The 65,280-nt window shown below is 36.2% G+C and overlaps 2 protein-coding genes across 4 annotated transcripts; one reads left to right on the plus strand and one right to left on the minus strand.

Annotated features, from left to right (window-relative positions):
* Positions 1-13,342: 13,342 nt before the first annotated feature.
* On the plus strand, positions 13,343-15,012 carry LOC103971340 (transcription factor bHLH75). Of its 3 annotated transcripts, none has more exons than XM_009385334.3 (6): positions 13,343-13,727; positions 13,797-13,904; positions 13,978-14,043; positions 14,114-14,182; positions 14,259-14,336; positions 14,694-15,012. In XM_009385334.3, exons 1-6 carry the CDS (start codon positions 13,377-13,379, stop codon positions 14,778-14,780), a joined length of 759 nt encoding a protein of 252 aa, XP_009383609.2. In that variant the 5' UTR covers positions 13,343-13,376; the 3' UTR covers positions 14,781-15,012. The 3 variants fall into 3 exon arrangements, with proteins under 3 accessions (XP_009383609.2, XP_018676042.2, XP_064944748.1); XM_018820497.2 differs by having other exon boundaries at positions 13,347-13,727; positions 13,803-13,904; XM_065088676.1 differs by having other exon boundaries at positions 13,347-13,727; positions 14,288-14,336; positions 14,694-14,781.
* Positions 15,013-30,274: 15,262 nt separating this feature from the next.
* Positions 30,275-31,426, minus strand: LOC103971345 (VQ motif-containing protein 8, chloroplastic). The gene has a single exon (XM_009385341.3). It carries the CDS (start codon positions 31,397-31,399, stop codon positions 30,737-30,739), a length of 663 nt encoding a protein of 220 aa, XP_009383616.3. The 5' UTR covers positions 31,400-31,426; the 3' UTR covers positions 30,275-30,736.
* Positions 31,427-65,280: the final 33,854 nt, after the last annotated feature.

The following is a 65,280-nucleotide window of genomic DNA, read 5'->3' on the forward strand; positions in this document are numbered from 1 at the left end:
AAGTGCCCCTCTCATCCCTAATTAAACTATACAAGTATTGAGAGTAAAAAAAGAAAGAAACGATGCTTCAATCTTGTGTGAACTCCTCTCCTTCTAAGTGTTAGAATGATTTGAGAGAAGAGTAAGTGGGGGTATAAGGGTTATCTCCTAAACCCGGTAAAAGGAGAAAGAGCTGTAAAAGGTGGTTGGTCTTCACCTATTGAAGGAAGATCGATAGTGGATACCAGTGGCTGTTGGAAAATCTTTGGGGGCGACATCACATGTGCAGTGGAAGAATAAGAAAAAATAAATCTCCAATTTCCCAAAAAAGATGTTCGTCGTCATAGGAAGATTAGTGTTCAAAATTTCGTGAAATTAACTGCATATAAAATAGATTATGTTACCTAGGGAGATCGTATATCCTTGTTTCCTTGCAGATCTCTAGGAGAGGGTGAAGGAGGTTAAGCATCCTCCTCTCTAGCGGTGATCCACACAGTAGGGCTGCGACGACACTCCTCAAAACTCTAGGCCTACTCTAAGGTGGAGAGGGGGAGGAGAATAGGAGAGACAAGCAAAGGCTCTAGCCTATGAACCACTGAATCCCTCATATTTATAGAGGTCTTCTATCAAACCCTAATGGATCCTCCCCTAGTGGGTATTGGATTTGCATCCAATTCGTATATGAAGTTTGGTTTTTAACATACGAACCACTGCACTATAAAATTGACAGTTTGGTTTTTAACATACAAAAGAGTTCTATGAAACTGACGTAATTTACCGCTGCACTAATTCACCACCCTACCCCCCCCACCCACCCCCCCCCCCTCACCCTCTTAGTGCCGACTTGTTCCTAACAATTGGTATCAGAGTCTTGTTTTCTCATTTGGTTTAACACCCAAAGAGAAATAACTCTTTTCGGCTTTCAAGATGGTCACTCTCTCATTCGTCCTCCCTTTTTCAATGGGATGGACTATACTTATTGGAAAACTCGAATGAGAGTTTTTTTGCTTTCATTGAATCTCAATTTATGGCACATAGTCGAATTTGGTTTTTAAATGTCTTTTCTTCCAATGAACCATTGGAATGATTTGGAGAAGAGACTTTTTCTCTAAATGCAAAAGCTGTGAATGCCTTATTTTGCGCATTAGATAAAACTAAGTTTAATCGGGTTTCTATATGCGAAACGACTTTTGACATATGACGTACTCTCGAAATCACACATGAAGGCACTAGCAAAGTTAAAATTCAAAAATTAATTTTTTAATGTATGATTTTAAACTTTTTCGAATGAAGCCGAGCAAAACCATTGTTGACATATACACCCGTTTTACGAATGTCATCAATGGTTTAAAAGTTCTTGGTAAAAGTTTTTCGAATCTTGAATTTGTGAATAAAGTTTTATGCTCACTCTATAAAACTTGGGATTCGAAAATAACTGCTATACAAGAATCAAAAAATTTGAATACTTTTTTACTCGAAGAACTTATAGGGTTTCTAATGACCTATGAAATGACGTGCAATGCACATGAAGAACTCAAGAACAACCTTCCAAAGAATAGAAAGGATTTGGCACTTAGAACACATGAAGACCACTCGAGCATAAGCTCAAGTGATGGTGAACTTGAACTACTCATGAAATTTATAAAGTTAATGAAAAAAAAATTAAAGAACAAAAAGAACACAACTACTTGCTATGAACGTAAGAAGAGGAAAAAACTTTGGGATGAATCGAGCTCCTCCGAAGACGAGGAAAAAATCAACAAGGTGATGTGGCAAACTATGCCTTCACGACTTTTGACGACGAGGTAAACGAAACTTCCTTAATTTATTTAAAAATTACATGATAATTTTAATGAGTTATTTTTAATTTAGTTTAATTATTTTTCTTAAAATTTTCATATTTAATGATGTAATGAAAACTGCAAAATAAAATAGGATCATGCTTATCATGCTAGTAATTTTAAAAATGATAATGAAAATTACATGTTTTATGTTAAAGGAAAAAAAAATGTTAGATTTAAATCTAATGATAATCCTATATATGTTTTTCAAGAAGAAATAATATATACTTTATATTTTCGTAATGATTTTTTATTTTGTTCAAAAATACTTTATGCTCAATAAAACCATGATCGATGAATATGCTTTATATTTTCTTTGGCTTGTATGTCTTATCATAAATGTTTTGAAAATAAATATTTGCATCATGTTTAATGATTTTTATGCATGAGGACTAGAAATAATGATTTGAAATCATATATTTTGGAATTGTGTTATACTTTTTGATCTTGATGATTTTTTATCTTTCCGTTTTAAACTTTGATGTATAGTTTTCATATGAAAGACTTGAGTATGCTTATATGAAATCAATCACTTAAAATGAAACACATAAAAAGATAAATATGTTATCATTAGAATTAAAATGATAAATCAAATCTCTTGTTTAAAGAAGCCTTATGTTTAAAATGTTATACTTTTTTGGTCTTGATGGTTTTTATGACGAAATTTATTTTTTGATCCTAAACATTGATGCATATTTTTATTTGACAAAAATGAAAAAGGCATGCATCTATGAAATCAATCTTATGAATTGAATCACTAAAAAGAAGAAAGCTTTCTCCTTAAAAAATTTCTCTACTTTATCGATTTTTCAATAAGGAGAGATTAACGAATCTATCTATGTTTTTTATTATGAATCTCTTGAAAATGATTTTAATTTGATGATTTGAATATGAATGAGTTTTATCTTGATTTTTCAAGATTTATAAATTGAGATTTCTTATGCATAAGTCAAGATTTTATATGCATGAATTGAAATCTTTTTTTCCTAAGTTTCTTTTACGATTTACTAAAGAGAATATCTTTTTCGAAATTCATGACTTAAAATTTTTTTTGAATATCTTTTATTCTTTGATCTCCTAAGATTTTCTTTTGATTATTTAAGAGGAGGTTTTTCAAAAAAATCATGCCTTTTGGGATTCACATGATCTTATCTTTCATGATTTTTATGTAATTTCTTGTATTCATCACTCAATTAATTTTTTTTATGAGATGAAATGAATGTGATGAAATAAAAATATGCATGACATACAAACGAGAAGTTATGATCATGCGATGCAATGTAATTTGACATTTAAATACCATCATAATTTAAAATGCTATGATTTGTTGCTAAATTGATGTATTATGAATGCTTGAGTATCTTGTATGATATGATGATTGATATATTGTTAGTATCATTCATAGAGTAAGGATGATATGTAATGTTTTAAAATTTTGTATGTCGTAAATTGAAACGGTAATGATGCACAAACATATTGAAATAATAATTGAAATATTGATGTAATTATAAATGATGTTTTGGCATTATAAATGTAATACTTTAACTTATGATAATGATGCATGCAATGATGAAATATTCATGATGAAAAATTGTTTTAACATTTATGACTTGATTTTTCATTTTGTTATTTATCCTTTGTCATGATTTAAAAATTATTGTAAAGGAAAAAAGAGATACAAAATTGTATCCTTTCCTTCTTTTTAACAATGACAAAGGGGGAGATAGCTAGCTTGCTAGCTAGCTTGCACAAGTCAAGAAGATGCGAAAACTTACTTGCTTGCTTGCACATCTAAAGAGAAGATGCAAACGTACTTTATGTAGCTTACTTCATGCAAAACATTGTATCTTGCTAGCTTGTTATCTTGCATTATTTTTCAAAAACTTATTAGCCTTCATACTTCAAAGAGAAGTAACGCTTGCCAAATTGCTAGCCTCATTGTTGTAAAATAATGTAAAATTTTGCTAGCTTGCACTTTGCAAAGAAAGCAAAAATGGTACTTCTCAAAAGAGAAGAAAGAGCTTGCTATCTTGAACATCACTATCTTACCAATCTCAAGAAGCAAAACTTGCAACTTGCACATTGCAATAGGAAGCAAGAATCGTTAGCTTACACACTTCAACAAGAAAGCTATCTTGCATTTACTTTCAAAATTTTTGCTAGCTTGTATGTTGTAAACCTGCTATCTTACTACCTTGCATATCTACAACTTGATAGCTTGAATGTTCTATACATGATGTAGCACTTGCTAAATTTTCAAGCTTACAAATTGCATGATGATAAATGCAATGTTTGACATTATATCTCAAACACTTGATAGTTGGAACTTCTCCTTTTTGTTGATGACAAAGGGAGAGAAGTATGATCATGTTATGCATGATGTCATGTTACATATATTCATGATGAAATTTGCAACGACTTGAATTCAAGGTTCTATCAAAAAGGGGGAGATTATTGAATCTCGGATTTTGATAATTAAACCAATTGATAAGTGTTTATGATTTAATCTATGTTTTGAGTGACGCAGGATGCTTCGATCAGGGAGAGATAATTAAAGCAGAAAGAATCATGTTGGGCCGGAGGAAAACGTGTCAGAAGATTGGACGTCGGGCCGAAGGATCGGTCGACGTATCGATAGAAGGCTTCAGGCCATGGATTCAGGCATCGGGCCAAGAAGAGTAGATATTGCACCAAGGATATCGGAGTTACAGAGGTCAACTGGCCGATTGGGCAATAGGCCGCAAGAGAGGACGATGCGCCGAAGAATCGGACGAAGCATCGATGGACCAATGATATGTTGAACAACATGATTCATACTTAGTAATAATTGTCTAGATCGAAGCATATTTTTGTGTGTGCAGGATTAACTATGATAGCAAGGCATAAAGCAAAATGAAGTCCCAGAGTCAAGAACGCGATTTCGTTAGGAGTTTGAGAGTTCGTCGGAAGTCCGGACGTTCGTCGGAAGTTCTGCCGGAATCAACCGAGAAGTCCAGGAGCTTGCCAAAGAAGCTCGTCGAAACTCGCCAAGAAGATCATCGTGAAGTCTAGGAGCTTGTTGGAAGTCCGCCGGAACATTGCCGAGATATCATCGGAAGTTCGCTAGAAAGATCGCCAGAAGAAATCGGACTTATCTTGCTTAGAATATGTCTTACGAATTATAGTTAGAACATAATTAGAGTTAGGATTGGGATGTAATCCCATCAACTCTGTTAGGGGCCAACTAGGCCCAAAGTTCGACTGGTTTTGGCCTGATTCAAGGCCCAACCAAGGTGCTGAAACCCTAGTGACGGTGGCACCGCCTGGGGAATAGCACCCCAGGATTCCTGGGCGGTGGTACCACTAGCAACATTGTTGCCAGCAATGATACCGCCCCTGTTCAATGGTGGTACCGCCTAGTACCAGATCCTACGGCGGTCGTACCGCCTAGGAACAGCAATGGTACCGCCAATACCCAGGAAACCTGGGATGAGACTTTTTTTGGCTCAAAGTTAGAATCAACTTGAAGCCTATAAATACCCCTCTCATCCCTCGTTAACAAACACAAGCACAAAGAATTTAAAGAGGGAAAAATGCTATTGTAATCTCTTGAGAATCCTCCTCTTCTAGTCTAAGTGTTAGAATAATTTGAAATAGGAGTGAGTGCTTATAAGAGTTGTCTCCTAAACCTAGTAAAAGGAGAAGAGGGGTGTAAGAAGGAGATTGATCTTCGCCTATTAAAGGAAGATCGATAGTAGATGCCGATGGCCTTGACGGAAGAGGAATCGGAGGAGTAGATGTAGGTCACGACGACCGAACAACTATAAAATTGGTGTGTTCTTCTCTGGTTTGCATTTTTATATTTTAGCAATTTACATTACTATAAACTGAATCTTTACTTGCCTACTGCATTTACTTAATGAGATTATAAGCTATCTTTCCTAGTTCGATTTTTAACATACGAAAGAGTTCTATGAAACCGATGTAATTTATCGCCATACTAATTCACCCCCCTCTCTTAGTACCGACTTGTTCCTAACAATTACTAATAGCAGCTAAGATTTTTCTTGATAATAGCTAAAAAATTTTCAACTATATGAGAAAATATCATAGCTCTATTGAAAGAAATTCTCCCTTCTAACATGTATAAATAGGAGGCACCATATCAAGCATCACAGCATCTTCTTCGTTTCATTCTTAACATCGTATCAGAGCTAAACTTGCCTTATTTTCTCAGTAACAGCAACTCTGATCTTGTAATCATCGCTATTGTTACGACACCAAGTTGTTGACTCACCAATTAGATCATTGCCTACTCGGTCAAATGAGTACAACTCCAATCGAAGAGAGTTTGAAGCTTGCATGGAAGAAATAGAGCCCAAACTCATAGAGCACGTAGTCAAACCGGAAGAAACTCTTTCTCGCTGTCCGACGTCACCCCACTGCTAGTTTTCTCCTCCCTATGTCAACATCTTCTCTTCTCCTTCCTGAGCTAGCGGCATTCTTGCGGTCGCCTACTTCGACAACCTGCTCCTGCTGTCGGATCACAAGAGGCAATTCCCACCATTACTTTTCCATCGGTGGTTGTTTTCCTTGTGGTGACTACAACACTTCTTTGGCGAATAGCAACTGTATTCCCATACTGCCACGACACATCTCTACCCTCGCCCTCCCCTTCGTTGTCACCAACAAGGGCGTCGGCCACACCATCTCCTGCCATGGGTTCTCGGAGTACCGCCTCGGCAACTACTTCCTCTGAACTCCTTCTCCGCCTCATCGAGCAGCATCCAGAACTGGTTGACGTACTTGGTGCTGACCATGAACCGCTTCCTCTCCTACGTGATGTGCAGTGTGGCATTTGAAGTCGTAGCCTCTCACAAAACTGCACGTCACAACCTCTCACAGAACTACAGATCTCTCATAGATCTGCGACGAAAACTGCATATTGTCAAGAACTACATATCTCTCCTGAGCAGTCTCCAAAACCTTTAGCCCACACCAATCGAGGCAGTTTTCACCAGTGCATCCTGCACATGTGCTACATGGGGTAGAGAACTCACCAGGACCATCACAAGTTGTGCCAGTCAAAACTTGCTGAATACACTCAGCGGGAAGGGACGCGCCTGTTACAATCATGGGCCTATTTAGAGCTTCTCTTCTTCGTGGATGACACTCCCAAAGGAAGCACAATCGCAACCTTTGTTTCTACCGCTGACTGCTCCCTCGCCAACCTCCGTTGAAGGTTCCTTCCACTTCTTCCTCCACCGAAGCCTCCTCCAAGCTTCCTTCAAGTTGGCTCTGTGATTTCGCCATTTGCCTCGTCTGTCGAGGGCTCCTCTACCTTAGACTCTGCTGCCCTTCCGGCCACCGAACTCTACTGCAAGCTATGATCTGCATCGATCGCAGTTGTGGTTGCCTATTGTGAACTGCTACCTCGCCATCAACTGCCACAAGCACAATTCACAGCAGAACAGACCTGCTCTTCCAGGCCACATCTTCAGCTCACTAGAACCTGTACAACATCTTGGCTTCGAGTCTTCCTCCTTCGCGTCCTCACTATCCAGCTTTTCAATTACATATCGAGGCTTTGCTCTACCAAGCCATCTCGGACGTCGAGAACTTTTCATTCCCTTACTGCCCATCACTATCATCGTTGCTAAGCAAGGAATAGTAGTTCTTCCTCACCGGCGAAGCACTCGCACTGCCCTTCAGCAGAGTTCTACGCTGCACTGCTCTTCCCATTCTTCACTGCCCCAATCCGTAGCTGCAAGAATTGCTAACCGAAAATCTACAGCTTTGCTCAATATTGAACAACCAAACCAACCTGCACAGAGCTAAACGCCTCTAACAAAGAACTCGTCTGCCAACAATCCACCTCAGGTGGCGTTGATCTGCATCAACACTTCTTCCTCCTTGATCACTATCGTCGCTGTAGCAATAGTCCTAAGGAAGAAGTATGGCTCACCGCACCTAATCGCAACTGTCTCCTCACCCACCTTTTATCATTGCAGACTCCCACTTTGCTTCCTCATATTGGTACATATCCTCAACATATTCTCATCATCTACATCTACATCTGACGCTCTAGTTATTGTCCCTGTAGGAAACCATAGTATTTTTCTCTCTGTAGGCCTTATTTCGATCAATGATGTAACTCTTATCTCCTTCAAGTTATCCAAAGGTGACAACTATATATCCTAACATGCTCAATTTTCTAATCTCCTATTCAGCTATGATCTACTAGGCTATGTCGACAGCTCTCTCTATTGTCTACTAGCGATGCTCATATTCCCAGGAGCACCTAGTCTAGTACCAAATTCGGACCACAAACTATGGTTACGTTAAGATCGTCTCATCCTTCAAGCAATTCAAGCCCCAATCGCTGGATCCCTTGCCCCACTCATATCTTTGTGTAACACTACTATCGAAGCTTAGTGCAAGTTGTAATCTACCTTGGCAAATAATTCACGTACTCGCATGCTCAATCTCTTATCTAGCCTCATGAAAATAAAACAAGAGAGAAGTACTATTGTCGATTATCTATAAAATATAAATGTTATCATTGATAACCTAGCTTTGATAGGTCATTCCGTCAGTGATGAAGAAGTCATTGTCCACACCCTTAATGGCCTAGAGGACGAGTACAAGGAACTGACAATAGCAATACGGGCACGTGACTCATCGATGTCATTCGAAGAACTTTACGGCAAGTTGACTGACTTTGAGATATATCTCAAACGAGAGGACAGATTGATAGGATCATCCGTCATAACTCAAGTCAGTCGAAAATCTAAAAGGAGGGGCAATCAGTATAAAAAGACTATCAACAAAGGTTTAACAAAGATGCCTCCTAAACTTGTGAGCTCCAAACAAACCATCCCTCCTCCACAGTATCAACATTTTAGTCACAACTATCATGGTGACTACTTCAATTATACTCAACCGTGGCATCCTGAACATATAAGTCAACAAAGAGTTATCTACCAACTATGTGACAAAGTCAGACACTCTACAAAAGTCTATCAATCTCGAACCAGACTTCCTCCTCCATCATATCGGCCCTAAGCAAATCTCATGACTACTCCGAATACTAGTCAACACAATTGGATTATGGACTCTAGCGCATCTCATCACATCACCTATGATCTACAGAACTTGTCCATCCACAACAACTATGGTGGAAATGAAGATATCATCATTGGTTACGGTAAAGGAATTCACATTACTCATACTGGTTCCACAACGCTTAATTCACATAACACAACTTTTACACTCGATGATGTTTTGTGTGCACCTCACATCAAACGAAATCTCATTTCTATTTCTCAATTCTACAAACAAAATAATATCTTAATTGAATTCTTTCCTAACTTCTTTCATGCCAAGGATTTAAGCACGAGGGCATATCCTTAGTCCGAGGCCAGAGTAAGGACAACATTTACGAGTGGCTGTTAGTTCCAAAAATCATCTAGCCCACTGCCTACTCTTCCTTTGCAGCTTCGATTGATGTATGGCATCGTCGTCTTGGTCATCCCTCATCCTCTATCTAGTAAAAATTACTTTCTCATTTTTCTCTTCCTACTCTTAAAACCAATAGCATTATAACTCATTGTGATGTTTGTTTAAGCAATAAAAGTCATAGACTCTCTTTTGGAATCTCCTCCATATTCTACTCTAAACCTTTTGAAATTATTTATACTAATGTTTGGGGCCCTGGCCCAATTACTTCTTTTGACAAGTTTAGATTTTATATCATTTTCGTAGACTACTTTACCAAGTATATATGGTTATACCCTCTCTACCATAAATATAAAGTTTCAATAATATTTTTCAACTATCGAAGATTAGTCGAGAACTTCTTTCAGTCTACAATCAAAACAGTTTACTCTGATGGTGGCGGTGAATATCAAACCCTCACATCATGTCTCTTAACTTGTGGCATACAACACCTTAAGTCACCCTCACATACTCCTCAACTAGTTGGTTCTGCTAAACGCAAAGATAGACATATAGTTAAAACTAGTCTCACACTCCTCCATCAAACCTCCATGCCAATAATTTTTTTATTTGCGGCCTTTCAAACTATCATCTACCTTATCAATCGTATGCTCACTCCAGTCCTTTAGTACCAATCACCATTTGAAAAACTATTTCACAAATCTCTAAACCTTCAAAAACTTAAAGTATTTGGCTATTTATGTTATCCATGGCTACGTCCCTATGCCTCGCATAAGATCTGAGCCTTACATTTTCATTAGATACTCTCTTGAATATAATGTCTTTCAATGTTATAAACCTCAAACTCAAAAAGTCTTTATATCACGTCATGTTATTTTTATGAAGTCTACCTTTCCATTTCAAAACCCCGAGTCTCCTGCTGTGCGCCCTACTCCAATAAATATACATTAATGGAGTACACCTTTGATCCTGTTAAACGAGTCTCCCACAATACCATCCAGTCCTTCTCATCAAGATCCACACTCTCTTCTTCTCCTGGTTTAGCAGCTCCTCACCCCCTCCATTGCTTCTCTCCCTTCTTCGTAAGGTTCCCCCACTACTGAAGTAATATCCTCGAAAACACAACCACTACCTTTATCCTCTTCTAGGACCAGTGACACTAAAGTATCTACAACCTGTGTTAATACATCTCTACCGCCCATACCTATAACACAACTTATAGTCCCTGGACATCCAATGACAACACACTCCAAAAGTGGCATATTTAAATCACGATAAGTCCTTGACCTACATGCTATCATAAAATCCTCGTTAGAGACCAATAAACCTACCACAATTACTCAAGCTCAAAATTCTCTATACTGGCATAAAATTATGTATGAAGAATATGATGCCCTCATCTATAATTCTACATGGACCCTAGTACCCTCTCATCCCACACAAAATATCATTAGGTGTAAGTGGATCTTTCGAATTAAGCAAAACCCAAATGGATCCGTTATTAGATATAAAGCATGTCTACTGGCCAAAGGGTTTTATCAATGTCCTGGTGTTAATTTCACAGAGACATTTAGTCCCATTGTTAAACTCATAACAGTCCGACTTATTCTGAGTTTGGCCATCTCATGGCTTCATCCACCCTTAGTATCCAAGACATGTTTGTAAACAAAAAAAAACTATTTATGGACTTCGTCAAGCTCCAAGAGCCTGGTACACCGAACATGGCTTGGTTTTTATATAAACTGGCTTCATCAACTCCAAATCTGATATCTCACTATTTCTCCATCACCAAAGTGGTAATACAATATATCTTCTTGTATATGTGGATGATATTATTGTCACGAGCAATAGTCCTCTGGAAATCAAGGCATTTCTCAAGCATTTGGCAAATTGTTTCTCCCTCAAAGATCTAGGAACCTAGAGCTACTTTTTTAGAGTGGAAGCAACATACACATCTTCAGGACTCTTCCTATCACAAAGAAGGTATATTCAAGATCTGTTATCAAAGATGAACATACAGGACGCAAAAGTGGTTACAACTCCTTTGTCTCCTAGCGAGTCACTCAAACTATATGATGGAAGCCGTGTTACGGACCCAACTCAATACCGTCAAGTACTTGGCTCCTTACAGTACTTATCTCTCACTCATCCAGATATCTTATTTGTGGTTAATAAATTATCACAATTCGTGTATCGGCCATCTACTATATATTGGTCTGCACTTAAACGAATTTTGTGATATCATCATGGACCCTCAATCGTGGCCTCTTTTTCCGTAAACACTCCCCCATTCATCTCTATGCCTTTGTTAATATTGATTGGACAAGAAATTTTGATGACAGAATATCCACGTCGGGGTATATTATTTTCCTTGGAGCTAATCTAATCAGTTGGAGTTCTAAGAAGCAAAAGATAGTTGTATGATCTATAATTAAAGCTGAATACCATGTCATTGAAACTGTTGCTATAAAACTCAATTGGGTCATGAATCTACAAGGAACTTGACATCAACTCCATCTCTACTCCTACAATATATTATGACAATGTCAGAGCCACTTACCTATGCACCAATCTAGTATTCTACTCATGCATGAAACACATAGTCATCGACTTTCACTTCATGCGAGAACAAGTTGTCAGACATCAACTTGTGTTTCTCACGTACATATAGTTGATCAACTAGTAGACTCACTCATGAAGCCTCTCGCCCATAAATCATTTTCATCGCATCGGTTCAAGATTGATATCCTTGATAGGAGCACCATCTTACGAAGGCATGATAGCAGCAAAGATTTTCCTTGATAATAACTAAAAAAATTTCAACTGCATGAGGAAATATCGTAGCTCTGTTGACGAAAATTCTTCCTTTTAATATATATAAATAGGGAGTGTCATATCAAACACAATCATAATATCTATCTTCTTCATTTTATTCTTAACAATAACCATATTTATGGTTCGCTCCTCTATTCGTTTGATTTGTGATTTGATGTTACGAGGCCACACCTCTATTTATATATTGTAAACTCATAGCATTTGAATATATTAAGACTCGTCACCCTCCTATCTATATTAGGTATGCAAGATTAATTGTCTTACAATTATCTTGACGTCTCCTACATTGGTCTTAACAGCAGCTTGGGCAAGTTCTGCTTAGAGGATGAAGGATAAAGCTGACTCGGAGACCAGACTGAATAAGGATCTTGGAGTTGGAAAAGATGTAGCATTTGGGAAGGCAAACTAAAAAGTCAAAATGGTGAGCAGAGACCGTCAAAAGTAGCCCCTCGGAGAAATCAGCGCGTCTAGATGATGACTAACTCACTAGGTTAGTTTTTGTCATGCTTTAATGGTTTGTGATTGCAGGAACACGCAACATGCGGTCTTAATCATGTCAAAAGAGCAGGTGGAGCTTATTATTTAGTCCAAGAGATTAAAGATTATAATGGAGTCCATTGAAGAAAGTTCTATTCACAGAATACGCAATGATAAGTCATCATCTACCTAAACACATTCTGACCACCCTGTTACCTGCCAGATACATTGAAGTATGACTATGACCAAGTCAGTAGACCACATAATAATATAACGTCATGTCCTAAATCTACTTCTTCCACGTGGGCTGATGGTGACCGGCATAGTGATGAATAGGGAGTTGATTTGGTTCATTCTTCTTCTTCTTTTTGTGGCCCAACCCTATCCATCCTAAGATGGTAACTGGACATGGGCTTGGAGTGGGTTATGTACACATGTGGAAGTCTGCTACTGTTCATGTAAACCAGATATTATTATGATCATTTCGAGTTGAGATTTCCAGTGACAGACGACCTGACATTAGCTTCTGGCCATCTACTTGCTGCAGGTAATACACATCTCACCCATCACTATCCTGCAACCATTTATAATTGTCGCCAATATAGAGAATTTTCTTTGCACGAATCCAATTGTTGTGGATATACTTGGAGAGAAGGACCCACACGATTACTAGCCACCCAAGCTGGAAGCGCCACGTACCCTTCGGAGAACCACACGAGGCGACCTTTAAATGGCCGCCCTTGCTCCCCACCATTTCTTCCCACCGTCTTTTTAGGTTCCACTGTAGTGATCCTCCGTTCCGCAGCGATGGCAGAGTTTGCTCAGGGACTCGACTGCCTCTTGCCATCCTTTCTTTCCATGGATGCCGACCCGAGCTTGGAGCTGATGAGCCAGCTCGCGGAGCTAAATGGCTCCGCAATGGAGAACCCAAGCATGGGAGTGATGGGTTACTCCAGCGATCACCATTTCTCGTTGCTGCCATTTACTGATGACTTGTTCAGCTTCTTGTCAATTCCAGAGCCGGAGCAGCGTTCTGGAGACAGGAAAAGGAAGACGATGGCGGCACCTCATACAAGTTCCGGGAGCCATTCCGAGCTCTTCTCAGAGGATGGAACGGCAGAAGCTAAAACTAAGAAGAAGAAGAAGAAGAAGAAGAATGTATGCACGGTTGCACTTTTCTGTACTCAATAGTTAAGACGAGGAAGGTTTTGAAGGTGATGTCTTCAGTTTCAGGGAGGAAAGAGCAATTCAAAGCAGGTGGAGAAGCCAGAGGAGGTGGTTCATGTGAGGGCAAGAAGAGGCGAGGCCACTGACAGCCACAGCCTAGCTGAGAGGGTAGGCATACATATCCTTCTCCCTCAGTAGAATAAATTTATATAGTGATACAACTACATCCATATGACTACAGGAGAGAAGGAAGAAGATCAATGAAAGAATGAGACGATTACAGAACCAAATTCCTGGATGTCACAAGGTAATAGCTTAAAGTTCTGCTAGCTAATCTTCCCTTCAATTTCTTAAGCTAATTAACCATGCACTTGCAGACAATGGGCATGGCTCGGATGCTGGATCAAACTATTAGCTACGTGCGATCACTGCAGAACCAAGTTGAGGCAAGAAATTTGTCAAAGATATAGAACTTTGTTGTGCTCCTCAAATCTAATTGTCTTACTTTCGGTGCTGATACAGTTTCTTTCCATGGAACTTTCGGCCGCCAGTTACTTATCTGACTTCGGATTGGGCGTGGATGCCATTGCAACAGCACAGGTGATTCTTACAAACAAAGCTTAAAATGTTAGCAGCACGGACGAAACCAATAGCAGAGTCAAAAGACTGCTCTGCTTCAGGCAAGAACACTATCTAGTTTGGACGGTGGGAGGACAAGATGAAGTCCAGCTGCCTCTCAGACTCAGATGGACCAACTAGAATTGAATGCTTAGAAATGGACTTACCAGTGTGTGGAGTATGCTTGACTCCACTATGATCTGTCACATTGGTAAATCTCAGAGAGATACAACACATTCTCTTGTGGCCTCAGAAAAAACCACATGGGAGATAGATAGGGCATGCATCGATAGACTTCAGTGATTGAAGATATCACGTTCTCTGCTTTCATGTTTGCAGGCAGAGAAAGCACACGAGGGAGGGGAGGCAGGGAGACTGCTGAGGAAGAGACATGGAGACTGCACCGGCTTCCACATGCCTTTCTGACCCAGCTTATGGCGATGACCACATACACTGCTTCGAATCCAGTGGAAGAAGTCTGCTCCCCGGAATCCATGCATGGCAATGAGCCATATGTGGTTTCCTTCCCACATGTGTTGTTCTTGTCACTTTGTCATGTACTCTTTCTTCTTTCTTTTGATATTTTTTTTATTGCTTTCCATCTTGTCATGTATTCAATGTCTCTTTGTGGGTTTTATATATCAAATATTCGACTCCATTGTTGTCTTCTCACAAAAAAGATGTTTCCTTGGACTATTTTATTGCCTAGTAAATGGCCAATTCCATGAGCAAATAGAGATAAGGAAAGGCCAAGAGATAATGAAACTTGCTACAGGAAGAGTATTATTATTTCAACTATTTGGGAACCGTTCTACGGATCCTTATAGCCATAAAAATTTACAAAAATAATTTTGTTAGTTAATTAATAGTATTTAAATTCTTATTTATTATTCATAGTAAAATTTTCTTAGGTCTTTCTCTATTTTCATAGGTTTTTTTTAGCATATATTCCTACAATCTTAAATAATTCTTCCAAACTATACATAGTTATTCACAATGAGAATGTGTGAGATTTTTATTTATATATTTATATTTATAAATGATAAATGATGAGACAAAATTCAATTTCAGAATCTCCTTATCTATCATCATTCAAAATTCCTACCTAAACTAAGCTGACATCTTTAACTAAATGTTAACTTTAATTGGTTAATAAATTAATTAATTTTCCCTTTTTGAGGACCTAAGGTCCAACTAGATAGGTGATTTACATGGCAAACTAAAAACACATAAATTAAAATAGCAATTTTCTATAGTTAAATGGCATATTGTTCAGCAAACAAAGCTACGGTTGCTTGGATCATCACAAGATATTATAATGTCTGATGTGTAATGAATGATATGTCAAAATGCTGTGTACATATGGATGCATGGTTTAAGTAACGACAAATAAGAAAAAGTATATAATTGTTGTACTGTCTCTATCTTGAGTTTCTTTATCTTTTGCAGTCAATATAAGATCAACTTCAGGTACTTCGAATGCTAGTGTTAGGGTATTTAACTTATTCTTCAAAGGAATATCATGAAACTTGTACATTTTCAAAAACCAAACATTTTGATTTATTCGGATTGAAATATTGAAGATTACTATATCACTAAATCAACGTTTCCATGATAAATATTGGACTTCTAAAACAAGCATATAAAACACTCACGGCCTGCACAAAATGGAATGGAATGGAATGTATCAAGAATAATAATACTAGTGCAATATACTTTAGGATGTTCTTTAGATCTCAACTTGGGTTGAGAGATGCTTTATCTCATGATTCCTCGCCGTATACTGCAGAAATTAATTTGTATTAGATTATATTCTTAACACTCCCTCCTCCACATACTTATGGAACACGTGAAATTAATCAAGAATTTTCTTTAATAATTATGGCCAATGGAAAATTTGAGCACAGAATCTTTTGCTAAAGAACAACGAACATTTCGATGGAAGATTTGAACACACAATCTTTCATCTCATCTCTGATATCATTTTAAATTTTTTATCACAATCATTTCACGATGATATTAAAGCTTAAGCCACTAACCACATCACGCATTTATATTCTTAAGAGTGAAGACCTTGTTCCAATTATTAATTTTTGAGTGTATTCCTCTCTCTCTCTCTCTCTCTCTCTCTCTCTCTCTCTCTCTCTCTCTCTCGCTGAGGGAATTAAGAGGACATCAACGCATGACTGTGAACTCTGTCGGCACTGGTCCTACTGAATGAATGATCCATTTAGAGCACATCCATGAAGCCGCAGGCTGAGGTCAAAGAGTGTTAACATAGTACCTCGGTCTACACTACTACAATCCAAAACAAGGGTCTTCTTCTGTCATGGGCACCTCACAGGCACGTCTTCCTTCCCAAGTAGCAACCTCTCCACCTCCACAAGCGCTATCCGGAATCCTGTCATCATCCGACCTCCTCCTGTTCATATGGATCCTGTCACCAGCCACGCGGAGCCCACACGCTCGAGTGATGTCCTTTAGAATGGCAATGATCGAGCTGGTTTTTGTTCAAACAGTGTTGTCCTTCCACTTGAAAAGCTTTCGTGTCATCTCCGCTACAGACCATCCCGGTACCAGATGATGAATTGGCAGCTGCTCGACCATGGAATAAGAAAACTAGGCCTGCATGCATGGCCATCCATCTACATGACAAGAGATATAATTGCTTGAAAGCAATCCTTTCCTTTCGTCCATTTGCTGATCAGGAGACTGTGTTGCGGAAACTCAGGTGCCATGAGTGTCGATGCACATGGATGGAGCACCTGCCCATGCATGCTGTGGTTCTAATGCAAGAACGAAAGGTTCATGTGAACCATCACGACGGAAGACGGATTATGTTTGTCTGCTATGTACAGTGCATCGAATTAGATGAGATCGAACCAGCGAAACGTCCAAAACCATCATGATCTCAGCTTGTAGTGTTTGGCGGCCAACGAGACGTCCAGTGTCGTCTCCCAGAAGAACGACTAGCTACAATTTGGATGACTCCAAACTCTAATCAGCACAGGCTTCCGGGTTTATGTCAGTAGATTTGTCAAGTTGGATCATGGCAATTCACTCAAAGCACAGATTTAGAGTAGTCACCTATTTGCCAACTGGTAAATGCAAAGCAGATGGTGACCAGTATGTAAACTTACTTGTCTGCATCATCATTGAGATCTATTTAGATCAAACTAGAATATTAGCTTGAGCATCTGTTTACCAAAAGAGTCCAAAACCATCACACTCCCAGCTACAGTATGATTCGCAGTATTGAATGCCACAGAGCTGATAGAATATAATTCAGGTGGTGAGTTATGATCGACAAGGAATTCAAGTTAGTGGATGTGTTCCTTTCAGCGGATGATGAAGCCAAAGGCATCGGTGTTAGCCAAAATGCGTTGCACTAAGAAATGAAAGGTTGGTGTGTGGAAGAGGACAACTCTGCATGGCCCCTCAGGTGAATGAGTTAAATGTGGTGGGGAACAACCACCATTGGACTTTAAGATCATGCTTCAATGCTTTTGCAAGGTTGCGTGTCGATATCAGCTACATGGAAATAAGCAGGATTTGGCCTTTGTGGAGGAAGCAAGTTGAAGGGCACTGGATCCGTACATTTGGAGTTCTTTCAAGTTCAACATGGATCCATACTAGACGACTGAAACCCTAATGATATCTGTGCATCCATTTGCACGGAGGCTCCGAGATGGTAGGAAGCATTGAGTACTTCTGCTTAAGATCTTGTGCTTCTTGGGAAAGAGAAAGTTACGTCGCCTATTTCAACTTTGATTTCTAATGTGACATTTTGGAATTTTTTTTTATTTATCATATCTTTCTACTCATTTACATAAACATCATTTTATTTATTATTTATAAATATTTATTATAATTTATTTATTCATCAAATCAAAAATAAAAAAGTAAACATAGTGATATTAACTTCAAGAATCAAGCCAATCATCCCATTGGCGTATATCAAATACCCGAAAGAGCACTCTCCCAACAATAGATGTAGAGGCTTTATCCTACGATATGAGTTTGTGTTCTCCCAACGGCGGATGGAGGTAAACTCATATCGCACTCTCAACAACAAATAGAGTGGTGTCCCTCACTCGTCAAAGTAGAGACACGTTCCTCCCAACAGCGGATAGAGGGACCGTCTAGCCATCACATCTAACAACCCGTTAATCCCCGAAGGAAATCGCCCTACTTGCCCTTGGTAGGGAAATAACATAATCTCACACTGGTCATGTCTATATCAGAATGAAATAACATATTTAAAATATTTCTTTCAAATATCATCAATATCAAATAATATATATTAGCCCTTAATTGACTCGAACCCTAGTTCAATCGATCCAATTGAACTCGATTTACTAGGACATAACTGAACCGATCTCTAATCCTCATTTAACTGATCTAAAACCACCGTAGACTAGTATAATTTGGACTATATTAGTTTTAATTTAGGTTAAACTGACTTGAATAAGTCAATAAATTCAGAATCACCTTGAATCAATCTAGACTAATCAAGCATAGTTTAGTTCAATGGGCTCAAATCCAATAATAATATTGGGCTAGATTAGGCATGGGACAGGCCAATTGTGTTGCATGTGATTACCCATGATGGTTGGGCTGGGTTAACCTATGGGCCAAGGCTTGACTCGTGGGTAGGGCCCGGCCTATAGGCTAGGCCCGGTCTACTGATTAGGCCTAGCTAATGGGTTGTGGCCTAACCTATGAGTTGGGCCTGGCCCGTGAGCAATTACAATCCAATTTATATCCAATTTCATACCACAACATATATTCAATGACAATTATATAAACAAAAAAAACATAATAATATATTAAAATATAAGATTATGAGATAAGCTTTAATACAAGAAAATATTATTCTAAATTAAATAAGAATTAGAAATCATACATTCAACACATGTATAATTTCAATATATTCTAATCAAATAAATTTTAAATCATTTAGAATAGCACATTTTAAATTTCAGATCAAAGAATATTTAAAATTTTAGATAATAAAGTTTAATCTAATAAAAATTTTAATCTAGATAATAAGATTAAAAATAAATTATAATACTAGGAAATATCATATATTTAATACATAAAACATGTGAACTTTTAACCCGTTTATAAATCTAAAAATAAAAACCTTAAATAGGGGTCAAAGAATATTATAAAAACTATAGATTTTAATACAATAATAAAAATTTTGATATTTAAAGAATTGATAAATATTTTTAAACTATAAAACTTTCAATATTTAAAGAATCAAAATAAAAACTAAAACATTTATTTTTAAGAAATGTAGGGAAACCCATCTCTTAAGGTGTAACTCATCGTTTCCCCCCTGTTAGGCGAGGAACGAATGAGAGAAATCTCTCCTCTTAAATAGAAGGAGATGAGCCGAAATTTATTTACATTTTTTTATTTATTTAATATGAATTATTTCTATTTAATATACTAACAAATATGATATCACCCTATTTGGAATGCTTAATAGTTATTTCCTAATTCATAATAGCAAACAAGGAAATAAATTAAGATTTTCTAAATTACAATGACAAGTAATGAAAAATTTAATTCCTAATTTAACTATTTGATTTGATTACATTTCTCCCGGAAATTTGGTCCCCAAATTTAGCTCACCTTAATAGAATAAATGAGGATACTGCTCTCATATATCTTTTTCTCTTTCTTACGTTGCCTCTTGGTTTAAATGGTATTGCCAACAAATCTTTACCAAAGGTATAATTTTATTTCTTAAAATATATTCTTTCCTTTCTAAGATCTGGGTTGGTTATTCTCAAAAAGTGGCATCATCTCTTGGTTATAGAGGTTGGTAAGATATGATATGTAATGGATCCCTGATATATCTTTAAAGCATAGACACATGGAATATATCATGGATGCTAGCCAAAACCGAAGGCAATGCTAATCTTGTTGGGTTCATCCCATATGTGGGCTTGGACAATTGGGCCTTTTTGAGCCTAAATGTTAATTAAAAAGCAAAATGTGAGGGCAACGAATTAGAGATTAGCGAGCGTGTGTAGCGAACGCATGTAGCAGCAGCGACGACATATAGAGAGAGAGAGAGAGAGAGAAAAGGAGTGAGAAAAATTAGGATCTTGAGTTTTCTACTTGACAATCAGTGGCCAAACATTGTTAGTTTTGACCAAAATTTTATGTAGAGAATCCTTACAGCAAACTCTATAATCCTAATGGTATTGATCTATAATTTACCCTCTTTAAGGTACTTTTCTGTTATGCCTATTTTGTGAGATCTAGAATTCCCTTTTGATGAGATACATCTTATGTGATGATGATATATTATTCTTGAGCCAAGATCTATGTTCTTGATATTATTGTGATCCTCTGGTTATTCCAGAGAAGATTTACTATAAACCTGTTATCATTACTATTGATAGTGGAAGTTTGAGGTGGACTACAGTCCCATGATTTTTTTCACATTTGGTTTTTTACGTTAAAAATTTGGTCTCATTATGTGATTGATTTATTGCTCTACTATTTATGTTGTTCCGGTTGATATTAGTATTTTGATATCAAGTTGGTATTTTGATAAGGAACTCATTGTAATACATAAAGGGGGAAAAGAATTATTCTACTTTAATAGGTTTTTCCCAACAAGTGGTATCAGAGCAACATGTTATTTGGTGCTAGTTTTTCTTTTATGATTGAAATGGAGCAGTCAAATGGTATGATTAAATTGAACTCATCAAATTATTCTAACTGAAAACGTATGATGGAAGATCTGCTTTATTGCAAAGATTTATATAAGTCTATCAAGGTTAAAGATAAACCTTCTACTATGGACGATGAGGAATGGAAAGTTCAACAAAGAAAAGCTATTGCCTATATTAGAAGATAGATAAATATAAACTTGCATAAGCATATTTCTAATAAAACCAGAGCTGATGTTGTTTGGCAAAGGTTAGAAAATCTCTTTGCGAAAAAGACAATAGGAAATAGAATTTCTCTCCTCAAAAGGCTTGTAAATTTGAACTATAAAGATGGTGGTAATATTGTTGAGCACATAAGCCTATTTCAGAGTCTTGCAAACAAGTTGGTTACTATGAAAATTAATATAGATGATGAGATGCAAGGATTATTACTTCTCAGCTCTTTACTAGAAAGTTGAAAAACATATGTTGTGACAATTTGTAACTCCATGCTAGAGGAGACTCTAACTATAGATATGGTTAAAGACAGTTTGTTAAATGAAGATGTTAGAAGGAAAAAACAAGGTGAATCTTCTTCTGGTGCATTTATTACTGAAAAACAAGAAAGACGTGGAAGAAGTCATAGCAGAAATCCATATGGTTATAGAGGAAGATCCAAGTCTAGAAGAGATATCAAATGTTTTCACTGTAACAAACCATGTCACATGAAGAAAGAGTGTATGTTTTGAAAGCGAGAACATAATGAAATGAAGAAAAATGAGAAAGAGACTAATACAGTTGCTACTGAAGGTAATATCACTATTGTTTGTAATGATGGTTGTGTTAGTTTTGCAGCTCAGGACAGCAACTGGGTAATTGACTCTAGTGCTTCATTTCATGTTACTTCTCATGGTGATTTCTTCAGGTCTTACACTGTTTGTGATTTTGGTAATGTAAGAATGGGAAATAGTGGTACATCTAAGATTATGGGTATTGGAGATATTTGATTGGAGATCAGTATTGGGAGCAAATTGATACTTAAAGATGTAAGCATGTTCCAGATATTCATCTTAACTTGACATCTACAAGCAGACTTGATGATGAGGGCTTTACACATTATTTTGGTGAAAGCAAATGGAAACTCACTAAAGGTTCTCTAATTATGATAAGAGGAAAGAAGTTTAACTCTTTTTATATCATGGAAGCTAAGCTACACAAAACAGAGATTAATGCAATTCAAAAAGGTGAAAGTATAGATCTTTGACATAAGAGGCTTAGTCATATCAGCGAGAAGGGATTTCAAACTCTTACTAGAAAAACACATAGAGTTGCATTTTATAAATATTCATTATCTAGAAGATCAGATATTATTGATTTAGTTCATACTGATGTTTGTACTATGCAAACTAGAACTCTTAGAGATGCTCTTTATTTTGTTAGTTTTATTGATGACCATTCTAGAAAAGTGTGAGCTTTTGCTTTAAAATCTAAAGACCAAGTACTCGATGTTTTCAAGGAGTTTCATGTCAATGTTGAAAGAGAAACTAGCAGAAAGCTAAAGTGTGTTCAATCAGATAATGGTGGTGAGTACAGGGGTCCTTTTGAGAATTATTATAGGTTCCATGGTATCAAGCTTGAGAAAATAGTTCCTAAAACTCCTCAGCAAAACGGTGTGACAGAAAGGATAAACAGAACAATTGAAGAAAGGATTAGGTGTATGCTTTCCCATGCCAAGTTACCTAGGTTATTTTGGGGGGAGGCTATAAGAACTACAGTTGACCTGATAAATCTTTCTCCACTAGTTCCTCTGAAAAGTGATGTTCCAGTGAGAGTATAGAAAGGAAAAGATATGTCTTATAATCATTTGAGAGTCTTTGGGTGTAAAGTATTTGATCATATTCCCAAAGATGAAAGGTCCAAGCTTGATAGTAAAGCAAAAGCATGTATCTTCTTGGGATATTGTCATGAAGAGTTTGGGTACAGATTATCGGATCCAGTGAACAAGAAGATCATTAGAAGCAGAGATATTATATTTTTTGAAGTCCAATTGTTTGATGATGGTGATAATGTTGAGAAGCCAAAAACCTCTGTTTATGTTCCTTGGAGTTTGGGTCTAGTTCCTTCACCTGTAGTTCATGATGATCATGGGGGAGATGAACAAGAAGATTGTGGTGAGAATGTAAGTGATGATACTCCTACAGTTTATGATGCTGAACCAACTGAACAAACACCTATACCACCAGTTGAGATTCTATTGAGAAGATCCACTAGAGAGCGACAATCATCTACCATATATCCTCCACATGAGTATGTTATGCTTACTGGTGGGGGAGAGCCAGAAACTTACCAATAAGCTATTTTACATAAGTATAAAAATGAGTGGGTTAAAGTCATGCAAGAAGAGATGAGATCCTTGCTTGAGAACCATACATATGACTTGGTAAACTTACTTAAAGAGAAGAAAGCTCTCAAGAATAAGTGGGTTTATAAGTTAAAGTATGAAAATAATAGCTCAAACAAAGATACAAGGCACGACTAGTTGTGAAAGGATTCAATCAGAAGAAAGGTATTGACTTTAAAGAAATATTTTCTCTTGTGGTGAAAATGTCCTCTATCTGAGTTGTTCTTGGTTTGGCTTCCCGTTTGAATTTAGAAGTTGAGCAACTTGATGTGAAAATAGCATTTCTTCATGGTGACTTAGAAGAAGAAATTTACATGGAGCAACCAGAATGTTTCAAAGTCAAGGGAAAAGAAAATCTGGTATGTAAGTTTTAGAAAAGCTTATATGGACTCAAACAGGCACCTAGAGAGTGGTACAAGAAGTTTGATTCCTTTATGATAAGCCAAGGGTATGATAGAACCACATCTGATCATTGTGTATTTATGAAAAAAAATTTAGATAATAATTTTATTATTTTATTACTATATGTTGATGATATGCTGATTGTTGGTCATGATGCTAGAAAAATTGAAAAGCTTAAAAGAGAGTTAAGTCTTTTGCTATGAAAGACTTGGGATCAGTGAAACAAATACTTGACATTTAGATTCTTCGTGATAGGAAGAAAATGAAGATTTGGCTATCTCAGGAGATTTACATTAAAAAGTTTCTTGAAAGATTCAACATGCATAAAACCAAAGCAGTTTGTTATCTACTTGTAGGTCATTTCAAGCTTAGTTTGAAATATGTTCTACAAGTGAGAAAGAAAAAGAAGAAATGTCCCGAGTGCCTTACTTATCTGCAGTAGGCAATTTGATATATGATATGGTTTATACTAGACCAAATATAGCTCATACAGTTAGAGTTGTCAGCCGATTTCTCTCAAATCTTGGAAAGGAACATTGGTCAATAGTGAAATTGATATTAAGATATCTAAGAGGTACTTCCAGGTTATGTTTATGATTTGGCAATGATGAACCTGAGTTAGAAGGCTACACAAATGCAGACATGACAGGTGATACTAATTCTAAGAAGTCCACTTCGGGGTTCCTGATGACATTTATAGGGGGAGCAATCTCTTGGCAGTCTAAGTTATAGCATTGTGTTGCTCTATCAACCACAGAAGCAGAATACATAGCAATTATTGAAGCCTGCAAGGAAGCTTTATAGATGAAAAAGTTTCTACAGGAATTGGGCTTGAAACAGGAAGGATATACTATTTACTGTGATAGTAAAAGTATCATTCACCTCTCCAAGAATTCAACATACTATTCTAGATCCAAGCATATTGATGTGAGATATCACTGTATTCATGTCGTGCTTGAGATGAAAGAATTATAGTTGGAAAAAGTATATACAAATGAGAATGGTTCAGATATGTTGCTAAAGTCTTTGCCTAAGGAGAAGCTTGAAGCATGTAGGTGAAGAGCGGGCTTGGTACAGCCCACTATATGAGTTGGAGGGGGAGAATTATTGGGTCCAGCCCATATGTGGGCTTGGACAATTTGGTCTTTTTGAGCCCAAATGTTAATTAAAAGGCAAAAGGTGAGGACAGCGAATTAGAGATCAGCGAGTTTGCGTAGCGAATGCGTGTAGCAACAGCGGCGACGCGCAGAGAGAGAGAGAAAAGGAGAGAGAAAGATTAGGATCTTGAGTTTTCTACTTGACAATCAATGGCCAAACATTGTCAGTTTTAACCAAAATTTTATGCAGAGAATCCTTATAGCAAGCTCTATAATCCTAATGGTATTGATCTATAATTTACCCTCTTTAAGGTACTTTTCTGTTATGCCCATTTTGTGAGATCCAGAATTCTCTTTTGATGAGATCCATCTTATGTGATGATGATATATTATTCTTGAGCCAAGATCTATGTTCTTGATATTATTGTGATCCTCTGGTTATTCCAGAGAAGATTTACTATAAACCTGTTATCATTACTATTGATAGTGAAAGTTTGAGGTGGACTACGGTCCCATGGTTTTTCCCACATTGGGTTTTCCACGTTAAAAAATTGGTCTCACTATGTAATGATTTATTGCTCTATTGTTTATATTGTTCTGGTTGATATTAGCATTTTGATATCAAGTTGATATTTTGATGAGGAACCCATTTTGATACACAAAGGGGGAAAAGAATTATTCTACTTTAACAGGTTTTCCCCAACAAATATGTACGCCACAAGCCTAACCTTTTGTAAGATCTCAAATGGACCAATGAATCTTAAGACTAACTTCCCCCTTTAACCAAACCTCATACTCCCTTAGTTGGCGACACTTTTAAGAAGATATTCTTATCAACTTCAAACTCTAGATCTATTCGCCTTCGATCTGCATAACTTTTCTAATGGCTTTGAGCTTTTAAAAATCTTTGGTGTATAATTCGAATATTATCAACACTTTTTTTAATTAATTGAGGTCCCGAAACCTTTCATTCTCCTACCTCATCCCAATATATAGGTGATCTATACTTTCTTTCATAAAGAACTTCAAATTGAGTCATCTGTATGCTAAAGTAGTAACTATTATTATAAGAAAACTCAATTAGGTGCAAGTGTATATCCCAACTCTCGCCAAAGTCCAAAGCACATATTCTTAAGAGACCGTCAAGAGTTTATATTATCCTTTCAGATTGGCCATTAGTTTGGAGGTGAAAAGCTGTACTAAACTTTAACTATGTGCCCAAAGATTTTTGTAGACTTCCCCAAAACTTAGAGATGAATCTTGGATCTCTATATGAGATAATGCAAACTAGCACCCCATGATATCGAATAATCTCCTTAATATATAAGCTTGCTAGTTTATCCAATGAATACTTCTTGTTAACAAGGAGGAAGTGAGCAGATTTAGTAAGTTTGTCTACTACTACCCAAATTTCGTCATAGTCTTTCGTAGTCTTGGATAATCCGGTCACAAAATCCATAGTGACTTGCTCCCACTTCCATTCAAAAATCGAAATCCTTTGCAATTTTCCCGTAGGTACTCGATGTTCTACTTTCACTTGTTGGCATATCAGATATTTAGAAACAAACTCTGCTATATCTCTCTTCATACCACGCCACCAGTAGTTTTGGCATAAATCTCGATATATCTTAGTAGTCCCGGGATGGATATTAAATTTTGATTTGTGTGCTGTTGAATCTCGGATTTTGATGATAGAACCAATTGATAGTGTTTATGATCTAATCTTTGTTTTGAGTGGTGCAGGAAGCTTCGATCAGGGAGAGACAATTAAAATAGGAAGAATCATGTTGGACTGGAGTGGAACATGTCAGAAGATTGGATGTCGAGCCGGAGGATCGGTCGACGTATCGGCAGAAGGCTTCGGGCCATGGGTTCGAGCATCGGGCCAAGAAAAGCTAAAATTACGCTAAGGAATTTCAAGTTGCGGAGGTCAACTAGTTGATTGGGCAATAGGCTGCAAGAGAGGACGAAGCATCAATGAACCAATGACATGCCGAACAACATTTGATTTAGCTTTATAATAATTGTCTAAATCAAAATAGATTTTAGGTGTAATTGGGTTGGAATTGGGCCAACTCAATTAGGAGCCAATCGGGCTCAAGTTTGGGTTATGTTGGGTTAAGTGAAAGGCCCAAACAGTGACCCAACAGGTGGAACCATCGGTGGCATAGTCTTCGAGATTATGTCAGGCAGTGGTATTGTAGGAAAATATAAGGGTGACATCACATGCGTAGCGGAAGAACATAAAACAAAAACCCCAAATTTTTCAATACGTGTTCGTCGTCGTGCATAGATTGGTGCACAAAACCCATGAAATAGAAAATCACATATGAGATAGTTGTGTTATCTAAGGAGATCATATATCCTTGAATCCCCGTAAATTTGTAGGAGTGGATGAAGGAGGTCAAGTGTCCTCCTCCCTAGCGGTGATCCACATAATAGGACTGTAACAATGCTCCTCAAATCTTCATGCCTACTGTCTAAGGAGGAGAAAGGGAGAGGAGAATAGGAGGTGGCAACCAAGAAGCCCCAACCTATGGGCCTTTAGTCCCTAGTTAATCCTCATCCCATTGGCGTATATCAAATACCCGAAGGAGCACTCTCCCAACAGCGGATGAAGATGCTTTATCCTACGGGATAAGTTTTGTTCTCCCAATAGCTGATGGAGGTAAACTCACATCGCACTCCCAACAGCGAATGAAGTGGTGTCCCTCACCCGCCAAAGTAGGGACACGTTTCTCCCAACAGCGGATAGAGGAACCGTCCAACCGTCACGTCTAACGGCCTACTAATCAACGAAGGGAATCGCCCTACCTGCCAAGAGCACTCCCAACAGCGAATGAAGTGGTGTCCCTCACCCGCCAAAGTAGGGACACGTTTCTCCCAACAGCGGATAGAGGAACCGTCCAACCGTCACGTCTAACGGCCTACTAATCAACGAAGGGAATCGCCCTACCTGCCCTTGGCAGGAAAATAACATAATCTTACACTGGTTATATCTATATCAAGATGAAATAACATATTTAAAACATCTCCTTCAAATATCATCAATATCAAATAATATAAATTAGCCCTCAATTGGCTTGAAATTGAACTTGATTTACTAGAACCTAACTGAATTGATTTTAATCCTAATTTAACTAGTCAGCAATCACCCTAAACTAGTATAATTTGGACTATATTAGGTTCAATTTAAGTTCAATTGACTTGAATAAGTCAATCAATTTGGAATCACCCTGAATCGATCTAGACTAATCAAGCCTAGTTTAGTTCAATTAATATTTAGGCTCAAATCCAACAATAATATTGGGCTAGATTAGGCCAGCCCATATATTAGTCATGTGCATTACACATGACTAGGTATGCATCACACCAGGTTAGCTCAGCCTTAGCCCATGGACTGGTCATGTGCGTCGCATGTGACCGCCCATGGATATGTTAGCCTACGGGTAAAGGCCTGATCTGTGGGTTGGGCCTGGCCTATGAGCTGGGCTTAGTCTACTGACTGGGCCTGCCCAATTGGTTGTGGCCTGACATATGGGTTGGACTTGGCTTTTGAGCAATTTCAATCCAATTCATATCTAATTTTATACCATAACATATATTCATTAGTAATTTCAACATATATTTAATTTTATACCATATCCAATTCATATCTAATTTTATACCATAACATATTTTTAGTAATTATATAAACCAAAAAAATATAATAAAATATTAAAAGATAAGATTGGGAGATAAGATTTAATACAAGAAAATAACCTTCTAAATTCAATAAGAATTATAAATCATACTTTCGTATAATTTCAACATATTCTAGTCAAATAAATTTTAAATCATTCATAATAGCATATTTTAAATTTCAGATCCAAGAATATCAAAAATTTTAAATAACATATTTTAATCTAATAGAAATTTTAATTCAGATAAGATTCAAGATAAACTGCTAGAAAATATCATATATTTAATACATAAAACATGTAAATTTGTAACATATTTAAATCTAAAAATAAAAATTTTAAATAGGGATCAAAGAACATTATAAAAACTTCAGCTAATAGATTTTAATACAATAATAAATATTTTGACATTTAAAGAATTGATAAATATTTTTAAACTACAAAACTTTCAATATTTAAAGAATCAAAATAAAAACTAAAACTTTTATTTTCAAGAAACGTAGGGAAACCTACCCCTCGTTAGTATGGTATAACTCATCATTCCATCCTTTATTGGGCTCGGCTAGGTGAGGAACGAATAAAAAAATCTTTTCCCTTAAATAATTTTTATATTTATTTAATATAAATTATTTCTATTTAATATGTTGTCACTGAAATACTTAATAGTTATTTCCTAATAGGAAATAGATTAATATTTCTTAAATTATAATGATAAGTAAGAAAAAAATTAATTTCTAACTTAACTATTTGATTTGATAAGAATTACTGAGAAGAAGAAACGCAGCTCACAGTGACAGTACGGTGGAATAGAAGATGAAAAATCTTCTGATTTAATCGAATTTCGCGACTGAGATTGAGAAGGAGGGAACATCAAAATTGATTGATTGATTGATTCTTTTTTCCTTTCTTTTATCAGTACTTTGTTCATAATAAATGGATAGGGTCTGTGACTGAGACTTTGGGCCATTTGCAGCCCAAGGTTATGAACGCACACCAAACTGGAGAGATTGGACTGATCTATCAGCATCACCTCAACCTGACTTCACTCATCATATCATTCCCGACTGCGGCATGGTTCTTTCTGACCTGCATCACATATAATGTCCGATCTTAAGTTTTCGCGATTACTGGTCACCAATCATAATATGTAACATGGCATATATCAAGTTATGAAGTCGAATGATGTATCTGTTCTTATTTATTACATATGGTGTTTCATAAATACTTGAGTTATATTCTTAATCCTAAATCAAATTGTTCGTGAGAGGGAATATTCGAAACCTATAAATATAATAAATTATTTCCTACCTTAATTAAAATCTTTATCAGGCCCCACTAATATGTAGGATATATCAAGACATCATAATGGCTGCAAGCTCACTAGTTATATTTTATATTATGATCATAGTGCCCAACCCAAACTCGATTCAAATTAAAATTGTGAACTGAACTGTCCATAATTTATAAGCTACATGGCTAAGCAGTACTTTGGTGTTCCATTTGCAAATCGAGAACCATCTGAAGTGCTTTTATTTAATGCTTGGTACATGCCAAGGCCAGTACATGTTCATCAATATTAACTTCAAACGATAGTCATTATTTTATCCAAACTGTAAGTTACAGAGCTGATGATCATCGTGCCCTTTCATCATATCTTATGACAATAATGGCTTTAAGAATAAGCACAGTCGTGATTCGAGATTGGAATAACAGCATCACCATGAAGTCATGGACGTAATGTTACGATAAAGATTGAAGTCATTTTGTTAAATAGGAGGCCTTCAAGAGGCCATGCAAGAAGAACATGTACTATCCAACGAACATGATGAATTATAGGTAGGTAAACATAGTAAGGAAAGAAACAAAGACTTAGATATCTAAGCCTCCTAATGTGCCAAAGAATTAATTGAATGTTGTTATTAACGAAGTTTTAATTCTCTTCCTCATCTATTTTTGCAAAGAATTAATTAAATCTTTTTGCTAACTTTGGGCAAGCTTAATTAGCTGCCTGAGCTGGACGAATGAACTGATAAAAAGGAAAGAAAAAGAACTAAGAGCTGAGAGAGAGAGAGAGAGATAGAGAGTTATTCTCTATCTGTGAGCATCGTCTTGCTTATTTGCCAAGATATCAATATTCGTGATACGTGTTCGGGGCGCCCATGACGGAAGGCGAGATAGCGTTGTCCATGTTGGGCACGGATGGAGAGAACAGCGAAGGATCCGGATATCTGTAGAATGACCTTGACGAGTAAAAGATATCGGAGGAGTTGGGAGTGAACAGCGGCATCTCCGACAAGAAAGGATTCAGCGGCGGGAGCTGCTCCAAGGAGATCGGAGATATGGCACCGACAGTAGCCAGCGACGAACAGCTGACATGCACGTCGCCCCCGAAGCTGCTGCAATTCTCCGATGAAGAGGAAGAGTCATCGGAAGCAGATGCGGTAGCCCGGTTATCGTCCTTGTGTTTGCGTGAGGTCTTCGATTGTGAGGGCGCAGGAGGGAGGGAGGACGAGTCGTCATCGGCGGCGGAACGGGAGAGGCCAGTGAGCTTCTGGACGAGGGCCATGAAGTCGCGAGCCTGCGTGTGGATGACCTTGGGCGAGTGGGTGTAGATGATGACCGGGTGGTGGCGCTGCTGCTGGTGAGAGGAGGTGGTGGTGGTGGTGGTGGAGGTGGAGGTGGAGGAAGAAGAGGAGGAGGATGAGGAAGCCTTGTGGATGAGGTGGGAGTCCTTGTGGATCTTCAGAGGCGCAGGGCGGGAGCCATTGATCTCTCGCGACACGGAGCTCATGTTGTAATAATGCAACGGGAGGAGGAAGAGAGATGAGAGACTGAGAGAAAGGATGGATGGAGTTAACAATATAAAGAAGAAGAGAAGGAAGAGAGGTACATAAATAAATTTGATATAGAATTGGAGAGGAGATTGGTTCGCTCTATTCGTGGTTGGTGGGGAGGGGAAATGTGCCATATATATATATATATATATATATATATATATATATATATATATATATATATATATATATATGGAGGAAGAGGGTGGTGCCAGCCATGTTGACCGTTGACAAGATCAAAGGGGTGGTGAGGTGGAAGGATGGCAGGAAAAAGAGGGAGAGGGAGTTAGAGAGGCGGGTACATGTTGAGGTGAGAGGGGATGACGGAGAGAGAAGGGTGGGGTAGGGGGTTGTGTGGGTGGTGGAGTTTGGGCAACGTACATCATCTTTGTAGCCAAAGTGTGTGTGAGAGAGAGGATCCGAATATGTCGGATTCGGGTCGCATCAATTACATGAGGCAGCGGGTGGCTTGAGTTTCGTCTGCAAGCACGTGCGCACACGTAGTCTCCTCGTCTCTTGGAGCTCGTGCCCATTACATTTCTGACCCGGTAGCATAGAAGGAGAAATCATTGACCAAATGTGAACTTAATGAGATCGCATGCATCCTTAATTGACTCATGGTTGCGGCTCGCATTGGTCCAAGTTTAAGAAACGGGTTTCGGCGAAGGATGTTGATTGCGAATCTTAATCGATCAAACATCGCATGCCATAGGATCTTCTTGCTGCTGCTTTCCAAGTGGCGTTGGTGAAACATGCATCGATATATGATGCGGGAGGTGCACGATCTTGTCTTCGTGCACGCCACACATTGATTTCTCCCCTTAAAAAATGGCCATGTTAGATGCCAAATGTACTATTAATTTAATATTCGACATTATTGATGATACTAGAAATGAGTTGATGTATTTATTGATTGATTTATTAGAATCATGATTCCTATTCATTTTTTTGGCAATTGAAGCATCTCAACTTGTGTCTGTATTATTGCTCATGGTATCAAGCGAGCCGGATTAAGCAGAAAACCCTAATTATATACCTTTTTTTTTTTTTCCAAATTTTGACCCTAATAAGTATAACACAATTTATGACTTAGGTTCTCAATTTAAAACCTTTTGCCGTACTAAATAATAAAAAATATTAATCTTACCCTAAAATTATTTTATTATTATAATAATTATTCTTGCACCATATATAATTTTATGACATGTTATTGGTAAAATGTTACCATGTAAATTCATAAAACTCGTCAAAAACTAATCAACATTAGTAACATGAGGAGTAATTTCTTGATGAACCCTCAATCAATATAAATACTAATTGAATCAGTCCAATCGATTAGAATCTCAATCATAATCTAATTGAACCAGTCTCAATTTCTTATATAAGTAGTTTGAAATAATCCTAAACTGATCTAATTTGAATTTGATTAGATTTAATTTAGATCAAACATATCTGAACCAGTCAAGATCGGTCAGGATCACACTGGACCGGCCCGAATCGGTCAATCCAGGCTGGTTCGATCAATTTCCGGAGCTCAGGCCGAGCCATAAAGGGTAAGGGGTTGGACGACACATGAGGCGCAACCTATTGATTGTAGCCTGGCTCAGATCCGAGCTAAGATTGGGGTTAAGAGGCTCGGGCCGGGCTCAGCACAGCGTTAGGTCGGCTCTTCACGGTTCACAAAGGCCTCGGGGCAGGGAAGGCGGCGGGCTGGGCTGCAGCGTCAATCGTAGGCTTTTGGTTCTGGCCTGCGCCGAGCCTCCCAACGCACACTTGAGCAGACTCAACCACAGGCCGGTCTGAGCGCCCAATGGAGCGAAAAATGGGCTAAGCTTTGAGCCAAGGCCTCATGGCCAGGAGCTCTGTGCTCGGTCCGTGCCAAGGCCGAGCGTGTGTCCTGGGATGGGTTGGTCTGGTTCGGCCGGTCAGCCTGACTCGGATTAGATCAGTCCCTCAGTCAAATTGAATCAATCTGTTTTTTTTTTCTTCCCATTTTCGTAGAAACCTTAAAAATTCACAATAACAGGTTTAATCATAAAAAAATTATAAATACAGATATTTGAAACATTCAAAAAAAGTTCATAATACAAGATTAAATAATCTAAATGGATTGCTAATAAATTAAAATTATTTTCCCAACTAAAAATTCTTGTTTTCAAACTAAAAATTTGATAAATTGTAAATAATTCTAGTAAGAACTTACCAAATTGTTTCAAGTATGATCTATTAGAGCAAATAAAAGAAAATTTTATTTTTATCCAAAACTATTTTTGGGGCAAAGGATAAATGACGAAGACAAAATTCGAGCTTAGAGCCTTGTAATATATTGTTAAAATTTTTACTAGCTGAGTTAGCTAACATCTTCAAACTTATTTTTTAGTAACTAATAAAACATAGGTCCAATGTATTTAAATCTAAAAAATCTGCATAAGCTGTCTAAAATTCCAAAAATAATATACTTAACTTCACAACTTTGTAATGAAAAATATTATAACAAATAAATTGAAGAACAAGAAAAATTAATTTTCTCGTAGATCACCTTGTGACTCTTCCTGTGGCCGAGAACCTACTTTTGTATTGATGAAGAGAGAGTGAACTCTATAAATTCTTAAAAAGAGAGGTGGGGATTGGGAGTAGAATCTCGAATTTAATAATTAAACATTTAATTTTATTTATTTCGAGTTAGATCAGTACTCAAAATCTATTTAAAAAATAATTTCAAATCAAAATCCATTCAAAAAGGAAATGAATACCTAACCTATTCTATTTTTAGTCCAATTTTTCTGAATTTAATTACTGGGGAGTTACATCAGGTCACTGAGATAGCTCCGATATGGTATATTGTCATCAGCTATTACCGACAAAAGTTCCTTAAAGTGAATTGCTCCTGTTTCTTCTGCGAGTTGCAAATGCTCTGTTTGACTGGTCTTCCAGATGTAATGTTCACTGCAACATCAGATGTTTGATGATATAAGCCATAATTTGTCACGTCCGTCCGATTAGGTCAATCGATGATCGATCTTAGCTCCTCACATTGCATGTGGGAATCTGCAGAGCTGCACCGAAATCGAAGATATCCAGTGGAGCTTCTGATGTTAGATTTTGCCTGGCCATGGTTGTCCCCCATGTGCAGCCTCACCAACAGGCTTTGTATCCAAGCGGATGGCGACTTGAGATCCCCTTCCAAAGTCCTCCCAGCTCTACTATCAGTAGCACAGCACACAGTTACTCAGTATCTCTCAGCCTTTTGTTTGTATCTATGAACTCTTTTGCACAACATTTTCCACTTGTACCGATCCAATTGCTTTATCACCACAGCTTATATATATATAATGCAGCTGATTGGACATGGACTTCAAACTGAGTGAGCCGCGCAGGTGGCAGTTCCATATACCTAATGAGTAGAATCAAATGTTTCTTGACAAGATCCATGAATGCTAATGTGCAGAAAGTGGTCAACAGAATCCATCCCACACAGCAGGTGTAGCTGCTAGCCATAGAGGACACAGATTTGCAGAGAAGACAGCTGCCTGTGAGCACTCACTGAATGGTATACTGTGCACACTGTCCTCCACCTCATTAGATGAGCTCACCTAAAAGATTACATATGGCTGGCATCTGGCATCTGGCATCTTTGGATCGACGAGGAACTAAAGCAACACCAACCAGCTTGCGTAATCGGGGAGCATTAGCGACCCAACAAAAGGAGAGTACTGCAGCATAGGGAGGAGAGTGATGGATGCACGCTTCACATGCAGGCTTGGACTTTGGACATTCGTAGTCTCCAGGCACAGATAGATGGTCGTTGCATGCGACTCTATACGAAGCCACATCTAGCTTCATGTTATATGGTAATGCTGAGTGGTGTCAGATCACGTTTGTGCGATCTCAAATCCACTGAAGAAGTTTAAACGGCATATGCAGCTTTCACTGGGCTGGCCAATCATGTCCCTGGAGCTCCTCTATTGTACAAGGGCCAACTCTTTGTCCCTTGTTCTTGGATGAGGTAGCTTGGTATCAGAAAGCATCAGCAAAGCTTCTGCCATCGATCCAAATGATAGCGTGACATGAAGAGTAGCTTCAGGAAGATTATGAAAACAGCCGGTGGTCAAAAAGATAATGAAAATGACAGAGACAGTAGTGCTGGGGGTAAGAAAAACAAGTAACACAGACAACTGCAGTTGTGTAGCATTCATAGTTTATTTACTTCTCAGTGGACGGACTACATGATCTTCCATTTGAAGGCATTATGGATATACGTACATTATTTACAGGCAATAAAAACTCCGTACCTGAGTTGAAACGCAATAATTGCTTGCTATAGAGGTATGTTTGCTGACATTAACATGCTGATTTCTTCCACGTGTTGCTGATGCACTCAAAACATGCAAATCTTCATATACATGTATGAAAATACAAGTGTGTTTGCTAGTAAGAAATTAGAAGAGGATACAGAAACTGGCTTTCATGAAGTTGTTTTCCACTTTGTTGCGTATCTTTTTGAGCAGTTCATTCCATATCTTTTCATATTGTAAGAACAATCATATGCCCTTCTAAACAGTATCTACTTTTTCCTTCTTTCCTTCACCACTGCTTCAGTTCATGGCCATTTCCACAAACTGTGGATGACAAAAGACAGGTGTTGACCGAGAAGGGAAGATGTCAAATCATGCGAGATGGTACCTTCTCGTATTGACGTGATCCCAATCATCCAAGTCAGAACAACTTATCAGTGTTTGATGCATGAGGCAGCAGCTGTTCTTACGAACCCATCATATCCTGCGCCGCGCTGTGCTGTCTTCATGCATGCAAGCGTGCACTGCTCTGTTGTGTTCAAAGTCGACTGTTGAGTTTTGGCCTTGTGAGGAATATGTGTTTGTTCTCCTCAGCTAGAAATGGTGTTTAAGGTATTCTAAAGCCTGTAATCAGGACAGTAATAGTTTTATAATTGGACAGTATATATCATGATTAAACAACAATACAACCATTTGATTAGCTGGTCAACTGCTATTGCTGCAGTATTAATAAGAAGATGTTTGACATTCATATCGACTAAGTCCTCCCAAATAAGGCCAGCAGAAGTAATTGTTGTGGATGTACCAACGCAGCCGGAGAAGATCCGCAAAACTCGCTCAAAAATAAAAAGCACGAGATAGGGTGAATGCTAATTAGGTACCTGCGATTGCCCTCATCATACATGCGTGTAATGCACATAGGTTTAACTAAATAACCACGCATGCAGGACTTTGTAAAAGAATTTTCGATGATTTAAATTGAAATTAAATTGACATTGTCGAACCGGGTTAATGGTTCCATGATTTCAAACCAAATCAGAATCCGATTCTTGCAATTCGGTTTTAGATCTATAAAAAAAAAGAAAAAAAAAGAGGTCAACTGACACCATATTCTTTGCAATCTTTATACTCTCTAATAGCAGTAATAATGGGGGGAAAGAAAAATCTATAAATACCTCTCACATTTCATTCTTCCTCACACCATATTCTTTGCAATCTTTATACTCTCTAATAGCAGTAATAATCTCTATCTAATTGCGATTCCAATCTTTTTCTCTCTGGTGCTCCCTCTAACTAATGTAACGGTAAGTGGAAGTTCAATGCTTCCAACCTTAACATAAATACATCTGGAGAAATTTGAAAATCCAATTGTGCCAACCCAAAAAATAGTAATATTTTTTTTATTATAGAGTTACGATGTGGAAGTCTAACGAAAATAATTTTGTCAGATATAGAAAATTAAACATTCCGATGACTCATGTGAGATGATTTGCAATTTTAGCTCTCAAATTTTTTTAATTTAAAGGAGGTGGATATGAGACCTTTAGAAAGTATATTGAAAAAAATATCCTACTCAATCGGGTCTTAACAAAAGCCAAAGTTGATTTTTTTTAGGTACGTAACAAACCCTTCTCAAGTATTTCATTTTTCTTAGAAAAAAAGAATAATTATCAGAATTTATTTCCACCGAAAATGTCTCTATTAGTTTTGGTAAAAAATTTATTTTTTAATTATTATTATTATTAAAATACCTGACATCCTACTGCAAGACATTTCTAGGATGGATCACTCTCACTTGTACTATTCACAAGCTTTATAAAACAAAAATTACAAAATTTATATTGAGTTTTTGATGTATGTGTTTCAATTTACAATGATATTTAGAATGATCATTGACAAATATACTTTTACATGCGAACTACAAGTCATTAAATCGATAGTGATTAGACCTTACAAAAATGAATAATTATCTTTAGAGTTTTTGATGAATGGCATACTACATATAATATTTATCAAATGTTAAAAACTATTATGACAAAGTATAATTTGGCTTTTTATTTTTTTATTTTTTTATAGTAATCTATAAATACTACTTCTATCTCTGAGTTAGGACAAGTTGGTCGATGAGTTTTTGGTGATATATTTTTTTCATACTAGATGTACATATTATGTTTTAAATCTATGTATAGAAGAAGGGCTTAAATATTTTGATACTTTTTTTTTATCCCATTAAGCCAATTTTATTTTTTGGATTCATCCAAAATAGTGAGCATTATTTTTGCAAATAAATGATAAAAGACACAAAATATTTCTTTGAGATTTTTCTATCTGAGGTAATTCAACTTATAAATAGCTTAATGAAAGTCTTGAATATAGAGAATTATTATATAGTTTTATTGCAAATAATACAAGGCTAGTATTTTTATATCCACAATAATGGAATATTTGTAAAAGAATTAGATATTTCGAAAGTTTTTAATGATGCTACTTATATTTTATCTCAGGCACTTATTATTTTACAACTCATTTATTTTAAATTGAGTTTATTGATGTTATTGATGCTTTATTAGAATATGAAATGATAATGAGTTGAATATAACTATTATTGATGCTTTATTAGAACAACATGAAATGAGTTAAATGGGTTAATTATTTTCTAAATATTCTACCCATTTACCATGTTGCTTTTGTTTTTGACATCTTTATAAAATAGATGATTTGCATGACTGCTTATTATAAATATTTAATATTAGTAAAAAAAATTGAGAGAAGTTAAAAATATCATCATTTATTTCTATGACTATTATAGTGCTATTTATAGAAAACAAAATAACTCTATCCTTCTAAATCTATGAAGGTATAGTTTGTTGAATCTCGGATTTTGATGATAAAATCAATTGATGGGTTAATTGATCTAATCCATATTATTGAGTTAAGTGTGCAGGATTAACTACGATAACCAGAAAACATAAAGCAAGAATACCGAAGTCAAGTTCGATGGACGTTTAAGAGACCGAAGAATCGTCGGAGATGCTACCGGAACCAACTGAGAAGAAATCGGGAACCTGTCGGAATTTTCGGAAGTTCGCCGAAGAGATCGTCGGAAGTTCGCGGAGATCACCAAGAAGAATCGGCTACTCGTTAAAGTCATCACAAGATCGGGAGCTGCTGGGAGTCCGTCGGAAGAAACCCGAGAGTATATCGGAAGTCCGCCGGAAGTTCGTCGGAAAGCTCGTCGAAACAAGACTCGACGTTGAAAACTTGCTTATGATGTTTTTAGTTATGTAGTTCACATGTAATTGGGATTAGGATTAAAAGATAATCCTATATCCTGGTTAGGGGCCAACTGGCCCTAAAATTAGACTTAGTTTGAGCTGAAATTAAAGCTCAACCTGTGAACCGAAGGGTTTGGCGGTGGCACCGCCCAGCACCCGAGAGCCAGGCGGTGGCACCGCCCAGCACCCGAGAGCCAGGCGGTGGCACCGCCCAGCACCCGAGTGCCAGGCGGTGGCACCGCCAGCCCACTGTCAATGTCAGACACTGACAGGCGGTGGCACCGTTAGCATCGGGAACCAAAGAGAATTCAAATTTTGGAGCCCAAATTTGAATCCTCTTGAGGCCTATAAATACCCCTCAAATCTCAGCTAAGATTACAACTTTTTGAGAAGCAATTGATTGAGAGAAAGGTCTTAGAAAAGTCATAGCGAGTCTTGTTTTCAATTTGCTAGAGTGTTCACCTCTTTCTTTCTTACTGAAAATTTGTAAGAGCGTGAACCGCTTGTAAAGAGTTGTAAGAGGGGTATTTGCCCTTCCCCTTCAAGAGATTTGCTAGTGGAAGGTGGGAGCCTCATCGAAGAGGGCCTCGCAAGTGGATGTAGGTCATTTGACCGAACCACTTTAAAATCGGCGTGATCTCTGGTTTGCATTTCATTATTGCTATTTACATTACTGCAAACCTTCTTACGTACTTTATTTCCTCATTACCTTTGCTGCACAACTTTACGAATACGCTTTCAAGTTAAGCACTTCCCAGTTTGATTTTTATCGTACGAAAGATTTGTCAAAACTGATGTTTTAATCCGCTGCACTAATTCACCCCCCCTCTTAGTGTCGCTTCGATCCTAACAATTGGTATCAGAGCAAGGCTCACTCTCATATTTGGTTTGATACCCAAGAGAGATGGCTTACTCCGGCATACATGAGGGTCATTCTATCACACGTCCACCCATGTTTAATGGGTCGGATTATACTTATTGGAAGACTCGTATGAGGATCTTCCTCATTTCCATGGATTTCAAGCTTTGGACTATTGTCGAAAACGGATTTCAAAAATCTTCTCTTCCGATGAGCGAATGGAATGAATCGGAGAAGAAGGTTTTTGCTTTAAACGCAAAGGCTATGAATGGCTTGTTTTGTGCACTAGACAAAAATGAATTTAATCGTGTTTCAATTTGTGATTCGGCTTTTGATATTTAGAGAACTCTTGAGGTCACTCATGAAGGCACTAGCCGAGTGAAAGAGTCCAAAATCAACATCCTTGTGCACTTTTATGAACTCTTCCGAATGAAACCAAGTGAGTCCATCGGAGACATGTACACCCGGTTCACGGATGTCATCAATGGACTTAAAGCTCTTGGTAAAGATTTTACTAACTTTGAACTAGTAACTAAAATCTTAAGATCACTCCCTAAAAGTTGGGATCCAAAAGTTACGGCCATTCAAGAGGCCAAAGACCTTAAAACATTCCCTCTTGAAGAACTTATTGGGTCTCTAATGACCTACGAAATGACATGTCAAGCTCATGACGAGCTCGAGAACCCTCTTCCAAAGAACAGGAAGGATATGACACTCACATCACAAGAAGATCACTTGAAAGGAACATCAAGTGATGAGGACAATGACAATGACATTGCACTTTTGACTCAAAAAATTAAAAAATATTTAAGAAAGAACAAATTTAAAAATAATATAAAAAATAAATTCGAACACAAGAAGGACCAAGTGATTTGCTATGAGTGTAAAAAATCAGGACACTACAAGAACGATTGTCCTCAAGCCAAAAAGAGAACATCAAAGAAGAAGGCGCTCAAGGCAATGTGGGATGATTCAAGCGCATCCGAAGAAGAGGAGTCCAACACCGAGTAAGTTGCTCATTATGCCCTAATGGCCATCGGAGAAGAGCTAACGGATTTAATTGATGCAGATTTACCTTATCATGAATTATTAAATGCCTTCCATGAATTATTTGATGAATGTAAGACAATTAGTAGAAAATACAAATTGCTAGAAAAGGAGCATGATAGTCTCACTTGTAATGTCGATAAATTAAAGACTGAATATCATGATAGTTTAGCTCCATGTACAAAATGCCATGATCTAGAAACTCTCCAAAAGGAGAACTTGCTACTTAAGGACACCTTGAAGAAATTTGAGGTTGGTAGCAAGTCTTTGAACATGATCATTACAAATATGGGTCACGTTCCTAAAAGAAGTGGAATCGGATTTGTGAGAAGTCCTCACCAAAATCCAACCACCTTCATTAAAGGCCCTATCTTACATGTTCGACACCAAAGCAATTGCAACTTTTGTTGCAAATATGGACATAAAACTTATAAATGTCCATTCAAGAAAATTACTCCGAACAAACTAATTTGGGTTCCTAAAGGAACCATGATCAATTCTATGCAATATGATGAACAAGTTAAATCAGTTTTTAAGGCACCCAAAAGAAAATGGGTACATAAAAATAATCCCTTCTTGTAGAAACATACACCATCACAAGCCAGGAGCAAGAGATGGTATCTAGATAGTGGATGCTCAAGACATATGATTGGAGATCCATCTCATTTCTCTATGCTCACTAGCAAAGAAGAAGGGTACGTCACCTTCGGAGACAACAACCAAGGCAAAATCATTGGCAAGGGAACCATAGGTAACAAATTAAAATTTTCTATTGATGATGTCTTACTAGTTGATGGATTGAAACATAATCTCTTGAGTGTTAGTCAATTATGCGATAAAGGTTATATCGTTAGATTTGAATCAAATGTGTGTATTATTGAAAAACCAAACCATAACATAACTATGATTGCATTAAAACAAAATAATGTCTACACCATCAACCTTGATGAACTAAGTAATGAAATGTGCTTCTCCGCTTTAAATGATGATGCTTGGCTTTGGCATAGGAGACTAGGTCATGCAAGCATGAAACTAATATCTAAGATCTCATCTAGAGAATTAGTACGAGGAATTCCAAATATAAAGTTTATTAAGGATAAAGTATGCGATGCATGTCAACTAGCTAAACAAATAAGAACTAGTTTCAAACCAAAAACTCAAAATAGCACCACTAGATCATTACAATTGATTCATTTGGACTTATTTGGACCAATTGACATGACAAGTCTAGGAGAAAGCAAATATGCATTTGTAATTGTGGATGACTATACTAGATACACTTAGACCTATTTCTTAGCTCACAAAAGTGATTGTTTCAAGTTTTTCTCTAAATTTTGTAAACTCACTCAAAACGAAAAAGGTTTCATGATTTCATCAATTCAGAGTGATCACGGTGGCGAATTTCAAAACCGTGACTTTCAAAATTTTTGTGAAGTTAATGGATACAATCACAACTTATCCACTCCGAGGAATCCCCAACAAAATGGAGTAGTTGAAAGAAAAAATAGAAACCTACAAGAAATGGCAAGAACGATGTTAAATGAACATAGTTTACCTAAGTATTTTTGGGTCGAAGTCGTAAATATGGCTTGCTACATCATGAATAGAGTCCTAATAAGACCATCCCTATCAAAAACTCCCTATGAATTATGGAATAACAAAAAACTAAATATTTACTATTTTAAAGTTTTCGGTTGTAAATGCTTTATTTTGAATGAAAGGGATGCCTTAGGAAAATTTGATGCTAAATCCGATGAAGGCATATTTCTTGGTTATTCTTCCGTTTCTAAGACTTTTCGGGTTTTTAACAAAAGAACCTTAGTAATAGAAGAGTCTATTCATGTAGTTTTTAATGAAATTTCTAATTTAAAGAAAAATGATTTTGATGATGATCTTGGTTTTGATAATTTGAATTTAAATGAACCCCCTCCTCAAAATAGCAACTTGGATGCACCTTCTTCCGAAATTTCTTTACCCAAGGAATGGAAGTATATAGATGCTCATCCAAAGGAGCTAATTATAGGAGATACATCAAAAGGGTTCAAATTCGTTCCTCTTTCAAGAATTTTTGTGCTAACATTGCCTTCCTCTCTCAAATCGAACCTAAATGCATTGATGAGGCATTAAAAGATGATTTTTGGGTTCTTGCAATGCAAGAGGAATTAAATCAATTTGAGAGGAATAAGGTATGGAAGCTTGTTCCTAGACCTAGTGACCATTTAGTCATTGGTACTAAATGGGTCTTTAGAAACAAGCAAGACGAAAATGGTATCGTGGTTAGAAACAAGGCTAGATTAGTGGTCAAAGGTTTCAACTAAGAAGAAGGTATCGATTACGAAGAAACCTTCGCTCTCGTGGCTCGATTAGAAGCCATAAGGATGCTCCTTGCCTATGCTAGTAGTAATAATTTTAAACTGTTTCAAATGAATGTCAAAAGTGCTTTCTTGAATGGTTTTATTTCTGAAGAAGTGTATGTCGAACAACCTCCCGGATTTGAAAATTCTCTTCTTCCTAATCATGTATTCAAATTGACTAAGCCTCTCTATGGCTTGAAACAAGCTCCTAGAGCTTGGTATGAAAGGCTTAGTTCCTTTCTTATTTTAAATAATTTTACCAAAGGTAAGGTTGATACTACATTGTTTATCAAACATTTTGAAAATAATTTTCTTATTATGCAAATTTATGTTGACGATATTATTTTTGGCTCTTCGGATGAATCACTATGTGAATCATTTGCCAAATGTATGAGTCATGAATTTGAAATGAGTTTAATGGGTGAATTAACTTTCTTTTTGGGATTACAAATCAAACAACTTAGTGATGGTATATTTCTTAACCAATCTAAATATACATTAGAATTGTTAAAATGATTTAACATGGATAATTCAAAAGCAACAAACACCCCTATGAGTTCTTCGACTAAGTTAGATATGGATGAAAATAGTGAAAATTTCGATCAAAAAATATATAGGGGAATGATAGGTAGTCTACTCTACCTCACCGCGACTAGACCGGATATTATGTTTAGTGTAGGACTTTGCGCCAGGTTTCAATCTAATCCTAAATTATCTCATCTTAAGAGTGTTAAAAGAATATTTAGGTATCTTAAAGGAACTTCAAATCTAGGATTGTGGTATCCAAAATCTGAAAATTTTGATTTAATAGCTTATGCAGATGCCGATTTTGGCAGATGCAGGATAGATAGAAAAAGTACATCCGGAACATGCCAATTTTTAGGACGTGCACTTGTTTCTTAGACTTCCAAGAAACAAAATTCAGTTGCACTATCTACGACGGAAGCCGAATACATTGCTGCAAATGCATGCTGTACACAAGTTGTTTGGATGAAAAATACATTAGAAGACTATGAAATTCACTTTAAAAACATTCCCATAAAATGTGATAATACTAGTGCCATATGTCTTACTAAAAATCCAATTCAGCACTCTAGAACTAAGCACATCGACGTTCAGCATCATTTCATACGCGATCATGTCCTTAATAATAATATTGTTCTAGAATTCATTGACACAAAGCATCAATTAGCAGATATACGTACAAAAGCTTTGAATGAAGACCAATTTGAATTCATTAGAAGGGAATTAGGTTTGTTAAATTGTCCCTAAGAATAAACTTGTTTGAATGGATTTTTCGTAAAGTTTTTCATCCTCTCTCCGTTCCTCGGTAAATTTGATCCTTCTCTTTCGATTCTAAATAACACGTTAAATTACCTTATCCTATCTTGAGTCAAACACCGCTCCCATCTGATCAAGATTAATGATTTTATGATATTTTGTGAATCTCGAAATTGATTTTGATGGCTTGATTATGAGTTTCAAGTTGATGATTTTAAAGTCATCACAAGATCGGGAGCTGCTGGGAGTCCGTCGGAAGAAACCCGAGAGCATATCGGAAGTTCGTCGGAAAGCTCGCCGGAACAAGACTCGACGTTGAAAACTTGCTTAGGATATTTTTAGTTATGTAGTTCACATGTAATTAGGATTAGGATTAAAAGGCAATCCTATATCCTGGTTAGGGGCCAACTGGCCCCAAAATTAGACTTAGTTTGGGCTGAAATTAAAGCCCAACCTGTGAACCGAAGGGTCTGGCGGTGGCACCACCCAGCACCCGAGAGCCAGGCGGTGGCACCACCTGGTTGGGCGGTGGCACCGCTTAGTGTTAGGATCGGAGTGGCACTAAGAGGGGGGGGGGGGGGGTGAATTAGTGCAGCGGCTTAAAACGTTGGTTTCGACAAATCTTTCGTACGATAAAAATCGGAATCGGAAGTGCTTAACTTGAAAGCATATTCACAAAGTTGTGCAGCAAATGTAATGAGGAAATAAAGCAAGTAAGAAGGTTTGCAGTAATGTAAATAGCAGTAATGAAATGCAAACCAGAGATTACGCCGTTTTTAAAGTGGTTCGGTCAAATGACCTACATCCACTTGCGAGGCCCCTCTTCGATGAGGCTCCCACCTTCCACTAGCAAATCTCTTGAAAGGGAAGGGTGAATACCCCTCTTACAACTTTTTACAAGCGGTTCACTCTCTTACATATTTTCAGCAAGAAAGAAGGAGGTGAACACTAGCAAATTGAAAACAAGACTAGCTAAGACTTTTCTAAGGCCTTTCTCTCAAACAATTGCTGCTCAAAAAGTTGTAATCTCAGCTGAGATTTGAGGGGTATTTATAGGCCTCAAGAGGATTCAAATTTGGGCTCCAAAATTTGAATTCTCTTTGGGTTCCCGATGTTGGCGGTGCCACCGCCCAGCCGAGGCGGTGCCACCGCCCAGCTCTCGGGTGCTGGGCGGTGCCACCGTCAGACCCTTCGGTTCACTTGTTGGGCTTCAAATTTAGCCCAAACCAAGTCTAATTTTGCGCCCAGTTGGCCTAACTAGGATATAGGATTATCTCTTAATCCTAATCCTAATTATAAGTGAACTACATAACAAAACACATCATAAGCAAGTTTTCAACCGCGAACGTCGAGTCTTGTTCCGGCGAGCTTTCCGACGAACTTCTTCCGACGGACTCCTAGCAAGCTCCCGAACTTGTGATGACTTTAACGAGTAGCCGAGCCTTCTCGGTGATCTCCGTGAACCTCCGACGATCTCTTCGGCGAACTTCTGAAAATTCCGACAGGTTCCCGATTTCGTCTCGGTTGGTTCCGGCAACATCTCTGACGATTCTTCAGACTCTTAAACGTCCATCGAACTTGACTCTGGTATTCTTGCTTTGTGTTTTCTGGTTATCGTAGTTACTCCTGCACACTTAACTCAATAATATGGATTAGATCAATTAACCCATCAATTGATTTTATCATCAAAATCCGAGATTCAACAATCTCCCCCTTTTTGATGATGACAATCAATTGATGACGGAGTTAAACATAATCTCTTGAGTGTTAGTCAATTATACGATAAATGTTATATCGTTAGATTTGAATCAAATGTGTGTATTATTGAAAAACCAAACCATAACATAACTATGATTGCATTAAAACAAAATAATATCTACACCATCAACCTTGATGAACTAAGTAATGAAATGTGCTTCTCCGCTTTAAATGATGATGCTTGGCTTTAGTATAGGAGACTAGGCCATGCAAGCATGAAACTAATTCAAGAATTTACAAAAAAACTCAAGTTATAATTCAAGAATTTACAAAAAAAATCATGATTCATTTGACAAAATGATAGTTGATTCATATATTTAAACCAACATTACTTCAACTCATCATGCATAATTTCAAAATGTAAAATTATCAAACATAATATAAACATTTGTGTTCAAAACCTTCATCATTAGTCCCATATATGATAATAAAGCATTCATGATACCAAACATTAAATTAATATTTTTAAGCATTTATCCCTTCATGATTGTTGGTACCAAACATTCATCATTAAATCAACATTTTAATCATTTATTTTCTCTTTAGCAATTGGCCAAAAGAAATATAGGAGAAAAAATGATATAATATCTTGATTGATGCATAAGAAATCTCTAGTTATAAATCTCAAAAAATCAAGATAAAGCTCATTCAAATTCAAATCATCAAATCAAAATTATTTTCAAGAGATTCATAAAAAGGACATAAATAGATTCATTAATCTCTCCTTTTAGAAAAATGGTAAGAAGAAACATAGGAGTTCAAAAACAAGATCTTGATTCATAGAGAAATCTCATGTATCAAATATCGAGAAATCAAGATGATGATTCATATAAAAAAAAAAATCACAAGTTATAATCAAGAGAAAAATCATCATTTATCTTCAAATCATTCAACTTGTTAAATCAACAAAATCACTCTTAAGAGATTCATATAAATGAAACAAATAGATTCATCAAAATAAATAAGATAGAGAAAAATATTTTTTTTTAAAATTTTTTTTCCTCGTTTTAGTTGTTTCAATTTAAGTGATTGATTTCATATAAGCATGCTCAAGTTTTTCGTATAAAAACCATATATCATGGTTTAAAATCGAAAGAGTAAATCTCATCATTGAAATCATTAAGATCAATAAACCATAAATTACCCAAAAATCATCATGCATAATTTCGAAATATAAACTTATTAAGCATGATCATTATGCATTACTTCAAATCAAACATGATTTCATTAACCATAGAGCATCTTCAATCAAAATCGAGAAACAATATGGAAATCAATATGATACACATTAATACTTCTTAAAAACATACATAGGATTTATCTTAAGCATTAGATTTAAGTCTAACATTTTGTTCCTTTATCATAAAGCATATAATTTTTATTATTATTTTCAAAATTACTAGCATGATCATAATTTTTGTATTTTCATTATATTATTAAACATATAATTTTTAAGATAAATAATTTTTCTAAACAAAATTAAAAATAACTCATGGAAAAACATCAAGTAATTTCAAAGTAAACTAAGGGGATTTTGATTACCTTATCGTTGAAAGTCGTTAAGGCATAGTTTGCCACATCGCCTTTGTTGATTTTTTCCTCGTCTTCGGATGAGCTCGATTTGTCCCAAAGTGCTTTCTTCTTCTTGCGTTCATAGTAAGTAGTTACATTCTTTTTAAGTTTAATTTTTTTCTTTGATTTTTGTTTCATGAACTTTTTAAATTTCATAGTGAGGAGTTCAAGTTCATCATCACTTAAGCTTATGCTCGAGTGGTCTTCAATTATTATAAGTCTGAAATCTTTCTTGCTCTTTGGAAGGTTGTCATCAAATTCGTTTTGTGCCACATTGGTCATTTCGTAGGTCATTAAAGACCCAATTAGTTCTTCGAGTGGAAGCTTGTGTCTTTTGCCTCTTGTATGACAGTTACTTTTGAATCCCAGTTCTTATGAAGAGAATGTAAAATTTTGTTTACAAGTTCAAAATCCAAAAAACTTTTACTAAGTACTTTTAAACCATTGACGACATCCGTAAAATGGGTGTACATATCAACACGCTCAGCTTCATTATAAATAGTTCAAAATTATGCATTAAAAGATTGACTTTAGAATCTTTTACTCTACTCGTGCCTTCGTGTGTGATTTCGAGAGTGTGTTATATATTGAAAATCGTTTCGCAAGTAGAAACCCGATTAAACTTAGTTTTATCCAAAGCGTTCATAGCTCTAGCATTTAAGGAAAAAAAAAATTTCTCCAAATCATTCCATTCTTTCATTGGAGTAGAAGACATTTGAAAATCATTTTTAATAATATTCCATAAATCAAGGTTCAAGGAAAGTAAGAAAATTCTCATATGAGTTTTTCAATATGTATAGTCTATCCCATTGAACATGGGAAGACGAATGAGAGAGTGACCCTCTTGAATGCTGAAAAGAGCCATTTCTCTTTGGGTGTTAAACCAAATGAGAAAAATATGGTTTTGATACCAACTGTTAGGAACGAGTCGGCACTAAGAGGGGGGGGGGGGGGGGGTGGGTGAATTAGTGGAACGGTAAAAACATCAGTTTCGGAAAATCTCTTTCGTACGATTAAAACAGATCTCAGAAGATGTTAACTTGAAAGCGTATGCAAGCGTAGGTATAGTAAAAGCATAGTAAGGAGAAGAGGTAGTTTACTATAAAAATAAATTGCTCAAAGAAAATGCAAACCGAGTTTATAGTGGTTGGTCGTCGTGACCTACATCCACTCTCGATTCCCCCTCCATCGAGGCCATCAGCATCCACTATCGGTCTTCCTTCAATAAGCGAAGACCAACCACCGTTTATAGCTCTTTCTCCTTTCACTAGGTTTAGGAGATAATCCTTACACCCCCACTTACTCCTCTCTCAAACTATTCTAACACTTAGAAGAAGGAGAGGAGTTCACATAAGATTACAATAGCATTTTCTTTCTTTTTCACTCTCAATTTCTATATAGTTTAACCAGGGATGAGAGGGGTATTTATAGGCCTCAAGTTGATTTAAACTTGGAGCCTAAAAATGTCTCATCCTTGGTATTCAGGGTCCTAGTGGTACCACCGTTTGCAGCACTAACACTGGGTGGTACCACTACCCAGACTGGTGGTACCACCGTTTAATAGCCTCTCGGAGACTATGTCTGGACGGTACCACTGCCTGACATAGTCTCAAAGATTATGCCATGACGGTGCCACCTATTGGGTCACTATTTGGGCCATTCACTTGGCTCAACACAGTCCATACATGAGCCCAGCTAGCCCCTAATTGCGTTGGCCCAATTCCAATCCCAATTATGTATTAACTATGAAATCTAAAATATTTACTAAGCTAAACAAGTCCATAAGTCTAGGTTTCTTCCGGCGATCTTCCGGTGAACTTCCGATGATCTCTCGGCAATGTTCCAGCGGACTCTCGACAAGCTCTTGGACTTCACGATGATCTTTTTGGTGAGTTCGAATGAGCTTCTTTGGCAAGCTCCTAGACTTGGTCAATTCTAGCAGAACTTCTGACAAACATCCTGACTTTCAACGAACTCTCAAACACCCAACAAAATCACATTCTTGACTCCGGGACTTCATTTTGCTTTATGCCTTACTATCATAGTTAATCCTGCACACATATTGATTTAGACAATTAATACTAAGCTAATCAGATGTTGTTCGGTATGTCATTGGTTCATCGACGCCTCTTTTGATTGTTCGATGCATCGTCCTCTCTTGTGGCCTATTGCCCAATCGGCTAGTTGACTTCCGCAATTTCGATTTTTTTAGTGCAATATTCGCTCTTCTTGCCCGATGCCCGAACTCATGGCCCAAAGTCTTTTGTCGATACGTCGATCGATCCTTAGGCACGATGTCCAATCATCTGACATGTTTTTCTTCGGCCCAACATGATTCTTCATGTTTTAATTATCTCTCCGTGATCGAAGCATCCTACGTCACTCAAAACGTAGATCAAATCATAAATACTATCAATTAGTTTTATCATCAAAATTTGAGATTCAACAAATTTATGATTTAACTATGATAATTAAGATATTTAACTAAACAATCTTTGTCTGGTATGTCAATTGTTCTCTCGGTGAACTTCTGGCGAACTTCTCGATGAACTTCCGGCAAACTTCCGACAAACTCTTAGCGAACTCTCGACGAACTCTCGGCAAGCTCTCGACGAACTCTCGGCGAGCTTCCGACAAACTTCCGGTACATCGTTCGAATCTTCGACGTATCGTTCGATCTTTAGCTCTGGCCCAACATCTGCTTTATGCCTTACCTTTATCGTATTTAGTCCTATATACTTATCTCAACATATAGATTAGATCAAACAATTTACCAATTGATTTCATCATCAAAATCCGAGATTCAACAGAAAGCTCTAAAAATTTCATTATATTTAGGAAGTTATCAAAATATCTTATAAAAATAATAAAATTTATAATTATATTAATAAATATCTAGTAAAGTATAATAAAATAAATTGTATCAATATCTAGATTTTATGTATATATCGGAAGTATTGGGTCCGTTTTATGCTTTGTTTGGTAGAGTGATCTAATTATTCCGATACTTTTTTTTTTATGATAGTTGCAAGTTATTATGGCATAACGTATGGGAAAAAGGATGAGAGAGATTATCAATCATGAAAAAATTGATAGAGAAAAAGTTGACTCTCAGAGTCAAACCAATGACCATCACCTTAGACATATAATGTTGTAACATGTAAGCTATACGGTAACATAATATGACAAAAATAATATGTAAGAAGTGAGGAAACTACTAGATTTTAGCTACTAAAATGTTAAGGAAATCCTAGTCTTTTTCCTTCTTATAAATCTACTAATTACTCTCATCTTTTAAAAATAGATAGAGGAGCTCACTGTCATTGTAACATTAAATATTTTTAAGTCAACAAAGTTAAATTCTTATCTTCTTCCTTTATTATCTTTCTTCCATAACTCGCATTTTCTATCATAGTCAAGTTTCTCAAAATAACTATCAATATTTTATTTCCTGTCCTTCATCTTATCAACAACTATAAAAATTGAAGCATCTAAATAAAGACCTTGCTTGCATCATTAGATGAACGAGATATGGTAAAGAAGAGCTACAAGCCCAAGATTTACTTTTATGATAAGTCAAAAGCAACTTGGAGAGTTACAAGAAAGGGAGAAAATTTTTTTTTTCTTGTCATATCAAGGCTAGATGAAGGAACATTTGAGTAGATCATTATTTCCATTAATTCCAAATAAGCATAGGAGATCCTTTAAAATTCTTATAAAGGAGTAGGGAGAGACAATTAAAGTAAAAAGAATCATTATTTCCATTATTTCATGAGTTGTTTTTAAATTAGTTTGGCAAAATTATATGTAAATTGTTAAAAAAAAATGGAATCATGCTTATCCTTCTAGTAATTTTGAAAATGATCATAAAAATTACATGTTTTATGATAAAGAAACAAAATGTTAGACTTAAATCTAATGCTTAAGATAAATCCTATATATGTTTTTAAGAAGATATAATGTGTGTCTTGATGATTTAATGATGCATAATGATTTGAAATCTTATGTTTTGGAATTACGTGTTACACTTTTGATCTTATATCTTTCATGACATAATTCATTTCTATTTATGATTTGTATATCTCATGATTGAATCATTGATGCAAAGAAGGAAAATGCATTATTAAAACAAACAAAATGATTTTGATTAAAAATGCTTTATGAAATTATGCTTGATGAAATAATATAATGATGATTTGAAATCATGCTTAATGAGTTTATATTTTGAAATTATCCATTATGATTTATATGATTTATGGTTTATTGATCTTTATCATAATGAAAGTTGCTTTTTCAATTTTAAATGATGATATATGTTTTTATTTGGGATAAAAGACAAAGGCATGCTTGCATGAAATAAAAAGGAAATATTTTTTTCTCGAAAACTTCTCAATCCCTATCTTCGAGTTTTTAAAAAGAGATTAATAAATCTATTTGTATGAATCTCTTGGACTATAAAAAAGATTTTGATGATTTGATGATTTGAATCTAAATGAGATTTTTCCATTTGAATCATGAACTTTCTCTTGAGATATCTTCTTTTTTATGTGAATCAATATCTTTCCTTTATTCTTCTATGTTTCTTTTTACCATTTACTAAAGAGGAGATTTTCTATATGAATCATAATATTTCTTATAGATGAATTGAAATCTTTTTCTCCTATGTTTCTTTTTATGATTTACTAAAGAGAAAATAAATGATGAATATTTGGTACCAACAATCATGAAGTGATAAATGCTTAAAAATGGCGATTTAATGTTTGGTATCATAAATGCTTTAGTATCATGCATGAGAAAATAAATGATGAATGTTTAGTATCATGATCAAATTATTGATTTAATTCATGAAGTGATAAATGCTTAAAAAAATTTTAATGTCATGACATCATGAATGTTATGCCCAAAATGATATATCATGAATGCTTGAGTATTATGTATGATATGCCCATAGTGATAATTATTAGGAATGAGTCGGCACTATGGGGGGTTAGGAATGAGTCAGCACTAGGGGGAGGGGGTGCGAATTAGTGTAGTGGTAAAATCACCGATTCAAATCCTTTCGTTTCGATTAAAACTGATTCTGAAGAAAACCATTTCGTAAAGATCTTAACTTAAAACATGTTCACATATATAGTGAAAGTAGTAGGCAAGTAAAGTAGTTTACAGTAAAGGTAAATTACTCAAATATAAATGCAAATCAAGTTTTATAGTGGTTCGATCGTCGTGACCTACATCCACTCCCGATTCCTCTTCCGTTGAGGTCATCGGCATCCACTAATGGTCTTCTTTCAATAGGCGAAGACCAACCACCTTCTTACAACTTTTTCTCCTTTTTCCGGGTTTAGGAGATAACCCTTATACCCCCACTTACTCCTCTTTCAAACTATTCTAACACTTAGATTTTTGAGAGGAGTTCACACAAGATTACAACAGCGTTTCTTTCTTTTTCACTCTCAATACTTGTGTATGTTAACTAGGGATGAGAGAGGTATTTATAGGCCTCAAGTTGATTCAAACTTGGAGCCTAAAAATATTTCATCCCGGGTTTCCAAGGTACGGGCGGTACCACCACCTAGTCTAGTAGTACAACCGCCTGATAGTCTCTAGGAGACTATGTCTAGGCGGTACCACCACCTGACAAAGTCTCGGAGACTGTGCCATGATGGTGCTACCTGTTGGGTCATTGTTTGGACCTTTCATTGGACCCAACACAATGCATATATGGGCCCAATTGGCCTTTAATTAGGTTGGCCCAATTCCAATCCCAATTATGTGCTAACTATGAAGTTTAAGACATTTACTAAGCTAAACAAGTCTGTAAGTCTAGGTTTCTTCCGGCGAACTTCCGACGATCTCTCGGCAATATTCCAGCGGACTCCCGACAAGCTCCTGGACTTCACGATGATCTTCTTGGTGAGTTCTAACGAGCTTCTTTGGCAAGCTCCTGGACTTCTTGGTCAATTTCGGTAGAATGTCCAGACTTCCGATGAACTCTCAAACTCCCAACGAAATCACGTTCTTGACTCCGGAACTTCATTTTGCTTTATGTCTTGTTATCGTAGTTAATCCTACACAGTTAAAACCCACTTTGATCTAGACAATTATTACTAACCTAATTAAATATTGTCTGGCATATCATTGGTTCATCGACGCTTCGTCCGATTGTTCGGCGCATCATCCTCTCTTGTGGCCTATTACCCAATCGGTCAGTTGACCTCCGTAACTCCGATTTCCTTCGTGTAATATCCGCTCTTCTTGGCCTGATGCCCGAACTCATGGCTCGAAGCCTTCTGTCGATACGTCGACCGATTCTTCGGCTCGACGTCTAATCTTCTGACATGCTTTTCTCTGACCCAACATGATTCTTCCTGCTTTAATTGTCTCCCTGATCGGAGCATTCTATGTCACTCAACATAGATTAAATCATAAACACTATCAATTCGTTTCATCATCAAAATCTAAGATTCAACAATCTCTCCCTTTTTGATGAAAACAACTAATTGATGATGGAGTTAACCTTAACTCCTCCCCCTATCAATATGTCATATTGATATAACTCTTGGATTCAAAAATCTAAGCAACATGTTATCATAAAATAAACTTATGCATAATATCATCATACTTCTCCCCCTTTGTCATCAACCAAAAGGAAAAGTATAACTATCAAGTGTTTGAGATATTACAAGTTCAAATCATTACATAATAATCATAATCTTAGGTTTTATCATCATGCAAGCAAGTAATTTTTTGTCTTATCTTTTGAGAAATGTAATTTTTTTCTTCCTTGGCAAAGCACAAGCTAGCAAAATTTTATATCATTTTACATGAAAACTAATAAAATTTTTGAGTTTTGCAAGTTTATAAATTTTGCTAGATATGCAAGTTAGCATGTTTTGCTTCTTGAGATAGGTAAGATAGCATTACTTGGTGATGTTCAAGATAGCAAGTTCTACATCATACAAGCTAGTGAATCTTACAATATTTTAGAATATGCAAGCTAGCAAATTTTTACATCGTTTTAAAAATGTAAGCTAGTATTATTTGAGATGTTCAATAAAGCAACTTTTGAAATATGCAAATTAGCAATCTTTGCTTTTCTTTTGAGATGAGCAAACTAGCATGTAGCATGTTTTTACATCTTCTTGAATTATACAAGCTAGGCAATATCTTTTTTAAGATATGCACATTAGCAATTTTTTGCTTCTTCTTGAAGTTTGCAAGCTAGCAAACTTTATCTCCCCCTTTGTCATTGTCAAAAAGAAGGGAAGAAAACAATTTTGTATTTCTTTTTTATCTTTACAATAATTTTCCAAGCATGACAAAGATAGATAATCATTTTAGAGTATCATTTCATAAAAAAAATCATAGTATTGCATGCATCATTCCAAATCATAAATATTTTAAATCATGAGTATTTCATGCATAATTTCATATCATCACATGAAGAATATCAAGAAAAATTAATTGGGTGATGAGACAAACATTTCATGAATACAAGGAATTATACATAAAAAATCATATCATGAAAGATAAAATATCAAAGATTATAAAGAATTAAGTCATGAATACTAAATGGCATGATTTATTTTGACAAATCTCCCTTTTAGTAAATAACAAAAAGAAACATGGGAGTTCAAAAATAAGATCTTGATTTATAGAAAAATTTCAAGTATCAATATCGAGAATTTAATATCATGATATAAATAAAGGCATTCCTATAGCAAAAAGGTGTCATGAGAGAACACATAAATGATCTTGATTCATGTATAATATCTCTCAATTCATTATGAATTATAAAAATTATAATTCTGAAAAATTATGATTCATTTGGATAGTAGATAGCAAAAAGAAACATCAAGGATAAAAGATTTCGATTTATATAGGGTAAATCTCAAGTTATAAATCTTGAAAAATCAAGATAAAGCTCATTCAAATTCAAATCGTCAAATCAAAATCATTTTAAAGAGATTCACAAAAGCATAATATACATGGATTCATTAATTTTTTATCAAAAAATCAATAAGATAGAGATGGAAAATGTATTCCTTTTTTATTTCATACAAGCATTCCTTTGTCATTTATGCCCACTCAAAACATGCATCATGTTTAAAACCGAAAAAGCAATTATCATTACGGTAAAGATCGATAAGGCGTAAATTGCAAGAATCATCATGCATAATTTCAAAAGATAAACTCATTAAGCATAATATTAAACCTCTTAGCATTTTCATTAAAACATCATGTATGGTTTTATAAGACATCTTCAATCAAAATCGAAAAGCAATACAGAAATCAACATGATACGTATTATTGCTTCTTAAACATAAGATTAATTTTACTAGGTGTACATGCATCATTTTGTTGTATTTTCATAAAACATGCAATTGTCAAGAAAAATAATTTTTCTAAACTAAATTAAAAATAACTCATGAAAAGTATCATGTAATTTTGAAATAAATTAAGGGGATTTTGGTTACCTTATCATCGAAAGCCGTTAAGGCGTAGTTTGCCACCTCGACTTTGTTGATTTGTTCTTCATCTTCGGATGAACTCGATTCATTCCAAGCCGCCTTGAGTGCTCTCTTCTTCTTTGGCAACTTCTTTTGAAGTTTATTTTTATTCTTTAATTCTTGTTTAATGAACCTTTTAAATTTTATAGTGAGAAGTTTAAGTTTATCATCACTTAAGCTTTCGCTCGAGTGGTCTTCATTTGTTCTAAGTGTCAAATCCTTCCTATTCTTTGGAAGGTTATTCTTGAGTTCTTCACGTGCATTGCATGTCATTTCATAGGTCATCAAAGACCTTATAAGTTCGTCAATTGGAAAATGGTTCAAATCTTTTGATTCTTGTATTGCCGTTACTTTCGAATCTCAATTTTTAGTAGTAATTTGTAGTAAAGGTAAATTGCTCAAATGTAAATACAAATCGAGTTTTATAGTGGTTCGATTGTCGTGACTTACATCCACTCCCAATTCCTCTTCCGTCGAGGCTACCGGCATCCACTAACGGTCTTCCTTCAATAGGCGAAGACCAACCACCTTCTAACAACTCTTTCTCCTTTTACTGAGTTTAGGAGATAACCCTTACACCCCACCCCCACTTACTCTTCCCTCAAACTATTTTAACACTTAGATTTTTTAGAGGAGTTTACATAAGATTACAGCATCGTTTCTTTCTTTTTCACTCTCAATACTTGTGTATGTTAACTAGGGATGAGAGGGTATTTATAGGCCTCAAGTTGATTCAAACTTGGAGCCTAAAAATATCTCATCTTGGGTTTTTGGTGTACGGGCGGTACCACCGCCTAATCTGGTAGTACCATCGCTTGACAATCTCTCGGATATTGTGTCTGGGAGGTACCACCACCCAGATTAGCGGTATCACCGCTTGACACTGACATTGGGCAGTACTACCGCCTAGACTGGCTGTACTATCACCTGACATAATCTCGGAGACTGTGCCATGATGGTGCCACCTATTGGGTCATTGTTTGGGCCTTTCATTGGGCCCAACACATTTTATACATGGGCCCAACTGGCCCCTAATTGGGTTGGCCCAATTCCAATCCCAATTATGTGCTAATTACGAAATTTAAGACTTTTACTAAGCTAAATAAGTTCGTAATGTTGAATCTCGGATTTTGATGATAAAATCAATTGATGGGTTGATTGATCTAATCCATATTATTGAGTTAAGTGTGCAGGATTAACTACGATAACCAGAAAACATAAAGCAAGAATACCGGAGTCAAGTTCGATGGACGTTTAAGAGTCCGAAGAATCGTCGGAGATGCTGCCGGAACCAACCGAGAAGAAATCGGGAACCTATCGGAATTTTCGAAAGTTCGCCGAAGAGATCGTCGGAGGTTCACGGAGATCACCGAGAAGGCTCGGCTACTCGTTAAAGTCATCACAAGTTCGGGAGCTTGCTGGGAGTCCGTCGGAAGAAGTTCGTCGGAAAGCTCGCCGGAACAAGACTCGACGTTCGCGGTTGAAAACTTGCTTAGGATGTGTTTTGTTATGTAGTTCACTTGTAATTAGGATTAGGATTAAGAGATAATCCTATATCCTGGTTAGGGGCCAACTGGGCCCAAAATTAGACTTGGTTTGGGCTAAATTTGAAGCCCAACCAGTGAACCGAAGGGTCTGGCGGTGGCACCGCCAGTCCACTGTCAGTGTCAGAAACTGACAGGCGGTGGCACCGCCAGCATCGGGAACCAAAGAAGATTCAAATTTTGGAGCCCAAATTTGAATCCTCTTGAGGCCTATAAATACCCCTCAAATCTCAGCTGAGATTACAACTTTTTGAGCAGCAATTGTTTGAGAGAAAGGTCTTAGAAAAGTCTTTACTAGTCTTGTTTTCAATTTGCTAGTGTTCACCTCCTTCTTTCTTGCTGAAAATCTGTAAGAGAGTGAACCGCTTGTAAAAAGTTGTAAGAGGGGTATTTACCCTTCCCCTTCAAGAGATTTGCTAGTGGAAGGTGGGAGCCTCATCGAAGAGGGGCCTCGCAAGTGGATGTAGGTCATTTGACCGAACCACTGTAAAATCGGCGTGATCTCTGGTTTGCATTTACTTATTGTCATTTATATTACTGCAAACCATTTGCACTTTAATGCTCTACTTCTCTGTCTCCGTCTTACTTATCCCTTCAAGTTAAAACGCAATCGAAACGGTTTCAAACGAAAACGTTGCTTTTATCGTACGAAGTTTCCTAAAGTGTTTAAATCGCCAAAAGTTTATCGCACTTTACCGCTGCACTAATTCACTCCCCCCTCTTAGTGCCGCTCCGATCCTAACACGTAAGTCTAGGCTTCTTTTGGCGATCTTCCGGTAAACTTCCGATGATCTCTTGACAATGTTCCAACGGTCTCCTGGCAAGCTCTTGGACTTTATGACGATCTTCTTAGCAAGTTCTGATGAGCTTCTTTAGTAAGCTCCTGGACTTCTCGATCAATTCCGACAAAACATTCGGACTTCTGACAAACTCTCGAACTCCCAATGAAATCACGTTCTTGACTCCGGGACTTCATTTTGCTTTATGTCTTGCTATCGTAGTTAATCCTGCATAGTTAAAACTCACTTTAATCTAGACAATTATTACTAAGCTAATTAAATGTTGTCTGGCATGTCATTGGTTCATCGACGCTTCGTCCGATTATTCGGTGCATCGTCCTCTCTTGCGGCCTATTGCCCAATCAGCTAGTTGACCTCCGCAACTCTGATTTCGTTAGCGTAATATTCGCTCTTCTTGGCTCAATGCTCGAACTCATGGCTCGAAGCCTTCTGTCGATATGTCGATCGATTCTTCAGCTCGACGTCCAATCTTCTGACATATTTTTCTCCGGCCCAACATGATTATTCTTACTTTAATTGTCTCTCCTTGATTGAAGCATCCTGTGTCACTCAACATAGATTAAATTATAAATACTATAAATTGGTTTCATCATAATAATCCAAGATTCAACAATAATTGATTTATTTGTATCATACATGGAATAATGAAGCAAATGTAAGGTTTTAAAATTGTGCATGTTTCAATTTGAAACTATAATTATGCATAAACATATTGAAATAAGAATGATACTTTATCTTTGTCGTGATTTGAAAATTGATGTAAAGGGAAAAAAATTATAACATTGTATTCTTCCTTTCTTTTTTACAATTGACAAAGGGGGAGAAAAATTGCCAGCTTGCACATTTCAAAAGGAACTAAAAATTGCTAACTTACACATCGCAAAGAGAGGCAAATCTTGCTAGCTTGCTCATCTCAAAAGATGCAAAATTTTACCAAACTTTCATATATGAAAATCTTGCTAACTTGCTTATCTCAAAAGATGCAAAAATTTTACCAACTTTCATAAATGAAAAACTTGCTAGCTTGCATATTCTAAACTTGCTATTTACTATCTCACATTCTTTTTCAAAAACTTGCTAGTTTGAACATCGTAAAGAAAAGCAAACATGCTAACTTGCACATCTAGCAAAATTTATAAACTTGCAAATTTTAAAAGTGTTGCTAGCTTATATATTATAAAATGATGTAAAATTTTGCTGGCTTATGTTTTGCAAAGAAAGCAAAAATTACACTTCTCAAAAGAGAAGAAAAAAAATTACCAGCTTGCATGATGATAAAACTTGAGATTATGTTTATAATATAATGATTTGAAATTATATATCAAATACTTGCTAGTTGCACTTCTTCTTTTTGTTGATGACAAAGGGGGAGAAGTTATAATGATGATCATAAATGGAATAATGTATTAAAAATTTAATTATGCATGATTTTACGATGATATGTTGCTTGGATTTTTGAATTCAAGGTTATATCAATATGACATATTGATAGGGGGAGTTTAGTTTAAACTTCGTCATCAATTGGTTGGATTTTTGAATTCAAGGTTCTATCAATATGACATATTGATATGAGGAGTTTAGTTTAAACTCCGTCATCAATTGGATATCATCATAAAAAAGGAGAAGATTATTGAATCTCGAATTTTGATGATGAAATCAATTGATATGTTTGTGATCTAATCTGTATTTTGAGTGACATAGGAAGCTTCGACTAGGGAGAGATAATTAAAGCAGGAAGAATCATGTTGAGCCAGAGTGGAACATGTCAGAAGATTGGACGTCAAGCCGAAGGATCAATCGACGTATCGATAGAAGGCTTCAGGACATGGGTTCGGGCATCGGGCCAAGAAGAGCAGAAATTACGCTATGGAAATCGGAGTTACGGAGGTTAACTGGCCGATTGGGTAATAGGCCGCAAGAGATAACATTGCGCTAAAGAATCGGACAAAGCGTCGATGAACCAATGACATGCCAGACAATATTTGATTCAAGCTTTGTAATAATTATCTAGATCAAAGTAGGTTTTAGGCATAATTAGGTTGGAATTGGGCCAAATCAATTATGGGCCAGTTTGGCCTAAGTTTGGGTTGTGTTGGGCCAAGTGAAAGGCCCAAATAGTGACCCAATAGATGGAATTATCGATGACACAGTATCCGAGACTATGTCAGGCGATGGTACCGCTAGTCTGGGCGATGGTACCGCCTAGACTCAATCTCTAAGACTGTCAGGCAGTAGTACCGCCAAACTAGGCGATGGTACTGTCTAGTGTCAACGCTGCAAGAGATGGTACCGCCCAGCACTAGCGGTGATACCGCCAGTACCTCGAAAATTGGGGATAACATATTTTTAGGCTCCAAGTTTGAATCCACTTGAGGCTTATAAATATCCCTCTCATCCCTGGTTAACAAACACAAGTATAGATAACTTCAAAGTGGGAAAACGTTGTAGATATCACTTAAGAGATCCCCTCCTCTAGTTCTAAAGTTTAGAATTTTGTTTAGGGAGGAGTGAGTGCTTGTAAAATGTTGTCTATTAAACCTATGAAAAGGAGAAGAGGGGTGTAAAAGGGTAGTTGATCTTCGTCCATTGAAAGAAGATTGTTAGTAGATGTCGGTGGCCTCGACGAAAGAGGAATCGACGGAGTAGATGTAGGTAACATCGATCGAACTACTATAAAAATATAGTTTTCATTTATTTCTTGTTATTTAATTTTATTGTAAATAAAATTATCACTTTCACTATGCTTCTGCATGCTTTCAAGTTAAGCATTTCCGATATCGGTTTTCTTCGAACGAAAATATTTACAGAACCGATGTTGTTTTTATCCACTGCACTAATTCATCCCCTACTCTTACTCTTAGTATCGACTCGATCCTAACACTCCAAACAATAAGGGGCAGTTTGACTTACTAAATATGAAAGAGACAAAGTCTATATCAAACTACTTTTAAAAAGTTTTAGTCACTGCACAACTGAATGTTGAAAAAATCCTATGATCATTGAATGAAAAATTTGATTATATTACAATGGTTATTGTAAAATCAATATTGATGAGCTTATGGGTCGTTACAACACATAAACAAAGAAAACTAAAGAACAACTAACAATATATGGAGCAAGCTCTCAAAAACAAGATTTTTGTCGAAGACAAAAATAAAAAAGCTAGAGGAGAAAGAAGCTAAGGAGGTCATGGTCATGTCAAAGTTGTGATAGAGACCATAAAAAAAGTCGAGAATAAGTACAGTATAACAATATTGATAAAGAATATCCCAAAAGGGATGATATAAATGATGATTTTATGGTCTTACAAAATGATATATTTAAATTTTGTTATTATTCTTACAAAATGATTAGACATTATTTATCAGAATGTTGGTATAATGATTCTAAGTTGATGATAAAACTAACTATTAAAAAATAAGAAAAAAAGATAATATTAGTTTATTACTAGCGTAAAAAGATAGAGAGATTTACAATTAAGATGTTTGTTATTTGGATTGTTGAACAAGTAATCACATATGTGGACATAAATACATATTTATGGACCTAGATGAAGAGATCAATGGTTAATATTTGACCTTTTAAAAATAAAAGTGAAAGGAAAAGATAAAATACTCATTCGGCAAAAGATTGAAAAGATCAATTTGCTTATAATATTTATTATGTGCATGAAAATAAACATTTTAAACTTGAGGTAACTTTTGAAGAAAAAATATAATATACACATGAAAAATAAAAATATCACATAAAAGAAATCAAAGTATAAAGATAATTTCTCTAATGCAAATGATTGAAATGTTTGTATTAAATACAAAACATGATGTTTTTAGATACATAAATATTAGTGCAAAAGATATCTCTTAAATATGACATATGAGGTTTCTCAATTTTGTATGATTTTACTTGTAAAAATGTATGTTCGAACACGTTGTAGTATTATAGTATGACCGCTCATTACGCCGGGTCGAACTGTCCAAAACAGCTTCATTTTCGCATGCCACGGCTTGTTTTCTGTAAGCCACAGCAACACACGAAACATCAACCATCTCAGCACCCTGGAACCCCCCGGGTGGCATAGGGCTGGATGAGGCTTCGGTATATTATCCGGCATTGAAAGATCTTCACAAGTTTGCACGTTAACTTGACGGGAACTTGCCTTCGTGCCCGGCACCCGGTGAGCAATTGTTTGTGGACTTACAACCGTTCGTTCTACCTTCTAAAGTCTTTGTTTTCTCTTTTCTCTCTTTCCTCTATTGCACTCAAGATACTTGCTGAATTGCTTGTAAAGTTTTCCTCTCCGCGAGATGTCGGGACTTGTCCGTCATTCGTTTTCAATCTAATCAACTTTCTGTTTTACAGGTCCTTCGAGGCCTGTACGAGGTTGCAACTATGATGAACTTTTGCGGATGCATATGTCACAAGGCCACATCATGACTTAGGCAATCCGAGCTAATTCTGAGAAGTTGGCGTAAGGGTGCCTCACGACTTAGGTAACTTCAGCTAAGTTTATGATTTTACCATAATGATGCACTTAAGCAATTCTAACTAAGTCTATGACAGAATGTAAAGGAGAAATATGACATTTGAATATGACACCTCATTCTTTTAAACAAAATGATGTGACGAGAGAAAGAATAGAATTTCTTTCAATATGATCAAAAGCATACTACAAAGCAAGAAAATACCAACTCAAATTGTAGCTTATGCCGTCTCCTTGATTAATAGGTGCCTTATAATAAACTTAGAAGACATAACACTATAGAAAAAAATGGAGCGATAAGAACTCTAATATCACTTAAAGATTTTTGGAATCGTAGCCTATTGTTGAGTTCTGGATTGAAGAATAATAAACTTAAATAGCAAATGCTTTAAATAACATCTTAATTAAGTACAATACTTGATCCAAAGCATACAAGCTACTTGATCCCAAAGAACACAAAGTGTTTGCAATTATAAATATAGATTTTCATAAAGATGAAGCATTCAATTGAAGCATACATACAAGGAATTTTGAGATAAAAATAAAAAAAGTTATAAATGAAGAGGATACACTGGTCTGTTAAATCAAACTCATCTCTCGAAGAAAGTTCACAAAAAAGAATAATAAGCATACAAAAATTATATGAGATGACAAACTAATTTAATATTATTTTCCTTTATATTAATGATGAATTTATATTCTTTGAAGATGCAAACAAAGACAAGAAGTATAGGAACGTTAGATGAAATTAAAAAAAAAAGTTTAAAAGATCAATACAATAAAGAAGAATAATACATGCGAGATCACAATTCTATCTAAAGGTCATTAATTCATAGGATTCATGTAAGTTCTTAAGATGAAGAAGAATCCTTAAGGAGTCGAAAATTTTAAAGTAAAACAAGTGGTAAAAGGATACAAATAATAAGTTAGTATTGATTATGATGAGGTATATGCTCATGTTGGTTGAATGGTTTCAATTACTCATCTCTTTAGTCACTTTAAACAAATTATAAATTTATCAATTAGATACGATTTGTAAATGATTTTTTAAAGAAGAAACCTATACTGAATAACCTATGAGTTATCTTGAGAAATGTTACGAGAATAAAGTCCTAAAATTGAAGAAGGTTTTATATGGCTTAAAGTAACCTCCAAGAATATGAAATGCTAAAATTAATATCTATTTTAAGTTAATGATTTCATATGATGTCTTTATGAGTATTCCTTATACTTTAATAAAGTAGAAAATGAAAGTGTTATATATATATTTGGTTATATGTAAATGATCTAGAAACTTTATCAGAGACAATTCTCATATATTTAAAGACTTCAAGAAAGTCATGAAAAAAATATTTCTATATGATCAATATAAGATTGATATATTATTTTTTTTGGGTATAAAAGTGAAAAAAAAATAAAGAAGACATCTTTATTTTGTAAAAAGTATATGCAAGACAAGTTCTCAAGAGATTTAAGATGGAAAAACTTGTTAACATACTATTGGATTGTAACACTAAGCTATCAATAAAATGATGAAGGCAAAATAATGTATGCAACCCTTTATAAGAATGTGGTTGGAAGTTTGAGATATTTGACATGTTCAAGACTAAACATTTTGTATGGTGCTTGATTTGTAAGCCAATTTATAGAGGAGCCTAAATCAACTTATTATTAAAAGACTGTTAAAAGAATTTTACATTAACATCTAAGGTACTCTCTCATAGTTTATCTTATTCAAGTTTTAACAATTTTTTATATTTTAAATATTTTGATAGCGATTGTGTTTATCTTGATGATTAATAGAAGAAGCATTATTAGATTTGCATTCTATTTAGGAGATACTATAGTCTCTTGGACACAAAAAGAAAAAAAACCAATCTTCACATATGAAGGTGAATATGTTGCAATATCTTTATGTGTGTGCTATGTTATATGATTAAGAAGCTTAGCAATAAGATACGTACCAACAAAACGTGAGACAAATTTGTATTGACAATATGTCTGTTATTGCACTAGCAAAGAACCTAATGAATCATGGAAGAAGCAAACATATCGATTTCATT

Source organism: Musa acuminata, chromosome BXJ1-11 (assembly GCF_036884655.1).
Source record: "Musa acuminata AAA Group cultivar baxijiao chromosome BXJ1-11, Cavendish_Baxijiao_AAA, whole genome shotgun sequence".
In the NCBI taxonomy this organism is placed as follows: domain Eukaryota; kingdom Viridiplantae; phylum Streptophyta; class Magnoliopsida; order Zingiberales; family Musaceae; genus Musa; species Musa acuminata.

What these genes read in the sequence shown, in the direction of transcription:
- LOC103971340 (XM_009385334.3), top strand. Translation starts at nt 13,377, where the DNA reads ATGGCAGAGTTTGCTCAGGGACTCGACTGCCTCTTGCCATCCTTTCTT. An exon ending in AGAAGAAGAAGAAGAAGAAT is followed by an intron (nt 13,728 to 13,796) that starts GTATGCACGGTT and finishes TGATGTCTTCAG; the next exon opens with TTTCAGGGAGGAAAGAGCAA. An exon ending in CACTGCAGAACCAAGTTGAG is followed by an intron (nt 14,183 to 14,258) that starts GCAAGAAATTTG and finishes GTGCTGATACAG; the next exon opens with TTTCTTTCCATGGAACTTTC.
- LOC103971345 (XM_009385341.3), bottom strand. Translation starts at nt 31,399, where the DNA reads ATGAGCTCCGTGTCGCGAGAGATCAATGGCTCCCGCCCTGCGCCTCTG.